At 43.5% G+C, this 72,089-nt stretch overlaps 1 protein-coding gene across 1 annotated transcript; it reads right to left on the bottom strand.

Annotated features, from left to right (window-relative positions):
- Positions 1 to 35,565: 35,565 nt before the first annotated feature.
- Positions 35,566 to 71,832, bottom strand: LOC129134786 (uncharacterized). The gene is made up of 5 exons (XM_077174671.1): positions 71,775 to 71,832; positions 69,761 to 70,225; positions 63,201 to 63,343; positions 45,611 to 45,676; positions 35,566 to 36,045 (listed from the first exon to the last, which is right to left on the bottom strand). Exons 1-5 carry the CDS (start codon positions 71,830 to 71,832, stop codon positions 35,938 to 35,940), a joined length of 840 nt encoding a protein of 279 aa, XP_077030786.1. The 3' UTR covers positions 35,566 to 35,937.
- Positions 71,833 to 72,089: the final 257 nt, after the last annotated feature.

Raw genomic sequence — 72,089 nt, 5'->3', positions numbered from 1 at the left:
ATGATGTGGTGACGACAGCAAAAGGAGACAGAACTCAGTGACTCAGGCTTTCCTTCCAGGTCCCTTATTAGTGTGAGGGTTCCCAGGGGCTCTTCTCCTCCTATAAGATAGCACAGTTCTTTCCACTGACGTGTAGTTATATCCAGCCCAGTGAAAACTGAGCTTGTTCCTTGATTTGCTCCTCTCTGAACATCAGGTGAGTTATGGCAGGGAGAAAAAAGACATTTCCTTTCCTCCTCATCTCACTGCCTACATGCCAGTGGCAATATTCAAGTCTAGAAAACAGCTTCTTGATGGCTTGGAGTGGCAAGACCTCAAAAGAAAAAAACAGACAGTAAAAGCAGAATATCTGTCTGAATCTGATCCAAGGATTTTTTTTTCCATCTACACTTTTTCCTTTCTCTAACTTAGGTCCAGGTTTCCCTCACACCTAAAATGGGTGTGCTACTTGAAGAGGGTTGAAACAACCTTTTTTTCTAGCTAGAAAACAGAGCAGGTCAAGTAGTAGACTTAAGTGGGAATCTTGTTGGCATCACAACACCTTCTCAGCTAGCAGACCTCCTCCATGACTGTCCTTGGAGCCTCTTCATGTTACTATCTGATTTTTAAAACCCTGGTCCTGTGCAGCCAAAGAAAATAAGAGGCTGAACCAGATTCAAACATGTTGGTGAAACACTGCATCAGCACATACAGAACCATGCTTTTAACAACTGTAACTGAGGTCACCGCCTAAAAGTGATACCGTTCTGCCAGTAAAAAGCCAATTCATTGTGATACAGTAGATGGCATAAAAGAAGGCAAAAAATTAAATTTAAAATAACACTTGAAGTCTTATTTTACAATTTCAGGCTGTTTCACGGACCACTGCTTTTAAAAAGTATGTGATTGCGGGAAGTGAGGTGTGGAGAGGGATGAGTGTTTTTATAGCCAAGTGAAATGGAGAGTGGTCTTGAGAAAGAGAAGATGTGATTCCACAATGGATTAAGCAGAGAAATTTTTACATACAGAAAGTGTTGGAAGGGTGAACCATAAAGTGAGAGAATTTAGTAAGTTACAACAACATTTTCTCAAGCATTAACTACTTACAGGCCAGTAGTACACAGGCTGTCCCTTTGCTACATTGAAAGTGTACCACTTCCACATACAAGATGAACAGACTTCAAAGATGTCCATGACCAATCAAGGTAATTTCAGGGTTTTTTTAAAAAAAATATGTGCACAGGACAGGTCTCATTAAGGTTCTAGACAGTCCCCTAGAGAAAACATTTTCCTGGAGAGTAATACATTTTTGTGTGTGGCATGCCAGCACCGAATCCACTTTCTTTTCTGCAAAGTGAGTGTTCTCTGGGAGTTTTCTCTTGGGATGTCTAGCAGCACAGAGCCAGAAATCCCCTCTGTCTCAGCACCCTGATCCAGCTCCATGCCGCCTATCCTCCCTTTGTGTGTTTCTCCAGCTCCCCATGCTCTTGTGCCTTTATCTCGTTAGCCAACTTGCTCTATCTGCCCACGGAATTCTCTGCCTGATGAAAACCTCCTGCGCGCAGCTTTTCCTGGTCTCGACGCTTGTCTCCTCTCAGACATGTAGACATAATATGGTCTGAGAGGAGATCAATTTCTTCTTTGAGGTCCAGTCTTATCTCCCAGACAGTGGTTTATGCAGTGGGTTCCCTGGGGAACTTTCCTCTTTGCACACAGAGCCATTCCCTTGGCCAAAAGCTAATGAACGTGGCACGTCTCCAGAGCACGCCATGAAGACGGGCAGAAGGATGCACAGCCACACAGGCTTCTTGTGCACTTAGGCATCTACTCTGAAGCATGGAGAGCCACTTCATTCCCAAATTGGTGGAATATCCCAATCCCTCAGCAAGGACCTCTCACACAGACAGTTTGACTTTTTCCCATGTCTTCAAGGTGCACTGGGGCATTTCACGGCCAAAGTCCAAAGCCTGTATCTCCCCCTCATCAGCCTCATGCTGCTATCACCAAACCCTCAGTGCTGTCCCCTTTGTGGGTGGTGTTAATGACCCATTGACTGCAGCACAAAAACACCAAAAATTTGTTCCTAGATCTACAGGGAAGTGAACCAGGCAGGAGGTACTGTGCTTTGGCCTAGCTCGGGGTGGCTTGCTCCAATCTTCAGAGACATTGGCTCTTTTATGCAAGTTCCCCATAGCTTTTTGGGGACTCTGGGGTGTCATTTGCAGTCCAGGTGCTCATGGCTCTTTCCCCCCCCACACTGTGCAAGTTCACTCTCTACAGTAGTTCTGGGGAAGCCAATGCCCTGTTTTTACAGGAAGCAGCATGAGCTGGAAAGCTCAGGTCAGACACAGATCTCTTCCAATTTGGAAGTGTCCACATCTGGGATTTGATTAAGGGCCATTTCTTGCTATTAGCTGCCCTTGGCTTTACTCATACAGGCTTGGCACCAAGCAGTCCCTGCCCAGGAAGCAGAGCAGCTCAGTGGTGGTTTCTGTGTGGACACAGGGGCTGCTGCTGTAGGGTTGTCCTACTGAGGACTGGGTGGAATAGCTGGAGATGTCAGATGGTGCATGAAGGACCTTCAGGATGTGGGATCCAAAGCCAGCTGTATCAGCTTATCTTGCCTATTGACACATATCCAAGCCCAATAAATACCTTCCCTGCTGCACCCTCCTCTGACCCTGCCCAGCACAAGATCCTCCCTTCTTGATACAGAACTACGTGGTGGCAGCAAGTCCCCCAAACCCCTTCCTTGAGTCTTCTGACCCCCCCTGGGTGGAGACATGGCACCCATGGCTCAGGACTCCAGCTGCTGGGGCAGCTGACCTATCTTCAGGGTACTTCCTCCTGCTACCTGCCCTGGCAAGATGCATAAATTATGCCCAAACCTCAAATTATTATCATCACCCTCCCCCTTTTCAGGTGACATGCCTGTTTCCCCAAGAATTCAGCTGCAGTTATTATGTTTTCTCATTTTTCCTCTAGAGGGACCCTTACCTTGATTTTAGTTTTATTAGCTATGATTAAAGCACGTTTAATTATGAAGAAGCCTCACTAAAACCAAGTGCTAACCCTACAGGGGTGGCACAGTAACCATTCCTACCTCGGGCAATATTGAAAGCAAGGGGAGTCCTGGGTGTGTGAGGATTCAAGACAGCCAATCAATCAACACTGTTGCACTGCAACTACTGAGTTTTAATTAACCATGCAAAGCAAATATATTTGTATGTTTAGCCTTAATGTAATTAAACGTTTCAGTAGCAAATTAAGTGAAGAAAACAAATCAACCACATGTTTCCAGATAGTGGGTACATAAATATTAAATCATTATAAAAGGCATATGAAGAGGAAAATGTAAACATTATGCTGATTTTAATTTCCTCAATTATTTCTAATTGCCCCTGAGCCCTACATTCATTCCCAGTGATTGCAGACAGACTAATCACTCAAAGCAGGACACCATTTAATAAGATGCAGCAGCTGAAACCCAGAGTTTGTCACCAGCCCTGTCTTGGCACTGTCAACATGGTGGCACTGTCGCCTTGATCAAGCTCCTCAGCCACAGGAGACCATGGTTTGTGACTCCCATGGCTGTAGGTACACAGGTGATGTGCATTTCACACTGCTCTGCAGTCTATTTGGGAAGATCTATCCATCAGCATCTGCCTTCAAAAGACTACAGAGATCTATTTATGTAACTCCCTCTCTGGAGGAAAGGTGCTGGGAAAGCAGCCAACAACAAATGGAGTGGGTGTGGGAAAACGAAAAATAAGCAAGCAGAAATACTACATAAAAGAATGACCATACGGCTTAAGCCACAAGCTCTGTAAGTCACAGCCATAAAGTTATGTCTGATAACAGATTCAGCAGAGACGTGCGTACGGCCAGAAGCTCTGCAAAGAGGGTCCCTTTGAGGGGTCAGGTGTGGGAAACAGATGCAGGCTCAGAGACCTCTGACAAGCACAAAAGAAGCCAGAGCGAGCCCAGAGGCAGCTCTGCCTTTTCCCAGCCAGCCACAGGCCTGCTTAACCCATCCACAGACACACCTGCCATGGCATTCAGTATGGATGAAGAGAACACCACTCAAACCTGGGCACTGCTCCACTTTGAGGTGGGGTGTTGAGTAGACCAAGGTGTTGATTCTGGATCATGCACACTCTCCTGACTTCTTTCCAGTCTTGATAAGGCCACTCCAGTGATGTGCAAAGTGATTGTCCAGGCAGACAAAGAGAAAACTTTTTGTGTAACTCCTCTCTCTTTCAGTATAATGAAATGCATGGGCTGGGACAGAATTTTTTCTGTATTGCAGAAGCAAATTAAAATCTTTGCTCTTCCAACTCATCTTTAAAACAAAAGCCCCAAAGCAGCTCACTGTTCTGCTGCACAACACTGGGACACGAGTGTGGGAAAGGTTCCAGCTCACTGCACACACACAGCCTCACCAGCTACCTGGTGCTCAGCAGCCAGTGCCCATCAGGGCATTGGAAATGCTCACATAAAACAAAGCAGGAACATTTGAAATGGGTGATGCAGTCAGTTTCTTTGGAAAAGGGGAATTGGTTGTCACTCCTTAACCTGCACTGAGATGAAACTGTATGGATTATATCTCTTTTAAATCAGGCACCTTAGTTAATTAGTTCCAGCATGCCAATCCTCTGGCCTGGTGGTGATAGGGTCTCCAGACATGGATGACAGCAGTTGTTTGCCAGTTGGAAGGTCAGTTCCTTTAAAGGAAAATGTACTTTTTCCTCAAGACAAGGCACTGAAATGCTATTAAAATCCCACCTTAGAACACTACTGCAGGGTGAGATATGCTTATCCAGAAGAGCCACTTTCCCTCCACTGACTGCAAAGGGACCTCAGATTTGGACCCTCCATTTGACCAAGGTGAAGCCCACATCTTCACAGGAGAGCACCACCCCAAAGCACTCACCCTGTGCATGGAATCGCACTGAGCCCGTCTCTCATGTAAAGACACTTCCTTATGATCTCAAGCCATGTTTCAAAACACACTCCTCATGCTGCCTTATCCCCCAATCCACAGAACTGAATCAGAATTCAAAAGGCCATTTCAAAATTCCTCATTTTCCTACCACTCAGCTTGGACAGGCACCTCTATACAGGGTCATCTCCAACTCAGCAGCAGTGCTGGAGGTGAGAGCAAGGTGGGCAGACTTCATCTCACATCCCAGCACATTTGGCAAGGAAGTGAGAAAAGGATGAAAAGGGGAAACATTTTGTCTGTGCCTGTTTGCATCCATGGGAACAGTGGGTATAAGCAAGTCGTTTATCCTCCTCAAGCTTCCTGTGGCAGCTAGCAACCAGAGAGTTTGGCAGATGACAACAAAATAAGCCCAGGGCAGATCAGACTCCAGGGCACAACACAGTTCAGCACAGTCTGCAGAGCAATACCACACTCAGAAGGAATAAAAAAGCTGAAGAAATAGCTCATCAAGCTGAGAAAAGGGGTGACAGACAAAACGAATGTCACTTTGCAAAGGCCAATTCTTCTCCTGCCACCCCCACAAATGAGCTCCAAAACTGATGCAAGCAGTAGTAACAATTTCTAAAGTAGGCAGCAGCTTTGGCCCTTGCAAAGATGGGTCAGCGAATGGAAATCTGAGATTGATGCAACCATTATATACTCAATACTCCCAAGGGTATTTCTGCAAGCATTTTTTTTCTTTCACATGTCCTCTATTTTTTTTGTCAGCAAAGAGGACTTCTTATTTTCAGGATTAAGTGCAATTCTTGTCGGATAGTTTTTCAGCAGGAAATGGAATTTTTAGTTGTGGTTGTTCAGTTCTATTTTTCCTCTAAAAGTGATTGTTTCCCAGACTAAATTTCAACTTTTCATCTGAAAAAAAAAAAAGTCCTTAAACCCATAGCATTTTAGTGGGTTTGGTCCAAATCCAGCTCAAATTCAGTATATTTTGAATATTATCCTCTCTAAGTTGGGCTAACCTATTTCAAGCCACCTCTTCCCCAGTGTAAGGTGACTTTTAATGTAGGGAGACACCAAGGCACCCTGGGATCTGTGGCATGGCAGGGTTGTCTGACTCTAATGGAAAAGTGAGACATCATAGCTTCAGCAGTATGTCTTTAACCACACCATAATTCCCAGGAGGCACCAACATGCTGTGCCACAAACCAGAGCTATCATTTGCAGCTGAAAATAGTCACATTTTGATTTTTCACACCTAGTGATGTCCTCTAGGGGGAAGATGATGCAGTCCCATGTAAGGACATGTGTCCCCTGTGTAATACAGTGAAATGTTTGAGTTGGTCCTGCCAGAGTGACCTTGTTTGAGGTCATTGGTTGTGGAGCAGAGGAGGGGAGGGAAACATATCAGCTCACAGTGGAGATCACCCCGGGTCAGCTGCAGGGGCTTAGTGAGGAAAATGGGCAGGAAGTGGATGTTAAGTGAGGAGGCTGCCCCGAAGTGCCTCACACAATGAAGATGTGACCACCAACTCACATGATGAGCCATCAGACTTCTCCCTTTGCCGGGCTGCTCTTCCCATCCTCTCTGTACTCCTGCAAGCGTCCTGCTCTCCCAGTGAAAACCTTTGTCATCCATTTGGGATTTCCATCTAGATCATCACTGAAATCCCAGTGTGCCGCTCAGCTCCAGGGTAAAAGGCTGCACACCACTCACTGCTCCTCAGAGACTGCACACACACCCTGCCAAGTCAAAATGCTGAACACCAGGATTACTCCTGACCCAAGGTCCTACACATGGCAGCAGAAAGTTTCACCTCTCCACTGCAAGATTTCATTTCCTGTGCCAAGCCCATGACAGATGCCACGTCAAGCATCTAAATTCTCCTTTAGGAGTGTTGCATTTTTTAAATTTTTTTTTTAAGTGCCCTTTCTAGGAGGTAGGAAGCTACAGACTGCTGTCTGGTTTGCTGTGTGTATATTTTTGAAACTGAATGAAAAATGTTCTGGATGGATACAGAGTAACAATATGTAAGCCTGAGGCATCAGATGGTTAGAAAGCTGTATTCTGTGTGTGTGCACAGATGTAATTCACTGCAAGGAATATGTGACACCACACAGCAGTTCAAAGTAGCAGGCTGGTACTAATTACTGTGCTCTTAATGACTTCATCCATCAAATCGTAACATATTCTATGATTATACAACTCAGCCATATGACAACCAAATGCCCAGACGCTCTTTTGTATGAGATGGTTACACAGCAAAATTCTCCGCTGATTACAACAGAAAACTTAAAAAAAAAAGTGCATTTTAAGTCATCTGAGCCCTCAAAATTGTTTTATTATACCCTTTTGTGAGGGGGAAAAAGGTAAACCATTGAGGGTCTGGGAGGAGAGATGTTGCACAGAGATAAGCCAGAGAGGCTCTGGTGGGGTTTGCCATTTTTCATGCAGGTCTGGAATATCCACAGCCTGTGACCTGGACCACTTGAGGACACAAAGTGAACATTTTTTGGCCTAAAAGAGTTGTGTTTCCCTACAAGGACAGCTCAGTGGTATGAGCAGCACCAGGCTGCAGCCAGGACAGCTGTCCCACAGGCCAGCTGTGGCCTCAGCATCTTCACAGGGCACAGTAGTGGAGAAGATGAAGTTTGTCTATGGCACATCCTGAAATTTCCCGCAGCTGTGTCAGGGCTTTCCCAGGGTCTGGGCACCATCACTGTTCACACCACCTCCATCTGCAGGAATACATCCCATGCCTTGGCTTTTCCTCTCTCTAATATGATCACACTTAGCACATCTACCATCAACAGCCGCCCTCGTCCCCAGCAAAACAACACACTCCAGTGCACACACTTCTCCCCTGGGCAGAGGGTGTGAGATCAAACTCTGCAACAGATCCTGTTCTCACTGCTGCCAGAGCTATGAAAAGGTGCTCTGCTGCTAGAGCAGAGGAAAGCAGGGCTTGGCCCCCAGATTTCTGCAGTCTTTACTTCATTCCCTCACGAGATCCAGTCCTTTCATCACTTCTGCCCACACAGTAACACCCTGCTCAGTAGTGCAGCATTGATGGAGGTAAGTATAGTTCATCCACTCATTATTTGTACAATGCTGACTTCACCCATTTCCTGTACACATCAAAAAAAGTGAGTTTCCCACATTTTCATTTGCTATTTCACCACAGTTTTTCTTCCAGAATTTCTGTGGAGGGTGTTATACACTAACATAAACAATAAAACTGCGGATAATATGGAATTTATCAGGATGAACAACTTATTTCCAAGCTAATAAACTGTGAAGTTAACATTGCACAGATACCCTGCAACAGACACCTGCAAGCCCTAGAGCTGAGTGCTGGCTGACTGGCTGATGGAGGCTGTGGTGGGTCCGGATGCACTGAGCTCTCCTGTCTATCCATCACAACAAAGAGGAAGGTTTGTTCCCACTTTTCAAGCCTAACTTGCATGTCAGATCCAGAGGGCTAATCTCCCTAGAGCTCCTCTTTAGAGCTGAATGAGGGAACACTGAATAGGTGAGCCAGTTACCTCTCCTGTGCAGCACTAAGCCATGGACTGCATGTGCTCATTTGCAAGATGTACTGGCACAGGGATGTAAAGCACCATATTTATTAAATAGCCTGAGAAAACAACAGGTTTAGGAAAAAAAAGTGGTCAGGAGAAGACCAGAATGCATCAGATTGGTTCTTATATCCCAGCTCAGTAGGAAATTACTGACCTTCAGAGACCAGGTTTTGTCCTTAATTTGGGAGACTCAGCTTCTGGAAGGGCATGACACAGACCAGTGAGGCAAGCTGCACATGTAGTCTCCAAGAAGCATTAAAAATGCAGCTGTCTTGCAGGATACATTAGTCTTCAGCATCATTTATGCCACATATTATCAGGGTCATAGGCACAACACTAGTTCAACAAATGTTATCAATCAATTGCTTACTTTTCCAATCCATGGGGTTTACATCGATATTGATGGCTTTTCAGCAACTTCACCCAGACATCTGCACTCCTGATTCAGAGATGCAAGTTCCTCATCACACAGAAACAATCAAATGGCTGCATCAGTATAAAACAGAGACTTTATTCCAGGAAATCGCTTTATTCCAGGAAAAACATTTTGTCCTAAAAATGGACAAAATGTACAGTGCTTGTTCCTGTTAGAGTTTCCTAAATCTTCTGAGTATTTCACAATTTAATTGTTGGCATAAAACTTGTCCTTCATAAGTCTGGAAACAAAAATTTTAAGTGCCTTTATTCTAGCAGTGGGATAGTGGGAATGCTTACCTCTATAGGGCTTTTTTGCAAGATTAACATAACTCTTGAGAAAGAGCTACGTAAAAGAATTTTGCTAAATCAGTTTTTACATTTTTGCTAAGTGTGACAAGGCCCAAAACTCATCTTGGTGGCACTTCTGCTCTGATGTATGACACAAGGCCTTCAGAGTGCTGTCACTGTGCTTTCCTTTCCTATCTCCATGTGTCCTCTGGCAGTATTAACTGCAGAGTCTCTTGGAGCTCCTTGACCACAGGGACCACACGCTGCTTCACTGCCACCTCTCCTGGCTGTCCAACAAGGAGCTTCAGCAGGATGGTTTCATATCCCAGACCTCCTCTCCTCCTTCTGACTGCCAGCTATTTTCTGTGGTTGTGGGGCACAGAGGCTGCTGGAGCCCTGTTACCAGAAGGGTCTTGTAGCACCTTGGGTTTGTCTACAGAGTCTAAGGCCACTGCACAGTTTTCTTATGGCTCTTCTGGTTAAAATATGTGGGGCAGCAGAGGCATCTCATGGAGCTGTTGAAAAGATCTGGTAATGAAATAACATCTCGAAAAATTTCCTTCTTTTTTTCCCCATTTATTTTGCTGCCACCCCAAGACATGCCCAACACAGAACAAGGCACTTCTTGAGCCCCATCATTTGCTGTCTGTCAGGTGGCCATTTATTGCCACAGGTCACTGCCTGCCTGTAGCAACTTGTCACTCCTGTACCCACAGATCTTCCTGATGCGGGATTTTGTCAGAAGTTTAAATGACTGAAGTCAGCGTATCTCTCCTCCTACGTAGCGTCCTGTTGATGTGACAGAGGAGATCAATACACACAAGCTCAGGAAGAGCTGTTTGCACCTAAAGGAGTCAGCGTGGTTAACCACAGTGATCTGTTTCTGCACAGGAACAAAGAGCTGCCGTCTCACACCAGGCCACCAGCCAGCCCAGCAAGGTGACACGCTGCCAGCCCAGACAGTGCAGTCCAGGCAGTGCTGGCTCTGAAAGGAAGGACAGAAGTTGCACTTGCAGTGTATGGAGGCCACTGGCACCTGAGGAGGCACTGCCAGGTGCCACCAGCTTCCTTCTGCCTAACTGCAAGTCTGAAGCCTCTGAGAAGACTGCATTACTTGCTGTTCTCTGACATGAGGAATTTCACACTTGAATTGGATTTTTCCAAGGCTTATCCTGCACCTTGACTCTTTTTGCATTCTGTGCCTGAGCAGTAGCCGGCAGAACAGGAGACAATTGCCTGTGAACAGGGGTCTCTTCTGCCTGTGCCAACTCACTGGAGCTATGTGCTCTCTCTGATGGTTTGCACCAGGCCAGCAAAGCCAGGGGTTCACTGCTGTGTGGTTTTTGACATGAAAGGAGATGGTTAAGGTCAAGATCTTCATCAGTCAGTGTTTTATATATCATATTGTGCCATGGGGATGGTTTTTACACTCCCTAAGGCCTTGTACACTGTTGAAAAAAATTGTATTCCACTGCCACATCTTTAGCTGACCTTGGCAATAGGCTGGGCACAAATTACATTCGGCACCTCCCCAAACATAGTCTGTGTCGCTCAAAACCTTACAGGTTTTTCAGCTCCCCCAGTATTTTCCTCTTTTCTCTGCCAATTGCTCATCTATGTCCTGCCTTTACCTCAACCAGTGCTCACTGGGCTCATTTACATCTACTCGCGTTTTCTAATGAACAGATGAACAGAAAGAAGAAAGTGTTCATAGAAGGTCCCTCTAGCTAAATATTCTTTATTGCTCTCATTCAAAAAAAAAACCAATTTACCCTGGGAGTTTTTTCACAGGTTGCTTTGCTGGGGTTTGAGTTCATTTGTTTCATAAATCATTAATCCAAGCTAGTAAGTCCCCCTGCCTACAAGGAAAGCAGCAGACGGTCCTCTGAGACTACTGCCCTCCACTGTGTTTCTTTATCTGAAAAAAAGGAGGAAAAGAGTTTCAAAGAAGAGACTGCTACTGGGAAAGCACCAAGATAAAAAAGGAGGACCAAGGACAACTGGAAAGAATTACCTCACCCTGCATCCTGCATGTGTCATCGCCCTCCACACCTTACCTCTTGTTACTCCACACCAACCTTTTCCTCTTGCTCCCAGCACCAGTGACTCCTCCTGTCTGCTGGCATGGAACCTACTTGCACTCAGCCTTTTTATATCTTTCCTAAATCAACCAGCAAGGCTTCCCCCTAAGAGCCCACAAGGACACATAGTGTTAAGGACATTTCTCAGTTCCCAATGTCTTCCCAAGGCACCCACAAACCCTTTTTGCCCAGGTTCATAGCGAGTAAGTGGTCAGAAAAGTATAGACATTGTGAAGTAAGCTGGAAACCCATGAACTGGACCAGGAGGGTGAAAGATGACTCATTAGTCAAACTGGATATAGCTCTCTTTGCTTTTCAAAAAAGAGATTAGTGGGAGTGCTCTCAACACTTTCAGTCTTAAAGAAAGGCATCATCATATTACATCAGCAACATGTTTACTTTATTTTCATTATCACTACCCAAAGAATAGTTAATCACACATGAGAAGACAGTGTCAGAGGGAAATCATTTTCTTTAAAAAGCCTGTTTCATAATAGGTGACTGTATTATCTTTCCTGCCTATGGGAGATGATGAAAAGGAGACTCATCACCAGCCACACTCTCTCCAGCGTGACAGGTCAATGTACAGGTGGTATTTCACTCCACTTAGGAGAAAATTCATATTCATCTCTAACATAGAAGGACGTGAAAGAACTTTGGGGGAAATTCATGGAATGCCAGGCAATGATATCATGGCCCAAAGGGAGGAGCACTTTTAAGACTAAAAACAATAGGTCCCAAGAATCAGAAAACACTTAGCAATCTGCCTTGCTTCCACACCTTGGAAGCTCTTGTTCTTGGTCCACAGGTCATTCCTTCTTTCCTTGCCTTCATACCACAGTGGCATCTCCTCTCTGTCCTCTCCCATGAGGACACAAAGCCCCATCAGACTGTGCAGGACTAGAAGGAAATATGTGATCTGTAACTAGTGCTCCCTGTTTTCCAGAGTTCAAAGGGCATTTTAAGGACCTAATGGGTGTCCTGCACTTTAGAAAATGGCTCCTTTCAGAGTAATTCTAACAGGAAATTGTATCATCCAATGGACCTGGACTGGAGGCTTAGAATCAGCAGACCTGAACTCCACAATTAATTTACTAAGTACCAAGCATCAACTCTGCAGCCCAATTTCTTTGCCTAAAAACTGTGACTGGTGACTTCATGTGTTCAAATTGTTTTGAGTGCTGTTAATAAAAGGTGATATTAGGGAAGCATCTGCTGTTCTTACATCCAAATCCATTTCCCTCCTCCCCTCCCCTCTGAACATTTCTTTCAAATTAACACATTTTCTAGACTTCATTGGGTAACACTTTGGAGTGGATTGGTAGAAGATTGACAAGAAGAAAGCAGAGAACCTACTGCCATAAAACACAGCAGGAGAACAGAGGGTATGTGCTCTTCTTGGTTTTTTTCTTCCTGACTCAGTTACTTATGGAAAAATGTGGGGTGGTGTGCAGGGGATCTGAGGAGAGAAAAAAGTCATCACAAAATGACAATACTCCTGAACAGGAGTAGCACTGTGGTATTTATTTAATTGAAGCTGTAGGCAAATGCAGATTCAGAAGAAACAGGAACCACAGAGACTTGATTTGGTTTTGAAAATTTTGAAACCCTTGCTGGCAAATAAGTTTGGGGGCTGGGTTGGGTTGTTTTTTATTTTTTCATTTGTAGTTTTGCTTTTTGGCATTAACTTGGTCTCACAACCACTGGGATGGTAAAAAATTATTGCAGAAGGATCTCAGTTCGGGCTTCTTGGGTTTTATGTGCACAATGCCTAAATGAGGAGCTGTGTGCTGTGACAAATGCCTCGTGCATGCCAGCTGACTTAGAAAAGGTGACTTGGAATTTTTCAAGGTCAGTATTTTTATTCTTTTTACAGTTCTCTGTTCTTATCTCCTCCCCCTCAGTGTATTTCCTGTTTCCTCATCCTGTAATAGTTATGTACACTCAAACGGTGGATCAAACACCTTTTGAGCTGTTGTTGTCAAGTTTCATTAACATTTCTCACATCGTTTCCTGTTTTGATACTGATACCCCAGCAAAGTCTGCATAAGTGGGCAATGTGGCTGATCAATACCTCCCCTGAACTGCTGGCAGATCATTCTCTTCACAGAGCATCATCCATTCCCAAACCTATTAAAATGCTGGTACTGCAGCCATAAACTTAGAAGACATTGAAGAAAGCATTTCCCCCATAACCAACAGAATTCAGCCAGCTTTGAGAGAGATGCAATAAACTTTAAATACATTAATATAGCAAGACTGAACATGGACCTAGGCCAGGCAGTAGCAAAGGAAGCTGCATGTGCCAAAACACAGGTGAGGTGTATGTTGGTAGAAAGATATTTCTCATCCTGGGGTAGGCATTATGCATCCCACAAAAAAAAAAAAAAAGACAAAAGAATGTCTTTTTTTTTTTGTGCAGGCTGCAGCACCTCAATACCAAGTCCCATTTCTGAGACTACACTTCTAACACTGCTGTGTCCCAAAGAGCCCTGGAGACAGGCACTAATAAATTTAAGAGAAGAAATAAAGTTTCCACTCACTTCAAAGCCACAACTGCAAGAACAAGGCTTGTGCTTGCAAGCATCGAGGTCTACTAGCATAACACTTGGCATGCAAGATGTCCCAGTCTGTGAGTCTATGCAATGCCTTTGTAAAACTGATTGACTAAATCAGCATCAAGCAGTGACTTTATGGAGGTTTGTACATTGCTCTCCCATATAATCCCCCTGCAAAATATGGCAATATTTTTCCACAGAAACAAAAAATATGTGTGTCAGTAGGAGGAAACAAATCTAGTGCTCTTTGTTAGCCAGCAATATTAAAAGCAGCGGACACATCAAGGCACATTCAGAATATGTCAGACAGTGACTGAAAGCAGTAGGGGAAAAACGCCTGTGTTCTCCCACATCAAGCTTCAACAGGGTTTGAGGGAGGGGAGTGGAACTTTAAATGGTTTGAGGATTAAAAAGAAGCCAAATCACAAGAGAAAGCCATTTCAGATGCAGTATATTTGTGTTTCTAACCAAAAGTCTTTGTTAAAAAAAAAGGAACAGAGAAGTGTGTTTTTCACAATTTTCTCTTTGGTGTTTTGCTAAGTCTGTTACTTCACAGGATGTTCCATTGTCTTCACTGCCACGATGCACAGAAATACCCTGCAAGCCACTGTGGGCTCTGATACAGTGTCTGGGTACATAAAAGAAGTGTTTTGCTTTTAATACTGACAGGCTGAAAATCAATATTTCAGAGCTTTTCCACCCACACCTGGCAGGCAACCTTCCCAGTTCAATAAGATTTAAATGTTAAGGAGGAAAGCCAGTAAGTCCACTGCATCCAGATGCAGGTTGGTGTTTGTCAGACTCCTGAAATCTACTTCCTAAAGAAATCTCAAGACTTAACTGTAATTGTGTTCTTTTTTGGTGCTTTCTACAAACCTAGGCGGGGTAGAAAGAGGATCACTGACTTTTCAAGCCTTTATTTACCCTGATGGAGCCAATTTATTTTTCAAGAAAATATTCACAGCCAGGGTTACTGTGTGGTCAGTTTCTAGGAATACAAGAAAAAGCAGCAAAACTTTTCTGGAAGAGCTGTCAGCACAGTCCTGGGACTCCACCAAGATCTGCAGCAATCATGTCTTTGCTCTGGTAACCTGAAATGAAGGCCCAGCATCAGAGAGAGAGAAGCCCATATCCTGTACCATAGAAATCAAAATCCCTTCTTTCTCCATACCTCAGTAGGACCTGGGTTTCCCCATTCCCCAAGAAGCAAGGTCCTGAAGCAGTGGTAGGTAGGAATGGGAAAAAGTCGATGTCCAAAGATGTGGGACTGCACTGCAAGAGAAGGAGCAGGGTTAGGGTGGCTTACCTCCACCAACACCTTTGGCCAGCATTTGTCTCTGCATCTGTCTGCAAAGGGCAGCTTAGGCCAAAGGGGGCATTTCCACCTGGGTGACTTTGGGAAAGTAAGAGCAGCAAACCCTGCTCACATAAGGCTCCCTCTGGAACCAAAAACAAGAGGTCCTTGGGAAGAATAACTTCAATAGCCTCTTGAAGATCCAAATCTACCTCCATGGACATGTCCTTCCCCCTCCCAACTGGCCCATGGATTGTCTGGGATGAATCCTGCCCAGAGCTCCCCCAGGGTGCAGGACCCTGAAAGGGCCAGGCTGGGCAGCCCAAGAAGAAGTTCAGGAACCCCTAGTCTTCTCAGAGACACCAGGATGCAGATGAGATGAGGCAGGGGCATCTGGAAACCCTATGTCTGAGAGCTACCTCAAATCTCTGCACTAAGAGCAAAGTCACCATATCTCAGTTTCACTGTGGAAAGGAGCCAGCCTGTCTGGAAGAGCAAATTCTGGAGAAGACAATCTATCACAACCTAGACCCAGCCATTATCATCATGCAAATGTGCTTCTGCTCATACAAACCCATTCCAGGGCACACTCTCTCACAAGCATCCCCACCAGTCCACTGACCCTAATTTCCACACCATGCCTCTAAGTATTACAGCTTTCTTAGCTTGTGGCAGGTCTTTTTCCAGAAGCCACCTGGTTCAACATGTTCCTGCAGCCATAGAGCCATCCCTCATCTGCAACAGACCCCATGGCAGAGTGGGGTGTACAAATCTCTCCCCCCCAGCACTTGAACCCAGTGTAGGGTTTGCCTCAGCTTTTGAAGCCTGTGATGCTCAGTGTTTTGCAGATGACTGGTGGTGTGTATCCCAGAAGAGCTGTTGGACTTGTCTGCTTGTCCTTCTCCCTGGCCATGCCCATGTACACTAAAGCACATTCCAGTTTGGAACACTGAAGGTACAACAAATCTCTCAAAGAGGGGTGAAATGAGCCAAAGTGTCAAAATAAGAACTCTGTGTGAGCATGGTTACACCCAGCTTTGAGGCAGTTAGGTTTGGCAAGAGGGGGTTAAAGGTATGGGAGGAGGTTAGTCCGTGTCATAAAATGTCAGTAAGCTTTTTATACAACCCCCAGAAAAAGTTTTTTTGGGTTTTTTAACACCTACAGAGTCTTATACGTTGTCTTTTAGATGCCCCAAAAATTCCCCTTAGCACTTTTATCATTCAGCATCACTCCAGAGTTTAGTCAGCCAAACCATACCCTTTCCCAGTGTTAAATAAACTGCATCTTGAAAACAGCACAGACACTAATATCACATCGTCCTAGAGCTGAGCCACATGTGAAATCTCTATCCTGTTTTTCTACAGAGATGAGTAAGATTTTCCTGTGTAATTAATTTATAATATCTTTCTGTGCATTTGTGTAAATATATAGAGCAAAGATACCACTGCAAAGATAACGATTTGCCAAAGCGCTTTTTGCATTCTTTCAAATGTGGTGGTTTTACTTGCAGTTTACAGCATTTTAGTCATGTTTTGACATTTGAAGAATTTTCACCGAAAACAGACCTTGTACCAATAACAGAACCAGACATAAAACTCGTAGTAATAAGGAGCAGCAGTAAACAACAGATGCACTATTTATTGTCTGTGTTTATTATGTATAAATGGAATAGAGCATTTAAGTAAAATTGTAGTATTTCTAGAGTTGAATTAATGAGGCTAAAATACATTATTTAAGTAACTTTCACATATTTAATAGTGATAGTAATTATCATTGTTACATATTTTTGGACACATCTTGCCATTTTTAAACCTATCACCTTTTTAAAGACAAGACATCTACTTCTCTAAGTCCCTCATATTGAGGAAGGCTGCAAATTCTCTAATAACATCAAGATAAAAATAATTTACAAAAACAAAAGAAAACAAAGTTCTGGTTGAAAGAAGCCCATTATTGTCAGAACTGCAAAGAATTGGGAATTTTTCCAGTTTGGGATTCAATCCTTATTTAATAATTCAGCAATTCTTTTAAATATATCAAGCAGATCAAAATATTAAATTTATCAAGGGTTTTTACAGAATAAGAGTTTCTTCATGATAAGCTATGGAGACTTATGAAACAGCATGTTCCTGAGAAAAAGGTCAGGAAAAAATTAATGAGTGAGCTACAAACAGGGAGCATGGAAAGACTAGACCATGACTAAAATATGTACAGCTGGCCCTACCTGCACTTGTTTCGTTTGCACAGGAGGCATTTTTTCAAATACATTCATTTCTAGTGGGAGGCTTTTCATGTTACTTTTGCTTGGACTCTCCCAGAAATGTGATGCTTCTGATTTTTTGCAGAGTTAGTAGTGGGTTTTATGCACCATCTGAAGCATAAAAGCAGGGAAGGTGACAGGGTGACAGGGAGGCTGTTGGCTGCTTGACATGACCAAGCCATGCTCACACAGAAAAACATTAACTCAGCTCCATTTCTTTGAGCACATCTAGCATAGGCCTTCCTCCTCTTCCTTCCCCCTTTTAGCTGTCCTTGTGCCTCCCAGCTTGAAGTTTTCATATTCAAAACGAGGCAGCTTGCAGTCGCAGCTGCATCTGCAGTAACCGTGACACCTGCTCCCAGCAGTGCCAGCCCTTTGCCTGCTGTCCTTTGGGTGGCCTTCTGCAGAGCTGTACAGCTCCAGCTTGTGTTTATCACCATTTGCTAACTGCTGGGCACATTAAGGTGGCACAGTTTACTTAGCCCACCTTTCTGCTTTGCTCTAAAATCTGAGCAATTACAGCAGGGGAAACAGTTCAGCAATGTACCTTTGCCTTGGTTCTTACTCTCTGTTCCCACCTTTTTAGGATTCTTTTAATTTCTGAGCAGACTCAGGCACAAAACCACCTACGTGCCCTATGGCTGCAACCCACGTGTGCCAGAAGGTCACCACGTCCCATGGCACGCTGCGGCTGGGAATGCCCCACCAAGGGCATGTTCAGGCATGAAATCTGACCAGATAGGCCAGAGGAGTATGGTGTGGAAGGGAAAAGGGAAAGGGCATTTCCCAGGAAAGGCTAGGCAGTTTGACTTTTTGCCAGCTTTGCTCTGAATAATTAGCAGTGCCCGGGAATGCTAGCCATGCCATCAGTAGGGCGTTGTCTGGTTACGCACTCTGAGGTTGTCTCCATGACTGCCAGCAGCATCCAAGACCCCAGTGCAAAGCTCTGCTCTCTCACATATGCTGTGGGGCTGTGGCCCCTCTGTGAGGCCAGACCCCACCCCAGAGCTAGGCACAAGAGCAGAGCTCTCCAGGCAGGGTAGCCAGCAGGGCGTAGGCCGGCACATGGAGCACCCACTGCCCTCATGGCACTGGCACCTGTTGTCTCATCTGACAAACTTTGCCTCTTCAGAAAGGTCAAATTCAGAGGCTAAAGCAAAAAAAAACCAGAGGCTCAGGTCAAATTCAGAGGCTAAAGCAAAAAAAAAAAGTGTTTATTTCAGAAACACATTTCTGAATGTTTCCTATTCTCCTCCCCCACCTCAGCAGAGCCCCATTTTCAGAACATGGGTGTGAGAGAGGTCCTGTTCAGTGGGACCGGCTGCAAGCACAGGCACAACACAAATGTCTTCTCAATGAATAGCATCTGCCCTACTTGTACCCCACTGTCACACAGTCAGAAGTGTCTGTGTCATACAGAAACTAGGTTAAATGAAAAGGGTGTAGCACTGTGAACCTTGATTTCAGCATTGTTTTGCACCTTCTGGGTAAGGAGCTGAAGGTTTTTATCCATTCTTGTACAGATAGGAGAAGATCCATAGGAGGTTTGTCTGAGGAAGAGCTAAGGCAGGAAATAGGGATTTGAGCCTGCTGCTGTGAGGGGAAAAAGACACCATTCTGAAAAATAAGCCTCATCAGCCTCCAAGTGCTACTGTGTGTGCATGTTTTATTGTGTTTTTAGCTGCCCCACTGAACCCAGCCTTCCCAAAGGATGCATTGGAATGTCCAGCTGTGAAGCTGCCGATACCCCACCTTTCCAACTATTCCAAGTCTCCCTGTCAAAATAACAAATACTTGAGATGACAAACAAGTTAGCACATTGTGCTGGGGTCAGGCAATTCCCCTGCTGGTATGGACGCACTCCCCATCCCATGCCCCTAAACTCTCACCTGTCCTCTCTGCCCAGGGACAGTGGCTTCCCAAAAGCCACTATTTGCAACCTCCAGGAGCAAGACACAACCTGACATTTAAAAATACTATTGTGTTAGAAGTTGTGGGAGAGCCTGAGCAACCTGAAACACAACTCTAGGCAGGTTACTCATGACTAACTCCTACATGGGCTACATCTCACTCTGCAAACATGGGGCAGGGGCCCAGGCTGTGCTTTCACAAGCAGTTCAGCTCAGCAAGACTGAAAAAGTCTGCTTTACTCCTCTTGGCAACAAATCAGTACACAGCTTTCCCAGGTGATGTCATTCCTCCCATGCTTCAGCAATTGCTATTTATACTGGGAGAGAAGGAAGAGGGGGGTCATGCAGTCCTGGTCTTGTCTTTAAAGAGGATATTGACCTTAAAAGGTGATCTAAGGTTTAGCTAAACAAAATTTCATCTATGAGATATCAGGACATACTTTCCCAATGAGCTTTCAGGTGGTGGACACGACTCAGGTCAGTAAGCTGGTTTACACTGTCTGTAAACTCAGGTTTTATTACAGGTAAGGTGCTCATGTTGAGTTCCAATGACATTATGCTGCAGTACTTGTTTTTCCATATGTATCCATAACGTGGCTATCAGCATCAATTGTGGTTTTCATGGCCTGGGTTACAGCTTGTCTTTACTTTCCTCCTCCAATCTGTGCTCACTAGTACTGACTACTGAAAAACAAGCCCATTAGCAGATTCGGAACATCCTCTCATCTCTGTACCTTCTCTTCCTTCCTGGAAACCTCCTGCTAAAATGCTGCTTAATACATCTAGAGAGCAAGAGGAAATCAACATCATACAATTGCATTTTAAGCCCAAGTACCAACCAAAAAGATTCTGCAATATTAAAAATTATGTTTACAATGTGATAACAGCGTTTTCTCAGTGTGAATGGCACTGGCAATCATAAAAGCAGACACCTGAGGCCAGGTCTACTGAGCACAGCTTAAGGTATTGGTCCTGGGGGAGCACGAGGACTCCCGTGTTCAGCGGAGGAGCTCTGGTGTAGCATATCCACTGACCTGCACTTGAACCTACCACTTGCTGTTTTCCTCTTATAACCTAAATCTGGAAATGTGCTGTCTGGTCAGTAGCCTACTACCAAATCATTCAGCGAAATGCTCTGGATGCCATAAAAGCGTGCCTGTGCTTGCCGCGCCACAGCAAACAAACTTGTAAAATATAGCCCGAGCACAGCCCGCAGCCGCTGGCATGGCAGCCGGCGCATGTGCTGCTGTGAGGCACCTTTGTAATTCAGCCAGGCAGCAGCTGTGTGCATTGCAGACATTGTGGGTGGGTGGCTGTCTGCGAGCTCCACAGCTGTCCCCGCCGCCAGCGCCCGGCCTCCCCGGAGAGCGCCCTGCATCCCTCCGCCGGAGACCAGCCGGGAGCGCCCCGAGAGAGCGGTGCTGCTGCTGCTCACACCCGGCTCCTCAGTGGGGTTTTGAGGGATGTGGCTGCCCCAGTCACAGGGAGAGCCTGGGCAGCCTGGGCAGGCTACAGCTCAGGCTGTACTACTACTCAGGCTTCGGCTCTGAGTAACTCAATCAGTTGCTGTGTCCACCTTCCCAAAAAATGACTGCAGACACCAACTGTTTGGTGGATATATTTGTGTTAAAAAAAAAACAGGCAGTAAACTGCAGCTTTGCAATTTTGCTTGTTTTTATTCCCCAGCCCTGAAGTTTGGTCAAATCCATGCATTTTGGTGAGCCTGCATGTTTGCTGCCTTTTGGTAAACCCCATGTGTGGGACCCTGGTTGCTCTAAACTCATCCGCATGTTTGTGACTGCAGCTTTTATAAAGGTTACAATTAATCCTTCCATAAACCTTCTTACCTTATGCCATCGAGTAAGAAAAGCAGCCCTTAGTTTTTGTTACACAAGGAAATTCAAAATCCTTCATTTCCAAGTCCACTTGATGTGCCATGAGTGGAGGGATGACCTTGGACACTTTTGTAGAAGCCCCTGGCTTGTGGTGTGAGGGGGCGGGGGCAGGCCAGCATCTCAGAAACATGAACCTCCAGAACTGCATCTTTTTACTGAAACTCAGAAACTGCTGCAGCAGCTGTAGAGGCTACCAAAGGCTTGGATGGCAGTGAACCCCAAGGATAATGGCAGTCAGAGAAAGCAAAGTGCCATGACCTCACCTAAAACCGCCTGAAATCATTCTGCTTCTTTCTATTGACTTCAGTGATCTTTGCCTCCCTCCCTGAATGAGTAACAAGGATCCCCACAGATCAGGCAAGTGAGAGGCATAAACAGACAGCAATAACAGCTTTGAAAGTGCTTACTTATATTTAGATACTTTTAACTTTCTACAAAAGTCTGACAGTCTTCATGAGTTGTCACGGGTTGGCTTCTGGGGTGTTTTCCAGTTTTGCAGCAGAATCCCTACCAGCCATTTTAATTGATCCTGTGAGCACAGAGCATTTTTCACTGTGAAGTGGGGGTTTTTCAGGCTGTATTTTGCACTGACACTTGAATAACATCAAGCAAACTGCTGACTCTTTTTAAGTTGTAATGTGTCGCTTAGAAAGCCTTTAAAGCAGGACCATACCCTTTGTTCATTCTGATTAAAACACTGGAGGTTTTAGAGCTGCACAATAAGCAGGAAAGCACAAACTGTGCAAGCAAAACCTTCTTTTTCCTTTCCAGGGTAACTGGTGAGCTCTACTGGATTTTCCATTCTGGTGATTTGCTCTGGTCACAGAGGCAGGGCTGTGTCCCTTGGGGAAAGAGGGGCTGGCAGGGCTGAGCACCCAGAGATCTGACTCTTCAGGGCTATTTGGAGAATGCACAAAACATGGATGTGGGGGCTGATTTTAAAAACAGTGTGTTCCTTGCAACTGTCAGTACCGAAGCTCCAGCTCAGAACAAAGGGATCACAAAGATGCAAGTGAAAGCTAAGCAGCTTCAGTGCAGGACTGGGAAACCATAGCTCTAAACCCTTCTGCAACATCTGACTAAAAAAAGAGAAGAGGACTTCTTACAGGCTTGATATCATACTGAAGGGGATTTTTCTAGGCTTGGAAGAGCGGGGGAAGATGGAAAAATGAACAAGATTTTTTTAAATCCTTCTCTGACTTCTTTTTATTTTTTCGCATCAGAATATTCATTTTTCTTTCCTCTCTCTTCATATGGCAAAGCAGCTGTGCTGCCCCCAAAGAGAGGCAGGCACAGGTTAGGTATTGGGGCCAGTTGGGCAAGCCTTTCTCATTGCCTGGCTGAGGTCCTTTCTCAGCCATGAGTCTGCTCTACCTTGCCTGAAAACACCTTCTAAAAGCAAATTGAATGGGGGAAAGGAAAATGGAGTTACCTGAAGGATTTCTGTCCTGCTTGTTCCCCTTGACCTAAGAGAGAGAAGAGGAAGGCAGAAGAGGAAACAAGCTCAGAGGAGTCAGAGCAGATGCTTTTGTGCTGCCTCAAAGCCCTCTAAGTGCACCAAAGATATCTCAGAGCCCAGAGCCAGTGGCAGCACAGACACCAGAGGTCTCAGTGAGCCCAACCCTGCACTGCTGTGTGATGCTGGAGTTGCTCCACTTAGATAAGAGTGAACAGCAAGCACCAGTGCCCACACTTCTCAGCAGGCCTCCAGGGCTTGGCAAAGGGGGCACAGGTCCATTTTGGGGACCTCTTTGTCCCTTGAAGAAACCAACTTACAAGCCAAAGGAGAGAGGTAGATCTGTGGTTTGCAATGAGGCCTATGGGCCAATGCCAGAAGAAAACCAAATGATAAATTACATATTGTATGAAATTATCAAATCTTAAACTGTGTGTTAAGAAGTGTCCAGAAACAGTTATTTTCATTACTCACTGAGGACCATCTATCTAGCAACTGATAGAGTTTGGAAGTTGCTTCATCAGTGCTTGCCAGACACCCACTTCTCTTATCAGACCTTTGCTCCCAGGGAGCACCAGGCTGGGAGAGCCCTCCTATGCTCACAACTTCTTCTTGGATCACAATGACTTCTTTATATTTACAAAATCTTTATTAGCCCCCAGAGGCACCAGATAAAGACAAAAGACCATAAAAACGTCCTTAGGAGGTCAGACTAAAGGTCCCTCTAGCCCAATATCCCGTCTCTAAAGCTGAAAATAGGGAAGAGTACAGGACTAGGGCAAGCCTTAGCAAAACTACCATGATGTACTCTGTCAACCTCCAGTGATTTGGAGGTCAGGGACTTCCTGACCCAGAAATGGTATGTTTGTGTTTGAAGGCAGAGAAGGATTTGAACCTCTATTCCAAGCATTTGAATGCTACAGGAAAAAAACACTTAACTCAGCTGGTGAAAGAAATAGAAGTTCAGTATAAATACAAAGCTGGTGGAAGCAGACCAAAAGTTCATTTCAATGCCCATGACATTATCTCCAAGAACACACTCAGCTTTCTGAGGCCAAGAAGTATATTTTAGCCTGAGAGGCTCTGACTGCTCAGTATTCCTGCAGCAGAACTCCCCACTGCAGCAGAACTCACCCAGAACTCACTCTTTTTTCTTTCAGTTGATCCTCCAGAAGAAAACAGGGAGGAGGATGAGCTCTTACCATGCAGGGCTGGGGCATTTGAAGCCTTCCCCTTCAATAACTCAGCCAAATGCTAAAGGTTCTTTTCAGAATAAATAGCAGGTTAGGTAGGTGTTTCCTTTAGGCATCAGAACAAAACCATATCTCATACTGGAATGTGGTGGGCAAGTGAATTATTGACTGGCCAGAGCACAGCTAGCCCAGCTGCACTTAGTGCAAGGAAGTATTCAGATATTGAAGTAAGGGGTTATCACAATGGCCCAGACTCAGGCCAGACCACTGAGCAATGCCTTCACCCTTGGCAAGCGTGTGCCAGCAGCACCTTGGGACCACTTAGCTCCAGCACCACACCACAGCCAGCAGTGCTGGGACCTGGGTCACAGGGACAGCCACCACAATGGGCCTCAGCAGCAGCAACAACAAAAACAGGCACAGGTCCCTCTGCCACATGAAAGGCTGCACAAACATTTGTTCCTTTGCAACCTTTCTGCAGGGCCCTGGTGCTCACATGAAAGAACAACAGCACTTCAGACCTACCCCACTTTTCTCTGTGAGCCACCACATCCCCTATTAAAATCATTTCCTGTTTTATTTTTAAGATTGCTGCTGTCATAAGTTGTTGCTGGCCTGGGGGTGGGGATGGGAAGGTGGTGTCTGCCCAGTGAGCACAATGACCAGCTGTCACCTCCTTCCCAAGGCAGCTTTTACTGTTCCTGCTCTGCACCATGGCATGGTGGCAGAGGGAACACCACAAGGAGGAAAAAGAGTGACGATGTGACTTTGCAGCATCTCTCCTGGAAAATGAAGGAAAATAGGCTTGATAGGACAAGCAGAAAGAGCAGATTTGATGTTTCATATCCTTGTGGTGCAAGAACATAAAAGCTGCAAGGGACAAGAGTATCTCTTTGAGGGTGAGTCTGTAATTGGAATAGAGATGCAACACAAAAATCCACATTCTAGTTAGCAAGAGTGGCAGCTGGCATGACTGTCTCCTCTCCTTATAGGACGCATAGCAGGGAAAAAAAAAAGGAAAATTCAAACTGGAAATTGTGCTAAAGGATATTGTTAAGCTGCATTATTCCTAATATTACCTTTGCCTCTGAGTCCCAGGTTCATGCTCAGTTTACACTGGGACAAGTTCTGTTGGTCCATCATGCCCTCCTGTGAGGTCTTTTTATTTGTCTTAAAAATAACGTAGCAAGTGGCATAGTTTGAGGGAGATGAGGGTCAGATCGGAAGGCAGAACTGAAATTAGTAACAAACCAGCTGCTGGAAATTATTTCACAGACTGTGGAACAAACTACTCACTTTCACTAGGGGCCACTGTGCAGCACAGGATCGGCCCTTTCCACAGGGCTGGCGAGAAGGACCAGTCACATCATGGGCACCACTTGGGAAAGGCGGGTATGTTTTGGTGCAACAAATTGATTTGAGGATAGCCAAGATTTTTTTTCTCAGAGGAACTTCTTAAAAATTCACCAACAATCCCCTTCTGAAGCCACTGTAACTGCAAAATTCATCTGCTTCTTTTTTTTCTTTTCTTTTTTTTTTTTTTTTAAATGCCAGAACTCATGTAATTTTCATGGCTGTGAATCAGAACATCTTCATTCTTGTGGCATGTTTTTCACTTTTATGAACACTAATTTCACTACATTTTTAGAGTGGTGACTTTAGCCACAGCGTGGCTGCTGCTAAGTTCCCACGGCTACCAGTAGGACTTTTATGTGGGAAATCTGTGGGCAGCAGGGAGCCTCCCTGTTTGTATCAATATGAACTTCCCAAGAACATCAGACTGACATTTTCTCAGCCCCAGTAAGAGCACACATGCTCTCACTTAGAGCTCTCTTTTCCTAAGCTGAAGGACATGTGTGATCATTTTAATTTCATCCGTTTTCTAGCAGGCCTTTTGCACACACAGAAATGCTGCACCAGTGAGGTTTTTTTCTCTCCAGCCAGCGGAAGCCCAATCCTACAAACTGCTGAGTGCCAGTTGTAAGGCCCTAAGGGACTTCAGCAAACACCAGGAGATCCTGGTATGGGGCATCCTTCCAGCTTTCATGCTGCCAGCATTCTGGAGAGGCTCAGGGCTGCAGAGACACCCATGATCCCTCCCCACCACCGGAGCCCAGGCTGTCAGTGCTGGCAGGTCAGCAGTGGCACAGCCGTCCGCGAGAGTTTCCCAGCCTTTCGCTCGGCGGCTACGCATTCCAGAGATGACCAGACACAAACACATCTCCTGTACTTGCATACTGGAGCACTTTCTGCAGCTGGGTAATGAGTCCAAGAGCACATTAGAAGCATATATATACTGTCTCTCCCAGCTGAAAAAAAAAAAAAAAACAACTGATTTTTTTTTTTTTTTCCTGTCTCAGAACACAAAAATGTGGAAGGGCAAAGGGTGAATTGTATGGCTTCAGCTTTCTTAGAGATAATATATTGCAGGACAAAAGTAGCCATGGTGGGACACTGTTCAGTCAACCTTTAGAGAAGCCCACAGACACAACAGGACCACACTTAGTTATCATATCTAACTATTGCTTCCTATTGGCAGAACTTATGGAAATGTTTCAGGTTCATAATCACTAATAAGAGGCATCCATGCTCAGGAGTGTGAGGCACTGGGAAGCAGGGAAGCAGAAACACTCAATCCATTGTTTACCCCTTTGGTCCAAAAGACTGGATTTTTTTGTCAGTGAGAGATGCCCCAGCTTTGCATGAAGCTGAAGCCAAGAGAAATCCTCATACCCTGATCCTTCAAAACACTCACAGCTCCCCCTTTTCGATTCAAAGTGTTCAACTCTTGTATGAACCTGTCCTTTGGAAGCTGCTGCAACCTTCACTCTTTGTACCTGGCTGCAGGTGAAGTCCACAACACACTGCTCCAGGCATACTCCTCAACATCATGCCACGTGTCTCACATGAGGACAGCAATATTGTGAGATATGCTGCTCTTCAGCTAGCAGTGAGAATGTCAACATATAATTTAGAGGGCTTGAAATGGAAAATATAAAGCTGAAGGTAGTTTTTATAGTTCTTGCAGCCAAGATAGTCTAGGACTGTAAGTGTGGTGAGGTTTGGAAAGAGGCCATATCTTTCCCAAGACCAACAGACATATTTGGGGGAAAAACAAGATAACCTTCCTCTAACTCAAAACTGTCATTTCTGGGCTTTAAAGTTCTGCATATTTCACTGCAAAAACCTGGAAGCTCTTTTCCCAAGCATAACTGTCTTGCTGCTGTGCTCATTGTAGGCTTACAGCAGAAAAATGAGCACGTGCTCTGCTGCTGAGCACTGCACAGGGTTGTGCTGTTGCTTCATGATCAGAGGGAGCCCTGGGCATGTCAAATACCCATGAGCCAGAGTGGCAGTGGGGACAGAAAAGGTGTCTCCAGCCTATTGCTAAACAGTGTCATGTTTTGGCAGTGCTTTATGTAAAAGGCTCAGGACAATGAAGGTTTTTAGGAGTGGAACCATTGGAGAGTATACAGCAAAATTCAAAAGCTGTGAGGTGCATGAGAAAGATTATTCACAAAGGGTTTGTGTACTTCTCTGACATCAGGACAATGTTTTAATATACCTGTTATGAGATGCATTGAGCCATTTGGTATTTCTCTTGCTCTCTTTATCTCAGATAATGAGACTGGTAGCACATTCCAGGACTGTTTCAAACATTTTTCAGTGAAAGTCAGAAAGTGAAACATCCAGAGACACTACACCTAGATCAAATTTCCCAGTGAAAATCTTCATCAAGTGCAACCACTAGTGCAAGAATGCCAAAAAGATTTCTCTGCTGTCTCTAACTTGGGCCTGTTTTGAAGGCAGTGTCAGTGTCTGCATGCACACATCTGTGTCTTTTCTCTTTGAAAAGCTGCTGAATGCCTTAGCCAGAGAAGCCAAATGAGATAACAATCTCAAAGTTACCAGCTTTTCTAAAAGCCACATGAAAATAATTGGCCAAACAGAAAAGAGGAGACCCATACACAGCCCCTGCAAGAAGTCAGGCTGAAAGTGGGGCTGTGGTACAACCCTCCATGTTATTGTGTCCCCTGACACCCACTCCAGAGGGAAGAAGCCATAACACTTCAACAGGGAGCACAGCTTCAACACCTCATTGCACTCACCTGTTACACAAATCCACCCACTCTCAGCAGCCCTAAAGTTTGAGTGATTCCTTATGGACAGTAGGAGTGTGCTCATTTTCAGGGCATGCATCTACAGATGTGGTTTGGCTGGGGAGCTCAGGGCTTCAGCCCTTTGAGTCAGCAGCCAGCTGACCACGTTCTACTCACTCCCTGAGCTCAAAGGCCCACTGGGCAATCCCACTGCAGGGAGAAGGAATATGTGGAGGTGAGCCGAGTGTTGGGCTGGTGAGAAGGGCTGGAAAATGACAAATGTGCAGAAAAATAAAGGGGAGCAACAGAAACAGGGCAGAAAAGAAGAAGGTCAAAACTTCGGTCTCACTCTGCAAAACCTGTAAGAACTTTCTGGTATCGAGTCATATGAAGGGAAAGTGGGTGGCTCTTGAGACACAGTAAAAATGAGATTAACTCACCTACTAAATTCTCAGTCATCCTCCTCTTATAACCACTGCCAGGAACTATGAATAACCAATCTAAATTTAAATAGAACAAAAAAGAAAATACTATACAGTATGACTAGTCCACAAGGAAACCATGAATTTGCTCTTTTAATAATTAAAAGCAATCCAACAAGTTTTCCAAAGCACTCATGTCTTGTTCATGAAATAAAGCACTATCTTCACTGCTCATGTATGCCAAGTGTGCTGCATTATTTGCCCAGATAATTGGAATATTTTTCCCTTTTGGATGAAATTGCATTTTGTGAGAGTGACAAAGTAATTCCCCAAGTGCCAGTTATTTCTCTGCTTAGAAAATACCATGTACAATTATTCCATTCATGGAAGAATTGAAATGCTTTAACTACCTACTTGCTCATATTTTGTAAATTAAGGAAGAAAAAAAATGTTCATTGCCACTACCAGCATGAGACAAATGTTTTACTGCATATGACCAGGGCTGGCAAAATTTCCACCCCAAGCCCATTTGAGTTCAACTTGGGACAAGCCTTACAGACATTTTTTGGGGCTTTTTTAAAATTCTTGCTGTGCAGAACCAGTATACTCCTGCAGCTCAGCTAACAGGCTACGTGCTTTGACCTTCAAAACCAGATTTCTAGATATCTTCACTCTTGAATATTTTTTATGTATTTACTTCACTGAAAGTAGAAGTTTTAGAAATTTAGTATTAGAAATATTATTAATCTCTGTGTCTCAAGTGCTCTCCTCCAGATACTGCCTGCAATGTAGCTCTCTGGGAGCCATTTGGAAAGAGACCATTTTTAATCCCTTTCAGCAGAACTTTTTCACTCAAGTCAGTGAGTGTGGGTACTATGCAAAATGAGTAAAGGTGGTAAGAATGATTTCACAGGCGAAACTCTCCATGAGTCAAACTGTCCCCCAGCTACCACATTAAATTGTGCTGATAAGAGGTGAGATTGCCAAATGCTATGAAGAGGGTTTTGGCACATTAGCATCTGATAGCATTTTTCCCAGACATGAGTGTGGTTGCAGATCTGAAGTCCATTAAAGCCTTTTAATCACTCTGGATTTGGCTTTAGGAAAGAAGGGCAGTTTCTGGCGTGGTTGGGTTAGAGCACTGAAACAACCCGAGTCGTTGAACTGTCGGTGCCGCAGCGATGGAAACAAAGGAGGAAGCGGAGCTGAAGGGATTTCTGAGAAACGGCGCAAACCAGTGAAGTGGGCAGGAATTGGACAACCTATCAGGCCTTATGGAAAGAGGCTGCCTTCCAGAGATATGCCACATGCAGCCATTTTGTCTTTCAGTGCTCCAGTAATCAGATCCATACATACGGATTATGCTACTGGGCAAGAAGAAATACGTCATTCAACAGTGTCCATAAATTACAGACATAATCAAAGTAAAAAAATGTTTCTGTTTCTGCACCACTATGCACAGCAGTTCCTGACTAAAAATTAATAATGTATTGCTGACTGTGCCTACATACTGAACCTCGACAAGCCTGATTTCATGTTAAAATCACAAACCTTTGCCTTTTATCAGAGACAGAAAAGAGAAATTAGCATTCTCTTTTTCATGTTTCAGAACAGAAGTGTGAGCTTTGAAGTACTGTATTTGTGAAAGAAACCATCGTAGCCTGTTAAAATGAGCTTTTGGTAGTGAAAAGGTTAACTAATTTGGTTTCCCCGATAAGTTTATCTATGATCAGAACTGAGTCATACAGAAAATACTCCTACAAGATTTGACCTTTTACTTGTATCCCACACTGAGATAATATACTTAAAATGGATATCAATAAGAACTTTGTTTTAAAAAGCATATTTAAAATAAATTACTTTTAAAGAACAGAAACTGTTTTCAATTAGCCCTGTTAAAGGAAATCAACTAGAAAGTTATGTATGCTTTTTTATTTTCTTTATATAAATTATACCCAGGAGTCCTATGATAGCAGCACTGTACAAACTATGCACTACCTTTATATTTATTTCTTATCAAAATAAACTTAACAAATTAGATTTGTTTTTACAGCACTTTATATCCAATAATGACAATGTTGTATTGGTCCCAGGATAAAAACAATGAAAGTAGCAGCTGAATGGTATTTTTATTAAGAGTTAACAAAAATGTCTTGTGCAAACAGAGTATATAAAGAAAATTAATTCCATAATTCCTCATGATGAAGGCGTTCTTCTCTTTTTTCTTTTTTTCTCACAATATCAATCTCATTTGGAAAGACCATTTTGAGGGGAAAACTTTAAGTTTTAGCATGACTTACTCAACAAAATGATATGGCTGAACTTAAACATTGCTGACTGCTAGGATTTAATATTAGGACCTGGCAAATGTTTTGAAACTTAATACCTTTTAAAAGAAAACTTGTTTGTTACTGAAGATTTTGGGAGCCCAGAAGAAATATAATCTAAAAAATAACAGATAGAAAGATCCAAAGAGATGTTTCTTCTTTTTTTCATTTTTTTTCCTTTCCTCTACCTTAAACTGGTTCCTCCATGCTAGTATTTTAGAAGCCTTTTAACTGGTGGTAGATTCAGATATAGCCAAGATATTTACCATACAGCTCAGCAAGAGTCCACATTTTCCTCCAGCAGTGGAAAAATGGCAGAGCTAATAGTCTGGGGTTTGTTACTAAAAATGAGTCCTTATACCAAAGAAAAAAAAATAGAACATTGTTTAGAACATGTGGTTTGCTGCTATTAAGTTAACAGTGGGAAATCTCATTACTTTTAATTTTATTTTGTGGTGGGATTGTTCTCTAGACTGAAGCAGATTTTGTCTTGAACAGAGCCTCTAATCCTACCTTACAGTCTTCTCTTCAGCAAGTCACTCTCTTCATAGCTTGGCTAGATGCATTTTTAAAGTCAAGTGATGAATTAAAAGGTAAAAAGAAAGAAAAATACCTTTTCCCCATATGTGCCCCTGGGGCTGCTAGCAGGCACTCATGCTATCTTCTCCAGCTCTTGCTCTAACTACAGGAGTTATCCAGTAAAGATCTTGGGTTAAAGATGCTCTTTTAGCAGTACTAACAATGTTTCTGCTTCTAATGCAAGATTTGAGTGCTCTGCTGGGACAAATTAGAGGTTGGGCAAATTCTAACACCAGCTCCATGCAGGAAGCACTATAGAGAAGCAGGAGTGTAAGAAAAGTTTAAAGTGATCTGATGGCCCAAGGGCTCTGAAAATCAAAGGGGTGAAACTGAGAAGAAAGTAGTAGCCTGTAAAGATTTCTAGCCCAGGTTTGTTTTCAAATTTTGGAAACAACTAAGCTGACTTCTGACTTTCAATTGAGGCTATAATGATTTACAGTAACAGAGAATGAAATTTACAATTTGAGGAGGAAATGACCCCAAGACAGAAGCCTTGTTTTTAGCCTGCACGCTATGTATGCATACATATATATATAGAGATATATCTCCTGCTTACAAGTTATGATGACTCAGATCTAAACTCTCATGGTTTAAAATACCAAGTGAGATTCAGAGTCACATAATATTTGCGTTCCACCAACAGTCCAATGTTTTGGGGTTTTTTTTTTGGTAACACATGATCATACTATAAAAAATTCACTCTTGTGCAAAGGTGAGCTATTATATTGTAAATTCTACTCACAATAAGTCTTGTGTAGCTCAAGTCTGCGACCTACATTTCAATACACCCTAAAAATTTTGTACTCAGCCATTCCCTTTGCACTTTTCTATACCAACTCACCAGTAAATCTTGGCACATGAATAACCAAAATGCATGCACACAAGATCACTGATTGTTTTATATTAATTTTTTTTTCTGAGCATCACTCTAGCTCTTCTCAACTAAGTTGCCAAAGTGCAAGAGCTACATCTAGAAGCCCCCTACCTTAGCCCCACTGCTGCTGAGTTCTTGCTTCTCCACCAGTGATAAGTCAGAAAACTCAGGAGTTCAGTCCCTCAGTATTTTGAGGGAAAGCAAATGGACCAGCTGCCCAGCAAACAAAGGGGTTCTGAGCTGTCTGAACTCATAAGTACTCAGCAATGCTCTGTTGAAAGTGTCTGTGTCTCTTACAGTTTAACCCAAGATGGCAATCAAGTACCACACAGCCACTTGCTCACTTCCCCACTTCCCCACCTGCACTGATGGGGAGGCGAATTCAAATAAAAAGTAAACCTCCTGTGTTGAGATGAGCAGTGAAACAAAAGAAAATATTAAAATAATAACAATTCTAATGAAAATACACTGGGAATCTAGGGGGTGTGTAAATAAAATCCAGCAGAAACAAGTGATAATACATTTGTTCACCACACACTGCTCAGCCCACCCCCAAGCACCGATAGCAGCTTCTGGCCAAACTGCAGCAGTTTATATACTGGGCATGATGTTCTGTGGTATGGAATATCCCTTTGGCTGCTTCAGGTCAGCTGTCCTGGCCATGCTCCCTCCAGATTCTTGTGCAGTTGCCCACTGGCAATGCATGAGACAGTGAAAAGTCCTTGATTCAGAGTAAGCACTACTTAGCAACAACTAAAACATCAGTGTGTTATCAACAAAATTCTCATACTAAATCCAAAGCACAGCGCTGCACCAGCCAGCTGGAACCAGTTCAATATCAGTGCAGCATCAGTTTGTTGTGTTTCACTAAAATTTTACAAAAGCTGAAAACAGAGCAGAGAACTGCTCACTGTCCCACTGTGAATAAGAGCACCTCAAGATGAGGGATTTTCACAAGGGCATGAGTTCCTGCAGCTCCCATACCAGCTAGGAAGAGCAGCAGGTGTTCAGTATCCCAGAAATACCAAATGGTGAATTGTCTACTCTCATTTTGGGACTAGCAGCCATTTAGAGCATTGATAAAGATTTGAGAAATGAATTCTCAGTGCTGGATACAATCATAAAAAACATACAGGCTGAATTTGGGTCTTATCAAAAATTCCTTGTTCTACAAATGAACAAAAGCTCAATGTAACTAACCTAGAACTGAGAAAACTTCATCTCTTGGCAGAAGAAAAAAGTATAAGCCAAGACAGAGAATGAGAGCGAGACCTTTAGAGCTGTGCTGTTTATCTGCGCCATGGGGTTGTGAAACCAACTCATTTTTGACATCTCACACATGTGCAGTTGAACAGTGAACATGCAGAAAGGGGTTCTTTCAAGAGCTTTCACATGAGCTTTTCATGTGAAAGCTGAGTGAAACTAGCTTGCTCAGTTTGCAGAGTTTTTGTGTTAACTTTCTTATGTTTTACTTCATGCAGTTCTATACTCCAGGAGTTTTGTTTTGAGTTTTAGCTTCAAACAAAGCAAAAGTGATTGTAAACCGCTGTATTTTGACTTTTCATGCTGAAACTGTATCTCACACGGAAAGTTTCAAAAGCCAAAGTGCACAGGACTGGTAGCCTGGGGTAGTTCAGCCTGTGCTCAAGCTGGCTGACTGACTGAGGGTCAGAGACAAGATCTCCCTATATGCAGTGATGCTGATACCTGGCTTTTCTGTGCAGTCCCATGTCCGTATGAAACTACCCAAACCCATCCAATTTTACATCGTTTTCTTCCAGGAATAATAAAAGAAGTTTATGGGCAGAATTGTGGCAAATAAGTAACTTCTTATTATTAACCTTTTTTCTAGCTAGGTCCAGTAGGATTATTATAAAAGCTTTCTCAAACAGAAATCCAGACATACAGATAGCACTATTTTCTGCTAAATGAATGCTGGTTGTTCACCTGTATCTTATCAGATATGATTTACCAGAAACAGCATGGCAGTATCCAGAAACATCTTCTTGACAGAAGCTTTCCTTTATTTTCCACATTCATGTTCTTAGCAGCCCTTCAGCCCAACTGTTAACACATTGGAATATTTTAAATGGACACAGAAAATAATTTCTTTTCATTTTCCAACAGCACTTATTATCATATTTCCATGATCATCATTTAACTTTCCACTATATTAATAACTAAGACAAATTTTACCTAGCAAGCAGCAATATAAATCCTGTAACTTGACAAAAATATCCTGTGCTTATTTCTCTTTTTAACCATCAAAGAAGATCACTACTACAACCCTGGGTATCAGCATTTTTCCTGTGTGATTCACTTACACCAAGCAAACCCTCTAGACCTACAGTTTTCCTTTTCTGAATTTCTGCTAAACCAACATGATCAACAGGTCCCTTTCTCTGTGGGTGGTGGTAATGTCAGTATACCACTGCCCAAATAACCTCTCTCTATTGGGAAATGCTAATATTTAACTCTTTAAATTTAAACCACATGTATTTTGGTCTCATAACTGCACTCTGTATTAACTGACTTTTGTTATTAATTTGTATCACTAAAAATCTTAATGAAACCAGTTATTGCAACTGTTAAGTGCAGTAGACATCTAAAATTTGTGTCTGAGCTAACATATTTTAATGCTGACTAAATATTTCCCCAACCATTGTAAACGCATTTTCAGAATTGCTGATGACACCATTCTGCTCATGCTCACGGTAAAGCTGGGTCTCAGAAGAGTTGTTCTTCACAACCCATTCCAGGGAACATAAGCAATGGCTTTCAAATAGTTTCTATTTCTTACCCTCACCTTATCCAGAAACATAAAGTGTCATTCAAATGCGGCCTACATGAGACCTCCACCAAGAAGAGCAAATTCTGTGTGCTTTGATTACTTCCAGTTTCCCTCCTGGTATTCCCTGTGAGAGGCACTGCTGCTTCACAGGGTCTTTGCATGCATTGCCATCAGGTGACCACAAATATACAGCTGCCAGTGAGGGAAAAATATTGGTATTTGGGACAAATGCTCAGGGACTTCTTGTTCAAACAACACAAACCACAGATTCAACGGTTTCCCCAAACTAAATTGTTCCTCAGTAAAATTTAACACAACTGCAAATGTTAAAAAGCTAATACATGGATTAGCTCTAAAACTGCAATTATATTAAAAACTGGTGGGGGAAGAGGTGGAAAGACTGTATAAAATCTTTAAGTGTTTTCTGTAACCTTTAGAAATGAAACAGTTTATTTAATGTTTATACATATGATTTAGGTAGTATTCTATACTTATAGCCATTGTTTTAATTATACATTTCATGTTTCATCATATAGGTGTGTTATTTAATACATATGAAAATGTAAAAAAATTATCTTTAGAACAGAATTTTTTAAAATAGATACCAACTCCCAGGTACAAATTAGCATCACCTTTTATTTAATCTGAATTCTGTAGCAAGTCCCATAAACTGTATGTTTCACTGCTCAGAATACCCTCCAGTCCCCTGGAGTAATATTAATAAAAGGAATGTATTTTCCCAGTCTGTCTGGGGAAGGGTGCATCACCTCTAGGTATTCTGTGGGCTTGGTCACAAATTTCAGAGTGCTTAGGTTGTAGTTCTCCAACACTTCCCATAATGTGAATTCTTTCCCATTTCACAATCTTTCAATTAATTCCCAGTCCATAAACTCTTATCACAGGTCCTCATATTTGGTAGAGCTTTAAAAATGCCATTATACCCCTCTTACGAGACAAATGATTCCCAGTTCTCTGTAGGAGTTTTCTTTCACCTTCCTTCAAGCTCCGATTCCCAATGATCAGAGATGAATGACACCAAGAGGGTATCTGTTTCTTGTTTCAAACAACCATTGCAGCCATGCCTTGGGAGTCCATCCTGAAAAAGATTGATAAATACTTTTAAAAAAAACCAAAACAACAGAGTACATGGAAACAGTTCTCTCTTTCACTCCCAAATTATAAAATTAATATTGGACATCAGTGAATCAGATGTCATGATTGCTCTGCCCATCATTACCTTTTCTGTAACAATTTCATTTCTTCAGCTTCTACAAAAGTAGTCCAAACTCCTATCAATCATAATGCTAGTGAGTGACTTTAAAAAGTTCACAGGAAAGTGTTCTCTGTCTACACAATCCTAATTAATGCCTGTGGTGGATTTTATACAGAATTCATTACTTTCCATTAGCTTTAATTTTATTTTAGGATGAGTTAATGCATTTTATACATATACAATATATCATTTTTATGCACTATATGCAACAAATTGCTCTTGTTATAAAATAACAATTCAGAAATGCTCAACCCCACATTGTGCAATTTATATATAACTATAGTGACTAGTATAGTCAAGATTTTTAACTTTCCTCTTATTCAACAGACCATCAAAACTGGACCTGATTAACATAAGTTTCTAATAGTGTCTGTAATTATTGAATTTTTAATTTCATTTCTTTAATTAAAAAGGTTGGGTTTTTTTTAATTAAAGAATTATTTCTTGTGTCTATCTGAGTGTCTTGCTACCTGAAATTACCACTTTCTTCAGGAAAATTAGTTTGCTGTCTCATGCCCAAAACTGGGAATTAATCTTCCTTTAGCCAGACTCCCAAGAGTTTTGAACCTCCAACCACTACAGTCCTGAGGAGAAGCCCCAGGCTCCTGGCCAGGACCTCCGTGGTGCATTTGCTCAACAAGAGCCGCTCCCAGCTCACACACAGGTTCAGTTCAGCCACTGGAATTCAAAACAGACCCTTGACAGCATCCCATTGACTACAGCAACTCTGTCCTTGTTAGATATGAAAGAACTCTCCTGCCTCTAGGACTTGTTAACCTGAAATAAAGCACCTGAGAGGGAATTCCCTTCCCAGACGTGATATCTTTAATTTTCTTAAACAATTGCAGAGGTATATTACCATTTAAAGCAGTTTTATAAAGGGGAAATTCAAGTTCCTGAAAGAAGGTACCTAATGCCTGCTAGGATACCCTGGAGTACCCTGGATACATGTGCAGGACTGGCATGTTGGGGGACCTACAGGAGACTTTTGACCTTTGACAAAATCCAACACCTTTGAACTGGCAGTGAGAGGCCAGATGGGATTCCTACAAACTCTAAAATGCACAGGCCTATGTTTAGGCACATGAGTTTTTTCTAAAACTAGTAAAATAAACCACTTAAATTAAAAACCAAAAGAGACTAAACATAATTTTATATGATTTCACTTAATTAAAAACCTGGGAAAAAATAGTAAAAACTTTTAAGAAATAACTTAGTCTAAATCTCATCCTTTACTGTACAAAAACCTGCTGGAGATTATCATGGCTTGTTATCTTGATCCTATAAAGGCCATAATGAACTAGTCATATTTGCAATACTTTTATGCTTTCTGACTTGAAATTTTGGAATACCACTACATTTTCAAAGTTAAATACTTAAAAAGTCAGAAAACATTAATACAGGCTTCATGCAAACCCAAGAATAGAGCTTTTAGCTATTTTGGAGTGAAGTTTTTAATTCTATGTTTACATACTATTTTTTTTCACTCAGCAACTGAGTGTTTGGTACTGTTCATAAGTGTTGTTACATTTGTAATTAAATAACATCTTGGAAAAGTCATGGCTGCCAACAGAACGACTACTTTACATCCCTTCGTTGCAAATAAAAATTCTAAAAAGGTAAAATAAATTCCCACTTTAATGTCCTCCTTGCAGCCAAGCCTTGGAACTTGCTTTCATGTTTTCCCTCAAGCAAATTTCCCTTTGATTCCAGGAAGAGTTCTGGTGGGCCATCATATCACAGTAGCACACAGTCTTTTGTAGGCCTTCTAGAAATGGCTGAGAAGGTAAACCTGGCTGGACTAGTCAAAGGGAAGATGATTGTGATGAAATTACAAGGAAGAAATTGGATACAGGACTAAGATGTAGCAGGTGAAGTGTTTCTAGAGGGGCATGGAAGCTCCTGTATTAATGTTGCATACAAGGCAGCAAGGAAGGGAGCACACTTCTGTGTGCTTTTGTTTAAAGCAGAGCAATTAAACTTAAAGTAATGCCAGAGGATTTGAAACCTAAGCTTCTGGAAGAAAACAAATGCAATTTGGGTTTGTTCAGGCTAGGGTGCTCAGCTACATGCCAATGCAAATGTTAGGGGGAAACTATTTAATGTAAAAGGACAATAGAGATACAAGGGATCTGGATAAATGCAAAAGACAGAAAGACAGAAAAACATTTATAACCATCAGAGCTGTGATGAGTTGGAACAAACTTCCAGTAGCATATAGGGTGGTCAAGGCAGCTCCTGCATGGATTTCAGAGTTAGTTTGGTTTTAACAGCCAAAGATTAGACTTGATAGACCAGGAGCCCTCAGCAATGAACCAGCAGGGTCTTGGTTCTTTACAACTCTGACACAGCTTTCTCACTGTGCTCATGAGACATCAAAAACAGCTCTACATACTAAAGGAGGTTGCAGCTAATACCCAGATGAACACTTAAAGGAAAACATAAACATTATAAGAGACATTAAAATTATTATGAGATTATTTTCTGCTTGAGGCTTATTTATGGAGTAGAAAGTTAAATACTACTTTAGGTTGTTTCAGACTGAATTACAAACATTTATACTTTCAGTTGCTTCAATGAGATTACTTCAAATTCACCTTGAAGCAAATGAGATCTGAATTCAGCACCTTAATTCTTTGTTTATTGTGGGAAGGTTGATGAATATTGCTGATTTCATAGTCATGGAGGGGGGCAGTGAGTAAACAGTGGTAAACACATCAGAGAAAACAGTAAAAAGCAGAAGACAGCTTTAAGTAGACGTTGGTTCGCCTTACCAATTGTCTGCCCTTTGTTATTTATAGGTCAAGATTACACACTGCACAAAGATTATTAAAAAATGAAGACCAGCCAGCTTTCTCTTCATTTTAGTTTGAAGTAACCATCAAAAGCTATATTTTAAGCAAAATTTTTTTCTTCTTCTTTGTCACAGCCAAATTCTCCAGTTCAGGAATTTACAATATTTTCCTTTTTCCAGAATGACACCTGCTGGTGGGAGAAGCATGGATGAATTGCAGATATTTTAGAGGTTTGATTGTTGCTAACCAGACATATTCTCTGAGCATGCTCATCACCTGTGTGCAGGCCAACTGTGGAAAATAAAGATTTGGAAACTGTAAAGGTGCTATAAGAGGGTTTTTTTTAGAAGTAATATCATTTTCCAATATGATTTAATATTTGCTCTTAATAAACCACAAAGCTTCCTACTACTAAGCCAGTGCTTCCATGGTGTTTCAGTGCTGGATCCCAGCCCTGTTTTGGGAAGCCCAAAGCATCATTCTGTCAGAGCCAGGTAACAGGCAGAAGGAAACCCTCCCTACCCAATGCAAAAAGCTGCTGGGCTGCTCCAAACTCTCAACTGCAAGTAAAACCAGCTGTTAATGAAACTATTTGTGCTTACTATCCCAAAAGATTAGATCTCAAAGACAAGTATTGTGCACATATTCCTGACTCAGTATGGGAAGACACAAGTGTGAGAGACAGAAAGCAATATGTACTTTTGCCAAAACTGTGACAGATCCTGCTCAATGCACTGGGCAGTGTTAGGCTCTGCAATGAGCTTCCATATTCACAGCTCCTCTGATGTTGGGTCTCTTGCCACAGCCTCCCCTACAGCTAAACCAGAGTCAGACCTGAGCTTTTGAGACTTCCAACACATTTACAGCAATATTTCTAAAAGTGATTTCCAATGCTAAGAACAATAAATAACTCTATTTCCTTTTTCTCAGCTGTAAATCATCTACTGTCTTCTGTAAAGGCAAGCTGAAGTGTAAGGTGCTCAGGATCCTGAAGAAGACTCTGAAGTTGGACTCTAAACTGTTTTAAACACAACTTTTGAAGAAATTGCTGTGGGCAAAAAGAAAACAGTTATAAAGAAAACTACTATATATTAAATTCAGGATTTGCATTCAAAGAAATCTTTCTAAGTATTTACAAGAGCATAGGCAAATATATACATTCAAATGTGTTCCCCTTGGATAAATACCTAGGTGTTGTTATGGCACACCTCACTGTAACATTAGAAAGCAAACTTTCTTTTGATTACCCTGGCTTGTTATGGCATTAGATGGCAATTTAGGAGACTTGGCTTCTACACCTGGATTTATCATTGGCCTCCTTTATGGCTTTGAACAGGTAACTTCACAGCTCTGTTCCTTCAATTCTCCCATTTATGAAAAGAAGGTAGCACTGCACTATTCTGATGGTTAAAAGGTTGATTTCCAAAAAAGAATTTTTTTTTTTTTTTTAAATGTAAACTCATGAGAAGGGGGTATTTCTAGAAATTCACTCATAAATGTAAGACACACAAGACTTCAAAAGATAGTTTAGATCTGGAGAGTTTTTTTGAACGTATTTTTTGCAAAGTTGATCAGAGTTTCAGTCCTACCCATGGTTTTACATACTTCTGTTTCTACTGTCCTTTTTTGTCACACATACAATTAAGACTATCAAAATCTGGAAACATGGCTACTGCAGTTTAACTTTCTTAACCTCTTTAACAAAGCAGTGGCTTCACAAAGAGCCCAGCTGCATCTCAATGCTTTCAGAATAGACCAGGGTGAGCACTTTGCTGCAAACAGCAGCAGGATGGAAGCAGAGAGGCTGATCTAACACCAGATCTGTGGACATCCCCACAAGGTTCAAGCTAGCTGAAACGCAAAGAGGAAATAGCAGAAGAAAATGCTTGTGCAAATATGTTCCTGCTTTTTAGAGCTAGAGCCTGAGGAGGTTTAGTGAAAAAGGTTTTCTAGCTTCTAGCTTTTCTAGCTTCCACATAGCTCAAGGAGTGTCTCCTTCAGCACATCATTATCAATGATTGACCATGACAGTCTCCATTCTCTGCTAGAATCCAGCAAAAAAATACTTCCAATGTCAAAGAGATAACACAGTTCTTTTGTGTCAGATTAGAGGTCTGCTTGAGTTTGAGCTCAGGTTGCTGCTCACCCTTAAGCAGTCATTCCAGTTTTTATTGCCATACATGGGGATACAAATAGCCTGGGATTGAAATAAACTTCTGCACAAGAATAAGAGCTCTGAATATGGCCACATTTTTCTCCTCTCTACTCTCTACCTATCAAACTCACATTGCATGGAATAAACTTGGGAATACTTTCATATCCCATTCTCTTTATTTCACCTAGGACACTCTTAACTTCAACACTTTCACTCTTGCTCTCTGAGATGATGCGTGAGATGTGCATGATTGCTATAGACCCCTCCAACTTCTTATTCAGCAGCTATTGGGAAACTGGTTTGGACCAGAGCACTGCAGCTGCAATGTTTTTAAGCACTCATCACTCCTGGCAATGTGTTTCCAGCTTTATTTCCCATAGAAGTCCTTCCATCCCTTCCCCCACCAAGCAGCATATGCCCCTTGATGAGTCACGGCTCATCCAAACTCCCTTAGCTGCTAAACCACACAATGACCAAGAAGCTCTTCCTCAAAGGCATCCTGGCTCCAGCTGACCTCCTCAGGGACAGCCACAGGCTCTGCAGAAGTGACCTCTAACATCAAAGTTAAACATTACTTCAAAGTGATACACACAGAACAAGACATAACCGTATATGACACCATGGCTTTTTTCCACTAGTTTTGCATGTGCAGCTTTTTTTGTGCCTGAGGGACATACTTTTCTTCCCCCTGTAACCAGCTTCCTCTAACTTTAGTTGGTTCTGTACTTCTAAGAGTACTTTCTTTCCTTCAAAAATATGTCCTTACCTTCCTCTCTTTTGTCTCGAGCTTTCTTTACTTGTCTTACCCACATAACTTCTGTATTTGTACGGATCTTTATCAGCATGTGCTTTTTCATTTGCCTCAGAGAAATTTTTCTCCTTTCAACCATAGTCCTTTGCAATAAAGTCAGAGGGAACTGTTTATCTGTAGGGTGCAGCAAGTTCTTTGGGCTGCACAGACACTGTGTGGCACTTCTCAGCAATCAGGTATTTGTCCCATGAGGATAAATACCAGGTAACATATAAGTTTTCGGAATGTTACTCTATATTGGCCTGAAGAGGTCTGGAAGACCCAGTTTTACAACTGGGGAAGTGATTCCATTTCTTCAGAGTACTAAAGGCTGGTGAGCACGGGGAGTCTCCAGTGTGCAAGGGGATGCAGTGTGCACTGGGAAGTGAAATACTGTGTAGGGAACCACAGTTCCCGGAAACCTGAACCAACCCATCCATCTGCACATCTGTTTGTGGGTCAGGTCTGATTGCAGGCACAAGTATGTGCTACCCTCACCACCCCTGAGGAAAGCCCACTGTGCTTTTTCCTGGACCAAGTCTCCCTGCCCAGACCACAGGGCAGCACAGGAGGTGTACACCACTGTTTCCTTCCCTTTGGGAATTGTTAATGCTGTATGGGAGTATGCCTGCTGAAAGTGATGCAGATCCAGAATCTCAACAGCTCCCTGCACAGTGGAAGTTTAAAAGTCCCTGAGTGTTACAAACTTTTGTATTTCTTCTCTTTAGCATTGTCTTTTTTTCCTTTCCACACCATTTCCCTTTCTCAGAGTTGTTTGTCATTTTACAATCCTACCCTGAACACCAGAATGACACTTACAGTTCTCCATCTAAAGACAAATGCCTTCAGACAAAATGGCTTATATTTTAAACTCTGGTAAGAGCAAAGCAAGAGAGAATACACACTGTGAGTATCTTCTGCATCTGCACAAGACTGCTAAAACATTGCAAACTGCACAGGATATAATGTCAGTCCATGGGGAAAAAAAAGCATAATTACCTGACCCAAACCAGCAGATAAACTCAGTCAGAGAATTGCTATTTCCTACTTTTCTCCACCTTACATTTCCCCTACTTTTGTACTTGTCTCCTTCTTCTCAGAGATATATTTTATGGGGATATATCAAATATGTTCCTGTACCACAGAAACTCTTTACTGAGATCCAGAAAAGGTGGAAAAGGTTAGGTTTTACAAGATGTCACTCTTCCAGTAAATCAAAGTACCGGATTTGCATACCATGTGCAAGGTGGGGGCTTTTTTTTAATGAATTTTCCCCCTCCTACTCCACATTTACTACATAGAAATTTCTTTCCTTCAATATCTCTTTTAAAGCTTTGCAGCCCTGAGGTCAGAACAATAGGCCAATCTTCACACCAGCCTTTTCTCCCTTCATACACAGAGGAACTGTCTTGTCACAGGGTCCCTTTTCTCTTCATGAGACACTGACACATATGGTTTCATAGACTTGTTCCTCCTGAATTTTGAACAACAGTTATCCCACTACCCAAGAACTGTCCTAAGATTTTTTTCCTCTTTAGTTGGTTATCTGCCATTTCCACACCCTCAGAAAGACTCCAGACTTTGCCCTGTTGCTAGATCATCATTAGTTTATCCCACACAGATTAGAGTTCCTCCTTACTGCACAAGTCTTTCACTTTCCCTTTCCCACATTTTTTCTAGATAAGATCTTTTTTACTCAAATGCTGCCTGAATGTTTTTCTTAATATCCTCTCACTTGTTTGTGCTTTATTCCTGCATATCCTGCCTCTGAGATACAACTTTCTCTTCTGATCTCTCTTGTTCCTCTGTCCTTGCATTACCTACCAACATCTTTTCTGTGATGATTACCCATCAAATTAGACAAGGTGTTTTTCCCAACTGTCTTTTGTTTGGAATATAAGTTCTAGGTAGCTTTCATATCTGAAACTTTTAAGACTTTACACCTCCTCCACACTTCAACCCCGAGGCTCCTCAATCTGGTTGACTTGAGTAATTAAATCATATAGTTTATGAAAATTTTCCTCTTCAAAATCAGGAGCCTTAATTACAGTCCTGTTTCTATTTAGTCTTATATTTAGTGTAAATACAGGAGACCTGTGAACACTTCAAATTTCTTTTATTTTTATACTTCCACAGAAGCCACAGTAGTCCTCAAAACTAAGGCAAAACAGGATTGACTGAGAGGGCATTTGAAGAAGTATTTCATCTACCATGTTAATAGGTTCCTTAAGAAATAGATCCCTATTTCTGCACAGCTTCCTCCAACCTCCATCTAGCAAGTTTAAGTCTCACTTAGACACATAATTTCCAGTTGTCATTTATTTCTCTAATTATACTACAGAGATCTCTGTCCATGTCTAGACTGTAAACATGAACTAAGGGCTACAGCAGCCATCTGGAATGGTTCTCTTTTACTAACTTTTACCAAAGTAGTTTTGACACATACAAATTTTGTCTTAGGCCAGCAATAAATACTAATAATATTTTTTTTCCCCTGAGGAAGAATTTATGACACACTGGGTTTTTTGAGAAAGACAGTATACAATATTTCCAGGTCATTCCCAAAGCAATTGCATCACTGGGCAGCAAAACACCAGGGCTGCTGGACTCCTGGCAGCCCTCACACTGGGATACCTCAAAAAAAGCAGTCTCTAGTGGAGCCTTGGAGAAGGATAACCAGAAGGGGCAGCAGCCTGAGGACTCAGTAGGCTTGAGGAGGCAGACCACAAAGGTCTGATCTGCCACCAGTCTGGCAGGAGGCAAGGGAGGAAGCCAGAAAGCTGCTAGCCCGCTGCATGGACAGGGTGGGAGGGGGCTATGCTGGGGTAGGGGAGACTTGGGGTCTGGAGGGAAGAGGTGACTTTATCCATTTCAGTATTTATTACCATGTCATCAGTCTGCTTAGCCTAGCAAAGAGCCCAGGACTGGCTGGGGGGAGCAGCAGGGGTCAGGCAGCAGCCCCTCAGCTCAGCTCTATCTGCAGCTCCACTGGAACTGATGCACCCCAGGGACAGCATTTTTCCACCCTCCACAAGTAGCATTTTTCAACTGAGCAACCAAACACTTTTGGCAAACTCTTATCTGCAGCTCTACCAACTCCAGTTACCAACAAAATATCTCCATCTTTCACAAGTATTAAAAGTGTGAAGCAAGACCGGTATTTAGGCCACCAAATGAGTAATGTCTGAAGCAGACTCAGCAAGAAGCTTGTGGGAATTTTTGACTAGCATTATTAACTACTACAGATTACTTACCATATCTAGCCAGTTCAGACTGCTGTGCTTGTTGCACTAACACAAAAAAAAAGCTGAGTTCTGTGAGTCTTTTTTTTTGTTGTGGGGTACTATCACTCACTTTCACTAACATGATAAAAAAATGATGCCTGGAATTACAATAGCATGGTGGAAACTTTCTACTACACTGCAGTGAACCTTCAGGGAAAACATGTACACGTTTGCTACAGATATTACATGTATTTCCACCAACCTTGTCAAAATGGATCACATGAAAAAAACAAAACAATTACGAAGAAAACTGCTTCATCAACTTCTTCCATTACTCACACCATAACGCAGATGTAAGATCAAAACCAAAAGTGTAATTTTCAAAAGCCTTTTGAAAATTTGAACATTTAGCTGGATTTCTTACCTTGTCACCTCCATGAACCCCAGAGAAAATGAGTAGTCTGCGATCTTTCAAGAAGGAAAACACAACCTAAAATATCAACATGGTTCAGAATTAGGTCCAAACACTGAACTGTTTAATTCAACAACTAACCACATTGTACTTCACAAATGCATCTGCAAACAGAATTAGGATATGATGAAACAAAAAATTCTCCTTGTGGTTTTGTGTATATCATCCTTGCCACTTTCGTAATTAGAGGGCATAGGCTACCATTAAAGTCAATTGCAAAGTTCCCATTGACTTCAGTAGATGTAAACCAGGCTTTAATATTATGCTTTTCAGTTTTCTTGAGGTTTAAACACCTCATAAAATAAATTTACAGATGAACTAGTAAATGTACACTTACAAAGAAACCTCCTGGGGAGTCCCTGAAGCCATATTTTTTAAATACTGCTATTCATTCAGGTTATATCAGACAGATTAAGCGACTGTCAAATATAGATTAAGAACAACAATAAGAAATGTTGAAAATATACTCCAGAAATATAATTTTAAAAATATCATTTGATAAATTTGATAAATTTGACAAATTTCAATCAAATTTATCAAATATCATTTGATAAATTTGACAAAGCAGATTTAGAAGAGGGTTTTATATTATGCTACATATTTCACAAGCTCAGAAAACCCTATCTATTTATCTGCCTATCTATTTCAGTGATCTGTAAATGAAAACATGTACCATATATACAGCAAGTTCTAAAAACCATTAAAAAAAAAAAAAAAACCACTCACATAAAAATGCAAGAAAAGCTAACTGAGAAAGAGAGAAAAAGTGTGGGAGTAGAGAGAGTCTAACGGATGAGAAGTCAGAAATACTACCATCCAGAGCTGACATTTTCTACTATAGAGCTATGTGCCCATTGGGCATAATTTTTGGTCTTGCAGACTTTCCACAAGTAAGACTCCAACTGACTACAGTGCAAATGAATGAACTGCAGGATCCAATTAATCCTGCTGAGGTTTGAAAAACAATCTCATATGCTGCCTGAATATTTCAGTGAATTTCAGAGATTTTCAAGATAGTTTGCCCAATTCATTAATAAATAATTGTTTATAAATATTTATAAGTATAAAGTAGAAATATAAACATAAGGTGAACATTAGATGATAAACAGATATAAGGAAGTAGTAATTACCTAACTTGACTTGATGAAGGCTTTATTAGATGGAACATCATAGATGACATTACCAAAGAAAGAGTTGTGATTGCAGGATGACATTTGCATTGTCATCTTGTTCCAAATACTACTGGAACAAGCAGAAATGGTCTTTTGGCAATTAACCACTGGGGAAATGTCTGCCCATTACCACACAGGAAGACAGTAGAAGAGGCAAGGATACTGTCCAGCTCTCCAGAACAAACTTCAAATACCTAAACCTGGAGATCTTGTTTTCTTTTTCTACCATGCCCTGTTTCAATCAGAAAATACCTTGTACCTTCTCAACAAATGAGCTAGAGTTCTGCATCCACCAATCCTTCTCGGTGCTGCTTCATCTCCAGAGCAGATGCATGCTAGATACAGAGATGAAGCCATGTGAGTGAAAACACAGTGCAATCACAAAACTAGAGTCAGTGTTTCCACACAAACACATGTTGGAAGCATACTGAGGTTGCAGAGATCATTTTTTTAATCTTAATTTTAGGATACCTGTCCATGCATCTTGAATATTATCTTAATGAGGCGTTTTGAATACACTTGCTTTTAAAAATAAAGTAATAAATAGTATTTCCACTGTGTGCATCATACCTACAGAAACCCATCATCTAGAATGCTGTCTTTAGGAATACACACACTAGTGGAGAAATGGTCAGTAAAGAGTCACAGGACCATGGACTCACTCAGACTGGGAAGGACTCTCAGGATTTTGTCTATTCCCACCCCTTGTTCAAAGCAGGACTCATTTCACCATTAAATGTGGCTGCTCAGGGTCTTGTTGAGGTTGTCCAACTCTCTGTGTGTGTTCAGGCTAGCAGCAAAGAGAAACTATGCTGGAGGCTGCCCAACAGCATGCAAACTAAAATTTGGGAGCCCTAAGATGCATTCCAGCTCAGGAGGGACTGGCTCCCTACTCCCACATCCACTGCAGAGCATCACTGCAGCTCAAAGGAACGCCCAGGGACAGCACAACAGGGGTTGCCTCAGTTTTGTCCTCTGGTGCCCCCAGCCAGTGACTGTTCAGTCACCCTGTGAGGACGGTGGATGGAAAGTCTGATGGTGGGAAGGAGCTGTGCGAGGCGGAGAAGATGAAATCTCTGGAAATATTTGCTGTTAAGCTTTAGTAAACCTCTATGGGATATTTGGTAACTGTGTTTTTTTCCATGTCTTGAAACAGTCGACCAAACTTGAAAGGCTTTGTGAGGATGGCAAAAGGCACATACCTGATTCAAAGGCAGAGAAAGGCCTCTCTTTGCTCAAAAACACGGGGGGCAGTTATTATTTTTTTTAAAAAGCAAAAATCTAGCCTTCTTCTTATAAGTAGTTCAACCACTTTTCAATTAAAAAACTTAAAGACCTGGAGACTGGGAGTGGATAAAAATAAATCTAGCCTAAATACATTCATATTGGCAGAACTCTGGGCAATTAAAATTAAAATATGTAAATGAAACAAAGAAAAGAAAAAGAAAAGAAAAGAAAAGAAAAGAAAAGAAAAGAAAAGAAAAGAAAAGAAAAGAAAAGAAAAGAAAAGAAAAGAAAAGAAAAGAAAAGAAAAGAAAAGAAAAGAAAAGAAAAGAAAAGAAAAGAAAAGAAAAGAAAAGAAAAACTATTGAAACAGGAAGCGCTAGAAGACCTTCACAATGGCCAGAGCTGCCCATCGTGCCTGTAATATTGCTTGGTAAGCACTTTGGAATCCTTGTAAGTGAACAAAATCATATCTCTGAAGCTGCTGGACTGCACTTCTCTGCTCCCCTTTTTTCTACTGCAGTATCTTGCTGTTAATTATTGTCATTATAAACCACAGCTGGCTGGTGGGAGCACCAGTCAAGTATGTTTTCCTCTGGAACTAAACTCCAGGAAAATAAAAAACTCTGAATATGCATTGCATCAGGATTAAAGACAAATTTTGAAGTTTGCTTCCAGAGAAAATGCTGGTGAATTTAAACTGTATTAATGTACAGGGGAGGCAGTGCCAAAGGACGAGAGCACTCCACAAATACAGCTGCAATTCCATGAAGTCAGAGCAAGCAGCTCCTTGCCCACAAGATGAGGTAAGTATGGGATGCAGTGTAACAGCCTGCAGAACACAAACGGATCTTGCAGCTCTATCTGGATTGTGAGGCCCCCAAACTAACAGTATTAAATTCATCATACATACAGTTTTTGTATTCAGCTTGGGTTTTATTTGACAGCCCTAAATTTTGACTTTTGAAAGAGTATTCTTTCTATCATCATTATTATTATTAAGGGTTGTTTTTTTTGGAGCTTCCAGTATGCCATGTCACTAGCTGGTAAGGGATCGCTGATGGACTCTCCATCCTCTCAGACACAGCAGAGTGTTTGCTACTGGTTTCAGAGGAGCAAGATTTCACCCCACAGGAAATCAAGGTAAATGGGAAATAATACTCATTTCATTCAATCAAATAATAAAGCTCACACATTTTCAGGATCTCAGTCCACAGACATTTCCTTTTTCTGTCACAAAAATGCAGTTGGGAGGACATGCAACATAAAGTACCAAAAAAGGTACTGTAACACAGAGTGAGACAAGGGGGCCAAAGCTGTAAATTCCTTCCATCGACATGGTAATCTGTATTTGTAAAAGACCAATATTGAGCAGGCAGTGAAAACAGAAATGCATAACCACATCAAATCATTCCACTGCCAGAAACATTCATACCAATTTCCACCATCAAACACACAGTATGATTACTTAAAAGCTTTTTTAACTTATAAAAACAAAACCCTCAAGATGGTATAACTTCTCATTTTCATATTCTGTAACATGAATATACATCAAATTGGCAACAATCTGTACCTTGTGTACAAGCCTCCTTCAGGGTCATTAACAGGGAATCAACTCCTTGCAGTAAGTAAACACTTCTTTTTCTTGGGTTTTATGTTAAAAATTGAAAATTAATCTTGCAAGTCATTTTGAGCCAGCAAAACAGGATTGACAAAGCAAGCACTGTAGTATGATATCTTTTATTAGGCCAACTTAGAGTTCAAAAGTATGCAAGCCTTCTTGACCACACACAGGTTCCTGTATGCAGAACTCCAGGCTGGAGCCATAAAATGTATTAAACTACTTGCTTTGTCACTACCTATATATACACATAATATATATGTATATAATGCATATGCATACACATTTGAAATGCTTCAGAATAAACTGTTCATTGACACAGGTTTAAAATAACAACTCTGAAGGATTTCTGTGGGTTGGCATGTTATCTTGCTATGTATTACTGGATTTAATAATTTATCAGTACACAAAACAAATCGTGCTTCTGATTTCTAATGAGGTCTAATTCCTATGAAAAAAAAAAGCCATAGTAAAAACGTTATCAAATATACATTGTTTGCTGTTTAAAATAATAACAATGAGAATACCTGGCAAAGACACAACGCAGTGTTTCACATCAAGTGCTTTATAAGGAATAATATAGAGCATCACTAACCTTGTAGTACCAATGATACTTCAGGATGCTTTGCGCAGACAAGACCCATTCTAAATAGAAATCTCTTCTGCATAAGAATTCAAATGTTTCTAATGTTGTTATGTGCCCCAGTAATGTATGTTCATTACCTGCTCAGCTCTGCTTTCCACCCCACCCGCACATAAACAGACACTACCATGGTATTGAGCAGCTCTCAGTTCTCATGACAAACATTCCTCCCCTGGAACAGAAGAGCCAGCACTGGGAGCTATATACAAAGAATGTATCAAAGAACAGTGACAGAAGCAACCCCTCTCCTTCCTTCCAGTTTTGGCACCTGTGAAGTTCTTTCTGGGTGTTTCATTAGGAGTGCTGTCACACCAGTAAATGAAAGCCAGTCATCATTACAAAGACTGAAGAATTGGGGTCCCTCAAGCCATTGGGCTACCATATGTAACACTTCATAAACATGAGTATCAATGACTGCACGGTGTCTCTACAGCCTCAGCTACTGCAACTCTACCAGCAGAGGCCGTGGCACTGCCTTGTGCTCCAGCTGTACATGCCATGGGATGGGTTGGTGGGTCTGATAGCATCAAATGTGCCTCTGATGAAGTCTATTAACTCACTTTGAACGAGCCTGAAGTTGATACTACATTTTCTTAGATTTTATCCTGAACAACAAAGGCTGTTTAAGACCAAAGAACATCACAGATTTGTAGAAGAGCTTTGTCTGGCTACAGCAGTACGCTCACAAAGGATCAGCACTTTGAACTGGGACATGGGAAAAAATATTGGTGAGTAGATATACTGATTAATAAGAAATCTGAAACCACCTTTAGAATAAATTTAAGATGTGGCCTCAGTGTTACCCTACCCACCTGAAAATAATATGGAGGATTAGACATGAAAGCTAAAACATCATTTATCCCTGAGCTGAGGTAATGGCTACTAAAAATGTGGATTTCATTGACAGATGATTTAGTGAACATGATGACAGATGCTCCAAGATGGCTCCATTAAAAATAAAAGCAACATACTTAAGTCTCATGAGGAGGCATTTTTTCTTATTGGTAGAAAATGTATGTCAAGACCTTTAGAAACTTAGGAACCACATAACGAGAAAATAACAAAGAATCAGCACTCATAAGTGTCTGGCTGAAGTTCCCACTAAACGGGCTTTGATAGATATTTTTTTCCTGACAACAAAGGCACCAGAGGGATTGGCTGGATTCTAGTTCTCCACTACAACCTATAATGAAAAATACTTCCTGTGGCCAAATGAAAAGAAAAGAACACTTTCGCCCTGAAAATGTGTGTTTGTTTGCACTTCTAAAGTGAATCTAGTCCAGGGATATCATCCAAGGACATCAATACTATCAGGGGCAAAGGGGGAGATGTAGTTATAAAAGTGTCCCAAATATTGGGACATTGTGTTCTTTGAAGATGAGAGTTTTATCAATGACTGAGAAGATACTGAAAATCTAGACAATAAAATTAGTATTACTTTGCTTCTGAGAGTTCAAGCTCCACTGCCAGCTGTAATGCACTGCCTCAGTGTTTGGTATCAATGAGGGTGACTCAAAGACTAGTCCAGAGCTGTCTCCCTTTTCTCTGTGGGCCTCAGTGACAGCTGCCTGCTGCTACAGCACTGGTCTTCTGGAAACACTGGTCTTGAGTGCAGCTGATGATAGGGGGTGGCCTCAGCCCACTCATTAATAGGACACAAGAAGAGAGAAACAGACCCTTCTAACGAGGCTCTTCCCACCAAAAAGTAAATGTCAAAAATAGATAAGCTAGATAATTCCCCAGAATACCCACTCCTCTCCTAAGGTGACGTGCTTAGATACAAATATTCACATTGCAGACATCTACAAATAGATAAGAAGAATCCCACCTCAGACATCTGCATTTCAGAAGAGGAAAACATTGGAGCCTTATGGCACAAACGTGCCTAAGAGGTGATGTTATCATCACAGTCTTACACATCACAAAGACTACAGTCCCAAGTCTTCTCTGGGCATTCACAAAGAATGTCAAACTGCACATTTGAAAGGAATGTGGCCTGTTTCTCAAGAGAACAAAAATTATGTCCATCTTGTCATACACCTTTCACATATGGCTTAAAGCCTGTGAATTTCATAAAGTTGACTAAGAGTCAAGGAAATTTCACATATATTAAACACTATTTTACTTATTTGACAACAAACTCAGAAAAACACCTATGACAAGAAAATATAGTACCTATGAATTACAGTCATAATAAACTATCCCAAATTAACATATCCAAGTAAACACTAGGACTTTGCCAAGGAACAATAAACTAAAGGTTTGTGAAGTTTGGGGCTCCTTTTTACCTTTGGATAGAGTCCTTGTAGAGAAAGTATACATACTGTGATTTAACAGACTCAAAGAAAAATAAGCTTTTAATCTTGCTCTATAACAAGATTCGTCCATAATATTTTCATAATTAAAAACTAGGAGTAGGCAGGTGAGAGGCAGAGCTATTCCATGTGAACAAAGAAATGAGAAAGAAAGGCGTAATTGGGGCTCCTACTTGCAGTTCCTACAGCTCAAGCTATAAAATTGCTGTAATGCCTTTCTAAGAGAGCTTTATGATGTTTTTTCATAATGTCTTCCAAGCTAAGGTAGACCTAAAGGCTTCTTTTGATATGTTTACACTGAATTAACATTAATTAGAGATGAAGGGTAAAATGAATGATCTGTTCAGCTGACCAAATGTAGATGTCTAAATAAGAGTGAGATTAATTGTCTCTAATCTCCATTGACTCAACTGATTAGTCTAACTACCTCAGGGGAGGTTCAGGTTGGATATTAGGAAAGATTTCTTCATTGAGAGATAGGTTAAGCATTGGAACAGGCTGCCCAGAGAAGTAGTGGAGTCACCATCCCTGCAAGTGCTCAAAAAATGACCAGAAGTGGCACTTTCTCATACGGTTTATTGGGCATGGTGATATTAGATCTAATGTTGGACTTGATCTTGCAGGTCTTTCCCAACCTTAATGATTCTGTGATCTATGATTATATGACTACAAAGAGCATGTAGACCCTCAAGTCACTTGTGGACATCTACAGTTATCTAACACCTCTCCCAGGCCTCACAACTCTCACTGACAGATGACAGACAAGTGAATATTCCAGACTAGCTTAGTGATGAATGAAATTGCCCTAAAAAAAGAGAAAATAGAAATGGTCTTAAAATAGGAGACAATTCTATTGGGATGAGAATAAAATTCTGCACTTGGGCAGACCTTGGGCTAAGGAACAATTCTGAGAAAAAAAAAATCAATAAACTGAAGATTAATGAACAATGTCAATTGGTAATAAAAAACAAAACTATCATAATATGATGGGATGTACATCTGACAAGGCATATGAAGGGATCCTTCATTCTGTTTCTCACCGGTTATACTGCATCTAGGAATGCAAGAAGAAAGATGGAAAATACAAATAAAGCTACAAGAATCGCTGAAGGTCAAGAAAAATAAATCATCCTCAATCATTTTCAAATCAAGATCCATAAAATGGTCTTAACTTGCAGCAAAAGAGACTCAGGGTGCGGATCAGGCTTGTATGTGTAATTTGCACATGTCAAAAAGGACAGTTTTCTAAAATGCTTAAACACTGGATTTAACTACCTTGAGAGGTTCTGCAATCTCCATCCTTGGAGGTCTTGGAAAGCAGGTTAGTCAAATACCTGTTACAGAGAACATAGGATATTTAATGTGACTTGACCAGAAGGAAGGAGCAGATGACCTCATATCTGCTTATCTGTTCTAGCACTTTTTTCTGTAATTCTCTGATAATAAGTCACTTTAGAGACTTGTCTTTGACTGCAACACTGTGTCATATCCAGGATTAGAATATTCTGTCTTTTCTCATTCTTTTAAACAACATCACCCAGTAATATTGGCCTATTCTTCAGACCAAAAATAAATCCCTTTTAAGCCACATAAACAGGTAATAAAATCATACAATAGTTTGGATTGGAAGGGATCTCCAAAGACCATCTAGTCCGATCTCCCTGTCATGAGCAAGGGCTTCTCTTACTAGATCAAGTTGCTCCAAGGCCCATGCAAACATGACCTTGAACACTTCCAATCATGGTGCATCCACAGCTTCTCAGGGAAACTTGTGCCAATATCTCACCACCTTTAGTATAAAATTTCTTCTTTATGTCTAATATCAACCTGTCCTCTAGTTAGTTTAACCATTTCCCCTTTTCCCTGTCACTGCAGTCCCTCTGTGTTTCTTAGAAGTTCCCTTTCTATACTGAAAGGCCACAATGAGTTCTATACAGAGCATTCTCTTCTTGAGACTGAACAACAGTCTTTCCACATAGAAGAGGTTTTCCACCCTTCTGATCATTTTTGTGACCCTCCTCTGGACCCACTCTAACAGGTCTTGTCCTGTACTGGGAAGTCCAAAACAGGTTGGTAACTGCCAGCAGCCTCCTTTTTACCGCTTTAAAACTGGGGGTGATGTTTCCCTTTTTCCATCCACTTGTGACCTCACAACCTTGCCATAACTTTTCAAGAATGATGGAAAGCAGCTGGGCAACTCCATCAATCAATTTCCTCAGGACTCTGGGATGCACCTCATCAGGTCCCACAAACTTGTGTTCAGGTCCCTCAGGTAGTTAGGAACCCACTCTTCTCTTATCATTGGAGGGACTTTGCTGCCCCAGTCCCTGTCTGAAGTTCAGGGTTTTGGGAGAAGTGGGAAAGAACATTACAATTGGAAACTGAGCAAAAAAAAAGAAAAGGAGTAACTTCTTCATGTCTTCCATCATTAGTCTTCCTATTTATCGGGGCAGGGATTGGTGGTGTAATCCTTGCAAATTTAAAGTGCATAGCTACATTATTGTTAAATCTTTAAATATAAACTGGGCAATTTCATCATTTTTATGTCTAAAAAATCACACTCACATTTACAGCCACATCAATTACATAGCACAATAAACACATTACGTAGCAGATACAAAACTGAACATGCAATGTCATGCAGTACTTTTGCATCTTTTTAAGTTCCCTGTAAAATCCCTGAAACAAAGACACTAAAGAAAACTCTGAAGACTCTGTCATATATAAACATCACTTTCATTTTCTTCAGCAATTTCCCTAAAGAATGTTTTTGCAGACCCAGAAATACAACCTCACTCTTTGATCTTTTCAAAACAGATGGGTTGGGGGATCACCACAAAAACTGCAATTTCATAATCTTCTAATACAACTGTTAAAACCCTCTGCCTTCTCAGAAACATGCTGTCCATTTGCACTGAGTTCAGGCAATTTTCTGGCATTATATTTAAATGACCTTATTCCCAGGGCTGAAAAATTACTTTGTCATTTGTTCTAGATGGCCCGAGCTTACACCCACCACTTCTGTGAGGTCCTACAGCAATAATACAGTGCCTTCCAACAAAGTGATGTTTGGGAGGAGAAGTATGAACATGGAAATTAGCATTTTAAAGCCAAGTGTTCTTTTACATTTCATGGCTTCATCTGCCTATGCTTCTTCCTGAATAATTCCTGAAATTAATCATCATGTTACTGTTTTCTGTTTCTTGGGCATTTTTACCAAATTTTAGAATCCAATTGAATTTCCCAGCTCAGTTTCAGGATGAACATTCTTATTTGCATCACAGAAGACCAGGGGAGATCTCACACATAAACGATGTCTCATGCTTCACATACAGCTGTAAATGGATACATAAAATGTCTCTTCTCTGTGCCTTGGCAAAACTTCCTTAAAAAACTGATGATCAGCATTTTGGTTGTTTCTATACCAAGCTTTAAAAAGTAGAAAGCATTCTACCAAATTTAATACTGTGACCCTATACATTTAAAAATCATCAGATCTCTCAGATTACGCTAAAATTCCAATGCCATTATTTTGCTTCTGTAACCCCTCAAGTAGCAATGGAGAAGCCAGTGGCTCTGGGACAGGCACTGTCCTCTAGAACTCCACCAGTGACATTTGCCACCCAGATCCACAGATCCTGTAGCACTGGCAGTTTATCTCTGTTAGCAGATCAAAGAGACACTCAGGATTTGTCTAGACAAGGCACTTTGAGAAAACTTATCTGAATCAACCAAACAAAGAGAACTACATGTTGGATTTACACTCTAAGTATCTGCGCAGGTGTTTATTACTGTTCAGTAAATCTGCATTATGAATCTATTAACTTCCACATCACATAGATAACTCAGTGGCAGTTTCTTAACAGGAAATTTCTAATGTAAGCCATAAAGCCATCCTCTTTCTTAAGACTTTTTCAGCCAGGAGAGACTTGATCTAAACCTGCAGTTCTGAACCAGGCAACAAGAGGAATGATGGCATCTATGACAGAAGTGATCTGTTAAGCTGACTAGAAGTATTTGGTATTAGAATCAGATAATTTAGATATTCCATATATAAATAGAGCCCTGTTGCTATCAAGATTTCCTAAAATTCAAACTAATGGCATATTCCAAATGTGGAGATATTGCCCCTCTTTCCATAAGAATTGAGAGAACAGATGTGATTTGTTATGCACCTGACACAAGACAACAAAAAAACCCTGCATAACTTAACATCAGACACATAAAATACATATGTCTACATCTTACCTGTCAGATCATGCTCTGCACAATTGGGTATTTATGGGTGCATCTCCTCTCTAAAATCGACTAGATGAGTTATATATTCAAAGTACCTTCCTCTCTCTATTGACCATAAAGAAGTGTAATGTGACATGGTACACACTGTATAGCTCTAAACTACATTAATGTGTATCAAGTTTTCCCTAATATTTGTTTCATCTTGGCATGCCCTGCTAGTGATGATCAAGTTAATGACAGCAGGTTTCAGATCTCTGGCTGCAAGCTGTATCTCCCCTTCTCCTCTGCAGGTCATTCATTTATATCTGAATGAAAGTCATATTTCTATGTTGGTGGGTTTTTTTGGAATGTTCCAATGTTCCAACTATTTTGCTGCAAATAGCATCTGAACGTTACTTGGCACGAGCACTGGTGTTTTAAGAAACCATGCTCACCTGTAGAAAAGGCAGATGGAAAATGCTCAAGGGCATTGTCTCACATGAGATTGCTCTAGCAGTCCCTCTGCTGAGACCGTGACACCACAGTAACCCAGCAGATGTACTTCAGCCTGTGAGCCCCACTTCTCCAGTCTGATTTCAGGAAGGTTGGTGCATCCCCTCAAAGGCCCAGCCTTCACCTGAGGCCACAGTTTGAAAACCAGTCCTCCAGACCTCATAAAGGCTTGAATTAAGCATATATGGCATTTTCTGGATAAGACTACGTGGAATTTAGTTTCCTTCTGCGGCAGGATAACAGATGGGAGAAGCAGAAGGTGTCATATCTTGACTGTTTTTGACACTGACATGTATTATTATTCTACCTCAGACACAGAAACACAGTTTAGAGGAAACTGATATGGAACGAGTACAAACTGGCTGGGAAATCATTCACTAGAAGTATTTGTCAGTGGTTAGTAATTGAAATGGAAGCATATAGAGAGTGGAATTCCTCAGGAATCCATGCTAAATTTGGGGCTTATCAATATTTCTATTAACAACCTGAAAGAAGGAAGATAATATATGCTTATTCATTACTGCAGATAATCCCATAAAGACCATCAGCTCACTGGAAAATAGGACTGAAATTCAGATTATCTTGACAAGTTGGAGAAATAGTCTTAAAAATAGGTGGCAAACTTATGTAAGGACATATGGAAGTCCTGCACTTTCACATAACACAAATAAAGTCTAGGCAAGAAGTGGTAAGACAGCAGCCCTGTAGAAAGGAGTTAGCAGAGCACAGCCAGGGTTTACTCAACAGTGCTGTTACAATAAAAAATATATTAAAGAAGAGTAAACCCCACAGTGGCATAGTAAGTGTAAAGAGTAAGATAGCCTTGGGAGACTTGAATTGTGGCAAGGTCCTAGATGGAATACCAAGTCTAATCTGAGATACAGCGAAAGAGAAATTGGACAGAATTCAGAAAAGAGAGAGAATTGTGAGAAGTAAAAAAAATAGCACACCAGTGAAGAAAATGCAAAAGGACTGGCACGGTTTAGTCCACAGATGACTGCAGAAGACGCGCCAAGAAAACACTTCCAGCAGGAAGGGTGGTTAAACACTGGCATCTATTGCATGAGGAGTGTGTTAAACCTCCATCCATGGATATCTTTAGGAACAGGCTAGACAAATGGAAAATACAAAGGGTAGCAGATCATCAGGACATAGGGAGAAGTTCAATGATCTCTGGGTTCCCTTTTACCTCTATTTTCCAGGATGCAGTCATTCTGCATCTTCTAAACTTTTTGCTGGGAGCAGTTGTGTTTAGAGTAATTGTGCAAAGACCAGCATTTCTCATTCAGCAACCTTGGAGCTGAATGAACCTGAGCTTTTTACTTGTTATAAATTCAGTAAGTTCGCTACTGCTCAGAGTTCACTGCACTAAAGCTAAGGCAGTTAGACAGCCTGCTTTTATAATGCTTTCAGTGAATAAATTTGCACAGCTGCTACCTACAGTCTACATTATTGCTCAGCACCACTTTGTTAATTTGGAATCCAGATCTGGTGACTGATTTAGGAAAACAGTTCAGCTAATCCCTAGTGAATAGAAATCCTCAGCCTAAGATTGTACGGCTCACCAGATTCCCACACGTGCAAAAGCAGCAGCTGCCTTGCAAAGGGAAGTTAAAATATCAAGCACAAACTTTAGGGGGTTTTCATATGACATGCTTATTTTCCTTCCTCAGAGACCTAGGGCTCCAAAAGGAAGGAGTAGAGACAATCACAAACTTTCCCAGTAGATGCCTTTCATAGTAAGGTGGAAAGTGCACTTATGTGTTCTAGAGAGTTCTGAGAGGGCAATGATCCTGGCAGGACAACATTCAGGGCTAGTGTTGAAAAAAAAAAAATTCTGCTAATTAGCCTGGTCTTGTTTCTTCAATCAGCCAATACAACTAGCGTGCATAGCCATGTGATATTAATAACCCATATATTTTAAACTATCTTCATGTAATTGCCTTCTGCATGATAAAACACATTCAGACACAGTACTGTGAATTACAGTTCCTTGGTGAGGGTTTCTGGGCTAGAACCATTGTTATGGGAAGGCTCCTCTGCATCCTTCGTGCCTGATAGCAATCCCTTGACTGACCCACGATCTGCTGAGTTTTGGGAGACAACATAAGACACATTACTTCACTCAAACTTGGCATGAGGTAGGCAAGCAGCTGGGATGTGGAGATAGGCCAACCAGTCAGACATATGTTATGTACCATACCTGTTCCTGCAGTAGCCATTCAAATTTAGAAATAAAAGAAAAAATACAATAAAACCAACTATTTTAATTACAAAAATGGAAATTCATTTCTTCCTCAAAATTATTGTTATAAAGACATAATAACTGCTCTCAGATAAGTCCTTCTGAGTGGCACTGCATTAGTGAATGGTTCTGCTGCAGCTGGAACTAGCTTCTCTTAAGCACAAAACTTCCACTTACCTATATTCAGGAGAATGTCCCCCAGATATGAGTCTCTCTATTCTCCTATTTATAATACAAGCTTTAAGAACATTATGTAAGTTGTTTAGCTATATATTGATTTATATATGCCCCTGGATATCTCAAACACATGCCTCCCTTTTCTCATTCTTGCTCTTTTCTCAGTGCTCTTGCACTGATTTTTTTTCAGTGCTCTTGCACTGATTTTTTTTCACTTTCCCCCCATACTTTCTTCCACTGTTTCTGAGGGGTTTTTTTTCCTTCCAAATTAAGATGTATGGAATTAACCTTAGAGGATCCTTTTCAACAGACTTATGCTTCTCTCCTGTTCTCAAGAGCAAAGAGATTTACTGATGAAATACTCTCACCTCCTGCCAATTACAAAATGGAGCTCAGTGCAGTGCAGTGCAGGCCACTAGAGCAGAAGAGCTGAAATCTGTTCATTAGAAGTAGGATATTCTTGTCCAAGGTTATTTTCTAGCAAGTGCACATTTACAGGTGCAATAAAAGACCTCTGATGTAATGCCTAAGAATAAAATGAGGCTCAGAATCTAAAGCTATTCAGATACTTACCTCCTACTGCCCAGCAAAAAATATTTAAACAGGAGTCAGATGCCCAAGGACCCCAGATAATCTTTGGGGATTCAGGCCTATGGTCCCATCTGAGCTACCCAAGCACCAACAATTCAAGATGCTCTCAGATGAATAAGAGTCTCATGTGGAAAACTTTACTAAAGTTTCTGACACAAATATACTTCTGGGAAGTGAACTAGGTGTTGCTGGTCTTTTTTCTGAGATCTGTATTACAGATAGCCAATGTGTTCCAGAAATGGTTGTGTGTAAACCATGTGTTGATTGTGTTAACCTACAGTTTTTGTAGTGTCACAGATTGCTGAGCCGCTCACTTGACCTGTAAAAAAAAAAAAAAGAAAAAAAGAAAAAAAGGCCAAGCCATATTTACCAAAATTATGTAACTAGCTTTTGATTAGCAAATCCTTTCTGAATATCATTTTAGACTGACAAGACCTCCTTTTCATATAACATCTTAAAAATTTTACCTTTAGCTAGATACTGACAGATCAGGGATCTGGAATCTAAGGTAGGATACACACTTCCAAATCAAGTGTTTCAATTTGCTGTGCAATACATGAGAAAATCTGGACTCTCAGAAGAGTGATAAATACACAGTTGCACATTAAAACACAAAGAGTCAGGTAATACAACAGGCCAGACATGTGAAGCTGCTGAAAGCTCATTTCTCTCTGGAGTTTGCATACCTTGAAGCAACAATTCAAAACCAGTTTGAATTCTAGACCAGCACCTAGCATCATCCTAAAGCACTGAGCATTGCTAGTATGGGTGAGCACTTCAGCAGGAGCAGTACTATTACATTTGCACATTGCAAATCTCCAAAGCCACAAGCACACGCATTTCATCACCCAAATACTTTCATTTCTATCTAAGCAGATGTACATTAGAGATACTGAAGGTTTCTCCATACATCAGCCATTTATTACACTAATCATTTTGGTTACTCTTCCTTCAGTTCACTCTAGAACACTTATTAATTTATGACTGAGAAATAATATTAATTAATCTATTAAAAGGAGGAAATATACATTCAGATGTATGCAGGGAAACATTTTGTCTCTGTTCACTCTTAATTTACATCTTGATGAGTCAAATCCCCACTGTTACACTGCCAAGTCAAACAACATTTCACCGTCGATTAAAATCGTCCCACAGGATTGGAGAACGCAAACCTCTTTAATGAATTTGGTCCGCTAAATTATTATGGCCAAGGAAAAAACTGTATTTTGCATCTCTAAGCAAAAATAATGAAGAAGACATCTTTTCAGAGACACTAGCTTTTGAGAGGGGGAATGATTTGCAGTTTCAGTGGAGGAGTATCGGGGACCAGCTGCACCGCCCTGGAGGCGGGATGGCCGGCGGTGCCGCCCCGGGTGACCCGCATGGGCGGCCCGGCGGCGGCCCGGGGAGGGGCGGGCGGCGGCCCGGGGTCTCCACGGGGGGGGCAAAGGAAAAATCGAACGAGCGGGGAAACCACAAGGTGTATTGGTGCAGCTGTACAGAAGCCAGGAGGGATTGATGTTATCAACAGCCTTTTCGGGCTTCGGGCTAACTATGTGCTTTTACAGGGAGGAGATGCGGGATGCGGACGCTTTTTGAACGCCGCATCTCGGCAGCACCGTGTTACCGGAGAACCCGGGGAGAGGCGGCGGCCAGCTGTAGCGAGTCCTGGGCGAGCTGAGCGGGGAGTCCGGGGCGGGCTCTGCCGGCCAGCCCTTCCCCGCACGGACCCGGCTCTGCAGGCCAGCCCTTCCCCGCACGGACCCTTGGCCGCGGCCGCAGAGAGGCCGGGCCGGGCCGGGGCCGAGCCGCGAGTGTCCGGGGCGGTCTCCGCTGCGAGTGGCAGAAAGCGAGGCCGAGGCTCAGCCCCTCCGCGGCCCGGCCCCGCCGGGGTGGCGGCAGTGCCACAGGCAGCGCCCTCCTCCCCGCACGTCCAGCCCGGCTCGGCCTCCGCTCGACCCGGCGCCTGCCGGCGCTGCCCTCTGGCAGCACGGACTGCTCCGGCTGTCCCGGCACCGTCCCAGGAGGTACCAGCACTGTTCGAACTGTTCCAGCACTATTCCAGCCCTGTCCAGTCTGTGCCAGGACTGTCCTAAGGCAGTTCCAGACTGCACCAGCACTGTCCCAGATGTTCCAGCACTGTCTCGAACGGTGCCAGGGAAGTTCCAGTCTGACCCAGCTCTGTCCCAGCACCGTTCCAGGATGTCCCAGCACTACCAGAACTGTTCCAGTACTGTACCCGACCGTAGTCACAGACTGTCCCAGCGCTGTCCCAGACTTTCCCAGTGAACTGTCGTGAACTGTCCCAACATAGTGCCACAACTGTGCCGGCACTGCCGCAGCTTCTCCGCGGGTACCCATCCCACCTGTCCCCCGGGATGCCCTAGGGCGAAGCTCGTCCCCCGTGTACCAGCCAGGCGGCACAAAACAGAAGGACTTAGCGAGTGCAGCCCCCGGTGACACTTCCAGGGCCACGGGAAGTGTTAATCGTGCCCCGGGATAGCACATGGGCACTGTTAGAGAGACAAGCACGGGAAAAGGAGCCGGGGGCTCTGCCAATGGGACCCACACGCTGCTTTGCTGTGGTGTTTGCAGTTACTGTGCTCAGCAATGCTTCAGCTCCCCAGGAAAGTCCGAGCACGGACAAACCTGCAACTCGGGGTGTCAAGTTTGCAGAAAATGGCCGAAGATACTGGGGTTTTTTTTTTTTTTTTTTGTTTTTTTCTTTCTTTCTTTTTTTGGTTTTTTTTTTTTTTCTTCCCGGAAATAAAAACAGTAAGCTGAACGCGGGAGATAAACGACTGTCTGGTGGTAAATACTGACCAGCAGTAGCAGCAGCAGCTGGAGCCGGATCACCAGCACTGCCAGCGCGTTAACGGCAATGTTCAGAGGAGAGCGGGAGAAAAGGGAGATCGCCGGGCTGCCGCAGCTGCCTGCACGCCCACTGCCTTCACTGGCTCGAGTGTCTGCGAGAAAAGACAAGAGGCTGGTGCAGAGAAACAATAATATAAAAAAACAAAAAAATATTTAGGGAGTGTGCGGGGGAGAGGGGAAACAACAAAACATTAATCATTTGGAAGTAGCTGCAGAACCACTGTCCCCGGCCGGGGCAGGTGGCAGCGGGTGGCGGTGGCGGTGCTGCGATCCCTCTGTCCTGCACAGGCCAGCCAAAGGGGCCAAGGGGGGGAGCGGGGAAAATGAACCCCGGCCGCAGGGAGACCCCGATGCCCCTCTGGGAAACCGCGGGAAATGGACAAGGCGCCCCGTAGCATGGATGGCAGGACAGGCGGTGATAAAGGACTCCCCCACTCTCCAGAGGTGATGGAAAAGGAAAGTCTAAAGCTCCCCAAGCATACACGTTTCAGTTTCAGCGGAGCGGTATGGAAATGACTGTCGTTCACTAGCAGGTCCTGAAGGCTTTTCGGAGAGTCAGAAGCTACGTTTCGAAGCAGTGTCATTGTCGTTTCTGTCTTTACATATTTCCAACACACCGGAAAGTTTCCATCCGAGCAATTTGAACATTTTATAGTAGCCACTCTTTTCCCCGGAAACCAGCCTGGGGATCAGATCTGCAGCAGGCTGGCAGCTGCTCTTCGCCTCGCTTCGCCTGACCAGGAGGTGACGGTAAGGTGACGGCTGAACTGCCAGGAACCCCCGGCCCCTGGCTCCACCAGCGCCTCACTGGGAACTGCCCCGGGACCAGAATCGGGTCCCTCAGCACCTCGGCGTCTTCCCCGAACGAGTAAATAACTCAGAAGCAGCAACTAACTCAACTCCAAAAGGTCACATTTTGATGGGGGGAAGGAACCCTAAACAGTGCTGCTGCTTTTTTTTTTTTTTTTTTTTTTTAATAACGGCATTCCAGCTTTTCCCGACTCTGAACTTCTTTGCTTAATTGCACTGTACGACTTTCTGCTAAAAAGATGTGATCCCTTGCTTTTTTCTACATGTTAAATAACTCCTGATGTGTCAGGAGAAATAAAAGTACCACCAGACACCCAAGGTGCCGAGTATTTGCATTTGGTATTTTTACGACGAGATTTTAAATCACATAATACTGAATTTACACCCAAGTCTGTGCAAAGTTTGACAAGAGACGAAACCCCGCCTCAATGCCACTGGGGCAGGAGAGGGACGGGGGACACACAAAATATAAGCTTGGGGGCATCTCTGCGGAAAAAGGGTATTCGAAAACGGGACGCTGAGAAAGCTGGCATCGAGGGGATAAGCAGGATGTTGAGCCTGGCACGAAAGCGAGCCGTCACACAGATATCTTGTTATCATCAGAGAAATCTTTGTAATGGGGAACGAAAAGGAGCGAGAAATTTAACGCTTGCGGACGGAAGAAGTGATGTCCCCATGCCCGTGGTCCCGGTGCCCGGCAGTCCCTCTCCGGCCAGAGGCGGCTAGGCTGCCATAGGGGACATTTATGAAATTACACCCCCTGCTCCTGGCCACAGTTCTGATATCACGGAAGTTTTTAAAATAAATAAATAAATAAATAAATAAAAAGGAAAATAAAAGAAAAAAAAATTGGAAAAGGCAAGTGCTCGCTGGGACACTGGTCACCCAAACCCAGGTTACTGCATTTCTTTTGCTAAGCGTTGTCATTTTTTGTGGTATATATCGTCCCAACCGTGACGAGAACGTGTTAGAGACCCCACTAATTTACAAAGAACAAAGACACTTTCCACTACACTAGGAAAGAAAAAGAAGAAAGGAGGGGAGAAAACAAACAAACAAACAAACAAACAAACAACCCACACCAAACCTCGACTCAATTGAAAACAACGATTTTGTTCTTGGACGGCTACCAGGTTTTTGCTCTTACCGTCCCGGGACTTTGATTTAACCTCAGTAACATCCTGAAAGGCTACAGTCACTTTGCATACATTGCATCGTACCTTCTCGGTCCCGCAACAGAGAGCAGACGGCGGGCTCTCTAGAAAGATACTTTTTTCGGTAAAAGAAACGTGATGAGCCGCACGGGGTTAAATTAAACCTTGCAGAGATCCAGTTTGTATGAACAAAAATCGCCTAGTCTTTAACAACCTGGTCACACCGCTGGACATCGACAACGGTGTCTGAAAATTATTAAGAAATTACGCGGGTCTAGACACACCCAAAAACCCAAAAAAAAAGATCAGACAAAAAAAAAATTTAAAGTGCCCCAAAAATCTCGGTAGCAGTGACCGGTGTTGACTGCGGCTTACTGATCCTTCAGCTTCGCTTCAACACGCAGATCACGTCCATTCTCTCCACAGGTTTCCCAAAATCTCGCCTTTCCAGCCCATTCTGGGGGCTTAACCGTACAGAGAGCGATCTGGGGGAGAGGAGGGGGCTCCGCCGCCCGCCCTCGTCCCGCTGCGGGGCTGCCCAAGCCCTCCGGAGGCGTTTGAGCGTGGGGCAAGGGGAGGTCACGGGGTCCTGGGGCTGCCTCGCAGAGCCCGGAGAGTGCAGCCCGGGAGAAACCTCGGTGCTCCCGCAGAATGCCCAAGAAAACCGCCGAGGAGGAAAGCGGGATGCCGGAGTCGCTCCTGCTTCGCTGGAAGTGCAGACGCACCGTGTCAGCCCCGGTACAGCTGAAGCCCCCCCTTCTCACTCCCTCTTCCCTCACTTCTCTCTCCTCCCCAGCTATATCTGGGGCTTTTATTGTTGGGCTTGGGTTTTTTATTTTTTCGGTTTGTGTTTTTCTTTCATTTTTTCCTCTCTTAAGGGCAAATATCTTCTCTCCTTTGCCTTTGACATTTGGGGCTTATGAGCAAGAAGAGATCTCTTTTTCCATGACACCACGGGGGAATTTTGGGGGTTCTTTGAAAAAATAAAAATCAGGCAGGCGAAGGCGTTGACTTTATTTGGTGGTGGTTGGCAGCACCCGCCGAGCGCAGAGCCGGAGGTGGCTGAGCGACAGTGGCTCGTCCCCACGGTGAGGCAGCAGGGACGTACCCCCGTGTCCAGCTGCAAACTGGGAATCCGCTGGGAAACGGGGCTTGGGGAGGTGCCACCATCAAACCGAGAAACAACTCTTTCCTGACACCCAAAACCGCAGGAGGCATTTTCCTGCCCCCCTCCCTGCTTAGGGGCACGGGGAGCTGCTATCAGCCTCTGCCTCCAAATTTCGCTGGTTTCTTAAGACGAGACGCTGAACTATCACTGTTGCAAGAAACTCACAGTTGCTACAAGTTTTTACTAAAGAGCATCGAATCAAGTCTCTATCACTGCTGTGAGATTTTCTTTTTAAAAATAAATAAAGAAAATTAAATTAGATTTTTCTGTCCTATTGTTAAATGCAGTAAGTTGCCGTACTCGACCAATAAAACCCTAAAAGTTTATAAAAATATATCAGTAATAATGACAATGATACCAAAAGCAGCGCTCGAAGCGGTGGGCAAACCCGGTAAAAGCCTAACCGGAAAACCAAGGCGTTTGGAGCTAAGTTTTGTCTTTTCAGTTCTCCTGCTGGTGGCAACGACGTGTCGATAAACAAAAAGTGAGAATTGAGGGGGAACGGCGGGGGGCAAGGGAGAGGCGGCAAGCGCTGCTTTCCAAAGGCGGAGTTTTCTGAGGTCATTTCATCTCGAGTCTTTCGTCATTTTGAATATCGAAGAAAGCTGACTGGATGATTTTCCCCATTCCCTCGCCCGGCCGGGGTGATGCGGTATCTTCGCGCACAGATTACTTTAATCAAGATATTAAAACATTCAGGGCTCTTCCCCTGATGCTGACCGTGCGTTTAACAAACGCTCGGCGCAACTGCCCGAGCTCGCTGCAAACTGGATTCAGCTAGGAATCTTGACAGTGTGGACATTTGGAGTTTAATCGTTGCTACTTTTACTTTACATTACAGAAGAAATATGGAAAGTTGTTTGGTAAGTTTTTGATTGGAACTTCAGAGTTTCCTTCTCTATCGTAAGAGCGAGCAGTGTGCAACATGTAGTAACTTTTCCCTAAAAGGCATCTATTTCCCGGTGGAGAAAACAATGACTATCCCTTCGCGATATAAAGTACAGCTCTTAAAAACTTGGGAAAAGACTTGTCCTCCGCATAAACTCCTTCCCCCTCAAAAACCAGCCTGAAAACCGGCGCTGAGGCAGGCAAGCTGCTCTGTCCGCAAACCTGAGAGGAGGGAAAAAAAAAAAAAAAAAAAAAAAAAAAAAAAAAAAAAAAAAAAAAAAAGCAGCGGAGGCATTCCTTAGAGCAGAAGTGAAACCGTCTCGATCCAGGCGAGTTTGTTTGTAAACCCGGGAAGCAGCGAGCCCGGGCGGCGGCGGGGGGGCGGCTCCGCCCAAGGGGTGCGGGGTGCGCGGCGGCGGCGGGAGCCGGGGCTGGGGCTGCAGCTGCTGACTCAGAACAGCAATGTAGGTCATAACGAGTTTCCTTAAGTTACCTAAGTTCCAACAATTCAGCTTTTCTTTAGAGACTTCCAAAGTGCTGTTGCAACATTTCTGAACGCCGTGGCTTCTGCTGAAGCTCAGCCGCCGGCTCCGAGCCACCGGGCTGCGGTGGGGCAGCGCCCGGGGCGGGCATACCCACGTCGGTACTTATGCCTTTTACATCTCGCTTTTATCATCCCATTTTCACCACAACGCTATTTTTCTTTCTTTGCTCTTTTCTCTCAGCATGTAAAAAAAAAAAAAAAAAAAAAAAAGAAAAAAAAAAAGAAAAGAAAAAAAAAACTGCCAACGCGTCGTACTCCTTTTTCAGAACAGAAGCGAGAGAATTGCCTACCTACTCTCTGCTCATTTCAGCTCTTTCCAATAAGGTTTATTCACGGTTCACAGTTTGGATCTATCCTTTATTTCCACTATTTACTGCTTTCCACTACCAGTCAATTTTTACACCATTAGTTAAAAGGTTGTTAAAAGAGCTCAGTTGTGCCAGGGATTTTGCACACAAAAAAACAATCTGACACTCAACACTATTCGTCTTCGAACTACATAATTTTCGTTAATTTTTTTGTCTTTCCCCTTTCCCTTTTTTTTTTTTTCTTTTTCTGCAACCACAGCAGAAGGAGCAAAGAGTAGCCACAGTCCCCACGGAGAGCCCACGGAAGATGAGCAAGCACCGTGTTCTGTCGCAAGAGCAGCGATGTGGGACGGAGATCTGGCGGCGAGGTAGTTGAGGAAAGGAAAGCCCGGCATTCAGGGGACGCTTCAAGAAAGGCACCACACGAACGGAATTTATTTTATTCGCTCTGAGCTTTCCTCGGACATTACCTGCGCTCCCCGCTCCGCAGGGAGCTCCACCACAAGCAAGGACCATGCGTGGCTTGGGCGGAGCAGGAGGGGGAGAGTTCCGAGGAATAGCACTCTCCCCCAGAAAATCATCATCGCGAAGGCATCTGTTGTCCGAAGCCTAAGAAGAAGACTCATCCGCCCATGGAACTCACGAAAAACAAGGAGCAGGAGAAAAACCCCTAAACCTCCCCCTGTTCGACGGTTGTGTTTCTGCTGGGCAAGGATCGCCCGTGGGTCCATCAGGGGTATTTTTAGGGCGATCACACAGCCGATGTCACGGTCATGCACGTCTTCAGCCTTCCTCCTTCCCTCCATCTCCTCTTTAACCCCGCAGTGACAACCCACCGGCCTGTGTAATAGCAAGGAAGGATTTTGCCCTCTAAGTATAGAAAGATTTGCTCAACAGAGCAGGAGCCCCGTGGATGTTTCTCCGAGCATGTTATAAGTAACAGCATCAGCAGTTCCACGGAGCCCCGAGGCTGGAGCCGGGAGCGCTCGGCAGGCTCGGACAAGCCCGGTCCCGGCCTCCGCCCGCCCGGGGCACAGCGGCTCTGCCTCCCGGGGCGGGAGGGACGAGCCCTCGCTCTCAAAAAAAAAAAAGCCAAAAAACCCCCACCAAACCAACAAACTAACCAACAAAACAGCAACAACAACAACAAGAAGAACCCAGCCCCCCCCCCCCAAAAAAAAACAAGTTGAAAGGAAACAACAACAAAACAACAACAAAAAGGAGCACACTTGTTTTGTTTTTTTTCCAGGCTTGCTACCCTGCGCCGTCCCCGCCGGCAGAAAGTTCCCCCCCGTCCCGCGGCACCCGAGGGCGGTGGCCGGGGTGACCGTGGGCGTTCAGGACCCGGAGGGAAACGAGGCGTGGGCAAAGCTCAGCACCCCTTTGGGAACACGTCCCCCCAGCCTTCACGGCGGTGGAAGGCCCTCCTCTGGTGTTTGCAGTTTTCTTTGTTTACATTCAGTTTAGAAACATTGGCCTTCGGCCAGGAAAGCGGCGGTTCCCCTTCTCTCTCCCCCCACCTTCTGTGCCCCCTCCCTCCGCTTCTTCTGAGGTGGAGGTGAAAATACTTAAGTTTCAGACCCCGAGGTTTTAGAATGTTTTCCCCTCGGCTCCCCAGATTCACCCTTCGGCGCTACCTCGTAAAGAAAACGGAGCCGAGTGGTGCGTGCACCTGCCCTCGGAGCTCCCAGCCGAGGGGCTCGCAACAGGTTCTACCGGGAGACGGAGGGTACCGGCGAGCCGATCAGCGCCCAACCGAGCGGCGGGTCCCCCCCTCCCCGTGGCCCCGCCGCTCGGCTCGGCGCGCCTCGCCTCGCCGCCCGCGGGGCGGTGCTGTGCGGCGGCAGCCGGGCGGGGAAGCGGCGCGGTTCTCCCCGCCGCCGCCGCCGCCGCCGCCGCCGCGGCTGCACCGCCCGGTTCTTCCCGTGGTCGCGGCGGCGGCGGCGGGTGGGGGAGAGCGCTGAAGTCGCTTGTACTCGCAGGGCTTGCACGTCCCGTCCCCCCCCGCCCCGCCCCTCCACCCCGATATCTTCCCCCACCACCCCTCGGCGAGGAGTAAGTGCCACCGCTCCGCCTTCTCCTTTTCGCAATGTTGACGCAATCTATAAATAGTGGAACAAAAGGACCAACTTCCTCGCAGCTTTGCTGAAACTGCACAAAAAAGGCAACCGGGGGGGGGGACACACACGAGGTTATTTTTTGATTTTATTTTTCTCTGGTTAAAAGGCGAATCCTCCTCCTCCCTTCCTCCCTCTCTCTCCTTCCCTCCCTCTCCCCCCCTCTCTACTGGAAGATCTTTTTTATTTTCTCTTGCTGCCTCCTATGCTGGCAACGTCCTGCGAGCGGCTATTTTGCTTTTGCACCGAGAGAAGAGCTTCCTCCCTCGCCCTCTCTTCTGACAGTAAGTGCCATTTAGCTACTGCCTTTTCGGGAACTGGGGGGGGAGCCGCCTGCTCGCCTACCTGCCTGCTGCCCCAGAGAGCGGGCAGCAGGGACCGGGAGCTCCGGGGAAGCGGGGGGAGCTTTGGAGGCGGTGAGGGGACAGCGCCGCGGAGCGAGCGGGGATGCGCGCAGGGGGAACGGGGCGTGGGGGACCCGTGGATTTGGCCGGGGGGGTCGCCCGGTGAAATAAGGTGATCGGGAGAGGGGACGGCGGCTGCCGCCCGCCGAACAAAAGCTGACGCCGATATTAAACGGGCTTTTGTTAGGGGGAAGCGAGTGTGCGTGCGTGCGTGTGTGTGTGCGGGGGGGACACCCCGCCCGCAGCAAGTTGCCGTGCGGCGGAGGGCACCTCAGACTTGTTTACCGCTCGGCGCGGCGCTCACTGGCGTGTTTACCCTGCACACACGGCGCGGGGCTCCCCTCCTCCCCCAGCCCCATCCCTCTTCCGTGCCCCGGGGAGGGGAGGGTTGAGCGGAGCGGGGTTTAAAGCGGCGTTTGTGGGGGGGGGGGGGGGGGGGTGCGCCGTCAGGAGATGCTGATACGATCACGCGTAAAAAAACCACCCCCCCTCCGGTTTGCAAGTCGGATCGGTGCAAGCGCAGGCAGTCACTGGCCGGAGGGAGAATTACATCATCCCCTGCTCCAGTGATGCTACCTTTCGTGCCGCTACCATGCGCGCAGGGAAACAACCGGGGGCGCGCCTCACGCCCCCCGGCCGGCTCGGTGCCACCCTGGGGGCGGCGGGGGAGAGCTGGGGGGCGGGGAGGCGCGCCCCCGCGTCACTCACACACACACACACGCCCGCCCGAGTGTTTACAGCGCTCACACAGGCGTATTGTGACGTCGCCTGAGTGACAGCCCGCCGCGCCAACGGGGGGGGGGCGCGGCCCCGCCGCCGCGGCAGAGCAGGGGCGCCCCGCCCGGCCCGGCCCCCCCGCCCCGCGGCACCGGCGCCGGGAGCGGCTCCGCGGGGCGCGGCGGCGGGGGCTGCGGGGCCCGCCGGGCCCGGGGCTGGACGCATCCAAAGTTAAACCCAACTCACACGCTCCAGTAGTGGCTTACGCGATGCCGATGGGTTTGAGTTTGTGACGTTCTGTGACGTTTTAAGCGCACGCTGTAGAAGGGATAACTCGTGAGAGAGGCGAGGTGTATTTGCAAGCCTGGGGTGGCTGTGAAGTTACAGCGGGGACGCGGGGGCCGGTCTCTTACCGGGGAGCACGTTCCTGATGGGACTTTGGGACAGGGACACCGTCAGCGTAGAAGCCATCATATCGATGGCCCTGGACACTCCATTGTCCAAAGTAGACAATAATTTTTTTTTTAAGGTATATAGACTTCAGTACCGAGGACAAAATCGAAATATCAAACATCATGTGCTTTCCCCGGTGTTACAAGTGTAATGTTATAGGGTTAGAAACTTGTTGCAATGTGCTACTGAGTTGGGAAAAAGTGTCTTGGGGTTTACTCAGCCTGTGAAAATATTGAAGCAGTACTTACCCACTGCAAAGTCAATAAAACTGTATC

The sequence above is a fragment of the Agelaius phoeniceus genome, chromosome 2, assembly GCF_051311805.1.
Source record: "Agelaius phoeniceus isolate bAgePho1 chromosome 2, bAgePho1.hap1, whole genome shotgun sequence".
NCBI lineage: Eukaryota > Metazoa > Chordata > Aves > Passeriformes > Icteridae > Agelaius > Agelaius phoeniceus.
Note: the sequence above shows the minus strand (reverse complement) of the source record. Positions and strands in the feature narration are given on the sequence as shown.

Bases quoted from the DNA above. Each gene is read 5' to 3' on its own strand.
- LOC129134786 (XM_077174671.1), bottom strand. From the start codon at position 71,832: ATGGCTTCTACGCTGACGGTGTCCCTGTCCCAAAGTCCCATCAGGAAC. The intron at 63,344-69,760 runs GTAGCGCCGAAG...CTTTTCTCGCAG, and splicing joins GGCTCCGTTTTCTTTACGAG to ACACTCGAGCCAGTGAAGGC. The intron at 36,046-45,610 runs GTAAGAAATCCA...AATCTTTTTCAG, and splicing joins GGGTTCATGGAGGTGACAAG to GATGGACTCCCAAGGCATGG.